At 40.4% G+C, this 72,089-nt stretch overlaps 1 protein-coding gene and 1 long non-coding RNA gene across 2 annotated transcripts; both read left to right on the top strand.

The window, feature by feature from the left end:
• The first annotated feature begins 50,310 nt into the window (after positions 1-50,310).
• LOC135442267 (uncharacterized) lies at positions 50,311-55,036 on the top strand. Its single transcript, XM_064701878.1, has 6 exons — positions 50,311-50,568; positions 51,136-51,759; positions 52,067-53,260; positions 53,358-53,615; positions 53,802-53,993; positions 54,917-55,036. Exons 1-6 carry the CDS (start codon positions 50,311-50,313, stop codon positions 55,034-55,036), a joined length of 2,646 nt encoding a protein of 881 aa, XP_064557948.1.
• Positions 55,037-55,074: 38 nt separating this feature from the next.
• LOC135443145 (uncharacterized) lies at positions 55,075-56,097 on the top strand. The gene is made up of 3 exons (XR_010438840.1): positions 55,075-55,098; positions 55,307-55,433; positions 55,842-56,097. It is a non-coding gene; the product is annotated as an uncharacterized LOC135443145 (long non-coding RNA).
• Positions 56,098-72,089: the final 15,992 nt, after the last annotated feature.

Here is a 72,089-nt window from a genome sequence, read left to right as displayed (position 1 = left end):
GCTGTCTTTGGGCTTGTTACAGAACACCTGATGCTGAATTTCAGCAAGTGAAGTGTTAACTAGTCCAAGGGAGCCTGCCTGACTTGCATGCTGATGTAAATGAAGCTGTGAATTGTGTCATATTAGCCTCATTTGCTTCCCATATGCTTACTCTCATTTTCCCCTCAGAAGCTGCAACTTCACTTTTTGTCTTCATTTGTATGCCCAAAATGCAGCAAGCTTAATTACCAATTATAACCTTGCTCATTTAAAGGCTAAATCAACTGGAAACAATGCTAGAGAGTGTTTCCCTTGAGGAGAGCTGAAGGCTTTGTGTTAATTTACTTCCCATATTTTGATGGGTATAAAGCACTGTGTAACTTACAAGTTAATCTCCCCAAATGATGTTAATTTTAAATTGAAACGACACGTGCCCACTCGTGGGATGACAGCCTGAGGAACCTGCCTTGTCTTCCTCCTTCAACTCTGACCTGCCCTGCAGAATTATCTCTCCCTGGGAAGCCCTCAGTGGAGCAGCAGAGCACCCAGGTCTGCCTGCAGCTTTTTATTTATGGCCACCTTTTCCTGCTCTATTTTTTAACTGCATGACTGGTGCCGTTTTCTCGACTTATGGAAGTCCCTTGAGAGTTTCTTCTAAATGCAATTCCTCCCGTTGTAGGAAATGAGAACTCCATAAGCTTCCAGGTAGGTTTCATGGGACTCATGGAAGGGGTAATAGCTGTTTGGGTTGATGTACTAGTGATTGCCACACAGCATCCCTCCAGTCAATGCTGCAAAACTCTCAGTCACTCTTTAGCTCCTGAGAGAATTTACAGCTCCTAGTGACAATCTCCATTACTGCAATAAAGACCAGTGGAACTGGAAGAAAAGGAAACTAGATTTGGAAAGCTGCCATAATTATTTATGGAATGATTGCATGCTATAATTCATCAACTACTTGGAGCGTGCCACCCTCTGTTTACGGCAGATGTAAGACATGTTTTTTTAGCTGTTCTTTTTGTTTTGCAAAGCAAAAACTATAAGATATTGAAAACTGTGTGCTTTTAAAATAAAAATAACAGAAAATAAAGCAAGTATTTTGAACTGGTCATGGGCTCAGTGCATTTACATTGCCCGTTGCTTAAGCTTCAGCAGAACCTAAGACTGTAATTGTTGTGTGTCCCACACTTGCCAGCAATCCATGTTTTCCATACAGAACCACCTGTACTCATCCCTTATCTTTTTTGAAAATAAAAAAAATTGCAACCCTGCTTCCATCCTGGGAAAAAAAGGACACAAAGCATTCACAGCCCCCTCAATTTTTGTGGTTCACATAGTTTTTTAGCTTCTGACTTAGTGGAAAAGTCCTCTTTCACACAAATGGCTAAACACAACTTCATAATAGGACTAAGATGTTACATTGTGTTTGACATTTGCTCTGGTTTGTCCCTCTTTGATTATGTGACCTAGAAGTGGTTTATGGACTGCTGCTCTGACTGTGATGGATAAATAAAAAAGAGTTTTGTCATTTTTCCAGGCAGAGTTGTGATTTTTCCCTATGCATCTCTTTTCCTATAAATTATATTGTCCTTTCTCTAAAAGTATGAAGGTAAGCTTTTGTTCTGTTCAGCTTGTAGCAGGAAGGCCTGAAGGGATATGATTGTTCTGTTTTAGTACACTGAGCAAATGAATGGGATGGAAAAAGCTGTGAAGAATGGTGGGGATATAGAAACAAATGTGTATAACCTGGCACAGTTTATCTTGAAAGCCAACAAAATGATCTAGTAATCAGGAAAAATAAGGTTCTTGGAGCAGTGTGATGAGGAATCCAGACAGCTTTCATATGGGAGTTTCTAAAGTTTAAAAGTTTAATTAATATCTGTGAGAGCACCATGTTGGCCTAAGGGACTGAAATTTTCCATTCTTGTCTTAATTCTGAGGTCCTTTGTCCTTAATATCATCATGAAAGGACAGAGACTTGTTGGAGTCAGTCCAGAGGAGGGCACCAACTTGATCAGAGAAATAAAGGAGGTGTTTATTAAAAGACCTTCAAAGGACACACCTTGGGCAGCACAAGAGCCAAGCCAGGGCTCTGCCCAAGATGGATCCAAGCTGGATGACTGCTCATGAGTGAGTTTTCACACTTTTGTAAGTTTTACATACAAGTTTTAATTGTCTTATTACAGCTTCAGGTTATGAAATTCCATCCTCCCAGTTTGCTCTCCTCAATTTGCTGTTGTTTACACTTTTTGTGCCTGAAGCTGCAGCGGTGTCCTTGGCTCTGTCTCTTGGAAAAGGATTGTTTTGTTTAGCTAAACTGTGAAGAGAACTTGCTAACACTTTATATGAAGCTCAGAGTCACACACTAAGGCAGTACAGAATCAGGAAAATATGACAGCTAAAATTAAGGCATTAATAATAATAATAATAATAATAATAGACACAAAGAGCTGCTGGAGCAGCTCTGTTATGAGGAAAGGATGAGAGAACTGGGATTGTTCAGCCTGGAACAGAGAAGGCTTTGGGGTGACCTAATTGTGGCCTTAGAGTGCCTGAAGGGAGCCCACAGCAAAGATGGAGAGAGACTATTTACAAGGGTCTGGAGTGACAGGACAAAGGGAAATGGCTTCAAAAATGACAGAAAGTAGTTTTAGATTAGAGATTAGGAAGAAATTCTTCCCAGTGAGTGTGTTGAGACCCTGGCACAGGTTTCCCTGAGAAGCTGTGGCTGCCCCATCCCTGGAAATGTTCAAGGCCAGGCTGGATGGGGCTCTGAGCAACCTGGGATAGTGGAAGGTGTCCCTGCCTTTGGCAGGGAGCTGGAATGAGATGGTCTTTAAGGTCCCTTCCAGCTCAGGCCATTCTATGATTCTGTGGCATGGTGTACACATATAAAACACACAAATGCACTTGAAGCTACAGTGCAGGCAATTTATGTTTCCCTTTCACCAGTTTTTCACATTTCAGCTTCCCTTTTTTCACGCCACCTGATGTTTTTATTTAATTCCCCATTCCTGAGATGTATATGATGTTGTTTTTTCTTTTAGCTAAAGGGCAGGATTACAAATCTCTGTTAAGAGCAAGAGTGCACTACGCTGAAAAACTGGCAGGCAAGAAAAAAAGATTTGGAACTGCTGAAGATACCTAGATGGGGATTTTCCTCCAAAGATCTAGATAGTGGCTTTAAATGTTGGTTTTGAGGGAATTTCCTCCCTGGCAGTTACCAAGGGAAGTTACTCTTGGGAAGACCTGGTGCTTTTGGAAGCTCTGTGGCAGAAATTCACATTTACGCTCCTCTTACATTACATTGGAGATGATGGTGTGGCTCAGTAATGATCTTCTGGTCTTATATTTTTTTAGCATATATCCATGCCATGAAAATTCTGCACACAGTGTTTCAATAAGCTTCCAAATAACAAATTACAGGGGTTTTGCAGCAACACTGGCATCTCTGTCACCCATGCCCCACTCTGCAGTGGATGGATCATCTTAATGCCTGGTGATTCCTATAAGCTTTTTTTCTTCATGGCACTCAGCACCTTGTGTGAGGATTAAATTCTGAGAGCACAGCAGGTGTGTCTCTAAGTTTAGCTGCTCTATTTATAGTGTTTTCCTGTAAGCACAACACTGCAATTGTCACTCACACTGTCTTCCTCCAGTTCTGCATGGCACCAGGTTAGGGAGGTAATAAATATGCTTTTATGAGTATGGCCTTCTTGGAGAAATGAAAATTAATTGCCTAAGTGCCTTCACATGTAATTAAACAGAAAAAGCTTATTATGAAGGGAATTTAAAGTAAATGGTCATCAGGAAAATCTGAGCTGAATTTTAATACAGCAATTCATTTTATTTGTTAATTTCTACTTTACAGTGATAAATTTACATCAAATTACCTGAGAAAATTATACATTATAAATTTGTATATGTACAAATTCATACAGACATATTTTATGCACAACAGAGTGAACAAAAATAAGAGCACTGGAGAAGTGATTATTGCATTTCAAAATCAGTCATTAACTTCCCTTTAGCTGCCCTGTAATTTGTAGCATAAGTTACAAGAGTACACAGACCAGTGCAAATATTTAATTAATTCTAAAAATATTCTGAAGTGCAGACTGTAGTAAATAATTTTGGGGCAAAGAACTAAAACAAGAGACAAGAACATCTAAATTTTATTTCAATTAATGTTTTATGCATGGGAAATGTTAACAGTGGTGTGGTTAGTGGTAACAATTTGCTAAAGAAATTCTTGTGGACCCCTGGAAGCAGCTTTGTTGTTGTGCTTTAGTTCTGCAGCAGACACAGGTGATGGAGGCAAAGTCAGCAGAAAACAGCAGAGGTCAAAACAGGAAATCATCTGTGCACAGACCATGTCCTTGCTCTTTGAGGAACCTTTACAACACCTCAGCAGTGTGAAAAAACATCAGTAAAACCAGAAATAGGCTTTGTTTTTTCAAATCATTTGCTGCTTAAGGAGAACGATAGGCTATGGGGTTTAGGTAAGGTGACATTTTGAAGACCTTGTTCACAGCAGAGGTGCAGAAATGTAATCTGCTAGTTTAGATAAAAACACAGATTTTGGAACACCACTTTATAAGAGGAAATTAAGATTGCAGCTAATTTTACTGCAGCTAAATTAAAGAAAATGCAAGGCTCTGTCTTTTAAAACAGAAGCTCACTCCATTTTTCCCCCTGGTGGTGACATAACATTTACCTTTCCACAGATAATGAACTAGATCTTTCAGAGAACCAGCCCCACAGGAGACTCATTCCCAAATCCAAAGTGTTATTTTCTTTCCTTCTACTCCATATAGAGCTTGAAGTAAGCTGTTCTTAATGCCTTATGAAGATCACTGTTTCTTGAAAGCAAATGCACTTTTCATTGTCTTCTTTAAACAGAAAAGATCTTATTGCTACTGTCATGACTTCTTTGCTGCAGTTGCCATTACTGCTTTTAATTGGTAATTCACCAGTTTTAGAGATGAGGTTTTTGAGTCCATAAAACTGCAGGGAGCTCACTCTTAGTCTAAATGGAGCTTCTGGGGATGCAGGAAGACTCAACAGTGTTATTCACATTTCACAAAAGACCATAGAAAGCCATGTCTATTACTTTTAAACATTTTCACAGTCAACTGATCCTTTCCATAGCTATGTTTATTTCTTATTAGTCCTTAAATACATTCCAGGTGGGAAATTAAATAAGTGCCAAGGAAACACGCAGCTTTTTCCTGGCAGCGATCTTTCACAGAGCAATTCCCTTGCCCTCATCTCCCTGAAGTGTTTGTGCTACTGCCTTAGTCTTTGCAAAGGATTAGCATAAAAAGGATTAGCATAAAAATCCATATTAAGGGCCAATAGGTCTGTCGCTCTGTCTTAGAAATGGGATCAGTAGGATGCAGTTGCAATGCTCTCCAAATTCAAAGGTCTCTTCAAGGGCTGATCTGTGACGGTGTTCACAGGGGTTTTTCAATGAGGGGAGAGACGAGGATCTGACTCCATGTTTCAGAAGGCTTGATTTATTATTTTATGATATATGTTACATTTAAACTATACTAAAAGAATAGAAGAAATGGTTTCATCAGAAGGCTAGCTAAGCTAAGAATAGAAAAGAAAGAATGATAAGAAAGGTTTGTGTCTCAGACTCTCTGTCCGAGCCAGCTGACTGTGATTGGCCATTAATTGCAAACATCCAACATGGGCCAATCACAGATGCACCTGTTGCATTCCACAGCAGCAGATAACCATTGTTTACATTTTGTTTCTGAAGCCTCTCAGCTTCTCAGGAGGAAAAATCTTAAGGAAAGGATTTTTCTTAAAAGATGTCTGTGACACTGATTCTCTGGGGAAAGTTCTGTCCTTGGCTTTTGCACAGTGGTTCCTCCCTTTGGAATACCCACCCGGCAGTACCAAGGTGCTGGACCATGACATTAAGAGGGATTATGTATAAGGGCCTGGAGTGACAAGATAAGGGGGAATGGCTTCAAACTATTGAAAGAGAGTAGGTTTAGATTGAATATTAGGAAAAAATTCTTTCCTGTGAGAGTGGTGAGGCCCAGGCACAGCTTTTCCAGAGAAGCTGTGGATGCCCCATCCCTGGGAGTGTTCAAGGCCAGGTTGGATGGAGCTCTGAGCAGCTTGATTTACTGTAAGGTGTCCCTTCCCATGGCAGAGGGGTTGTAACTAGGTGATCTTTGAGGTCCTCTCCAAACCAGGCCATTTGATGATTCTGTCCATCAGAGGCAAGATCCCACTGCCTGATGTGGAGCAGAAAGCAGCCAGTGGGTGCTGTGGCTCAGCCACAGAATGGCTAAACACAGCTCAGGCATTGGCATCCTGAGCTGGGTGTAGGGGTGTGGAAAAAAGCCAGGCTCACTGGCTGTGGAAGTTATGGGGATTGGCACGCTGGAAGAGGAAGGTCAGCTGCTGTTTCTGCTCCTTCCAGAGTGGTCATTCACATGCTCTTACAGATGCTGCAGTGTTTCGCTGTGTTTCCAAACACTTCTAGACACCCCACAGCTTTTTCTGGGCTGCAGTAGCCTGTCTGCAGTCCTGAAGCACTCCAGGGACAGCTCATGGCTTTTCCTGCTGTCTCTTCCCAGGTCATCCTGCATCCCTCTGCAGTGTGGGATGTCTTCCAGGCTTGGACGTGATCCATTTGGTCCAGGTTATAAAGGAACATGTGAAAAATGGGATCATAGAATCACAGAATATCCTTAGTTGGAAGACACCCCTAAAAATCACCAAAGTTCAGCTCCTGGCCCTGCACAGGACAACCCAAGAGTCCCACCATGTGCTGAGAGCATTTTCCAAAAGCTTATTGAATTCTGTCAGGTTTGATGCTGTGACCATTCCTCTGGGAGCCTGTTCCAGTGCCCAACCACCAAAAACCTTTTCCTAATATCCGACCTAAACCTCTCCTGATGCAGCTTCAGGCCATTCCTTGGGTCCTGTCACTGATCACCGGAGAGATCAGTGTCTGCCCTTCCTCTTCCCATTGTGAGGAAGCTGCAAACCCCAGTGAGGTGTCCCCTCAATCTTCTCTCCTCCAGGCTGAACAAACCAAGAGACCTCAGCTGCTCCTTGTATAAATCTGGGAATTTTGGCTGAGTGGGGGCCCAGTGAGCTCTGCACATCCCATGGGAACTCTGCGATGTTTTGTGGCACCTCTGAGAAACCAGAGAGCAGCACCTGCAGGTGAAACAAAGGAACAATGATGACTGAGAACCTGCAACCACTAAATGAAAGGAAAAGTAAGAAGTGCAGCAGTGACTTCTGGCTGTTTACGTCTCATTTGTGGGGCTCTGAGACCTCTGTTAGACATTGTTTTCTCTTTTGTACTCAGGTTGGCTTCCTACCTGCATCAACATTTTAAATTCTGTTTTGTTTGTTTGTTTGTTTGTGTTTTCTGGTTTTGTTTTTTTCCCCACAGAAAGACACTTACAAATGAAAGATATATAGAACAAATGAAAGTACAGAACTGTGGCAAAGAAAACAGGCAACTCGCCAAGGAAATGAACTGCGTTGTTGTGATGTTCGATAAAGGAGTATGTAGGAAATGTTTTATGGTGTAAAAAGAAAGGATTGGTTTTGGTTTATTTCACATATTTTCTTTTCTGTGATTTTTTTAAGAACATCTCTTGTTTATCCATCAGTAACTAGTTGTTACTCTGTGTGATTGGCCACTCAAACCCTCGGTGCGTACGTGCTGGGAAAAGTTGTTTGTGAGAGATTGTTTTTATTTCTTTATCTAACAGTCTAAAAACAGTTTATATAGGTGGTTAGTGTTTATCACAGTTTTAGAATTCTTTCTCAGGGAAAGTAGGTTGTTTTCTACAGTCTTAGAACTCTTTCCCAGGAAGAACAGGTTGCTTTTTGCTGCTGCAGAACTGCTCCCACAAAGAGCCGCCAGCTTTCTCACAGTTTCTGTCGGCTCCAGCCAGGATTGTTTGTAGGCTTTTGGCCTTGCTGCTTCCCTGCTGCAGACTGCTGCCTTTTCTCCACCTTACCTTGTTCTCTAAAGACAAAAGTTTTCAGTTTTTACTGACCAAAGTTTTTACTGCAGTGTAGTAGCTTGGTAAAAACTGCTAATAACTGGCCACAGGATTTGTACTGATTTTGCAAGACCTCAGGATGAAGACTTGTCAAACTTGCTTAGTTTAAACTTGTCTTGGCCTGCCTGGAGCTTAGTCTACATGTATTTTAGATGCAACAGCAACCTTTCTAATGACCAGGTGGCTATGCCCAAGCTTTTTGTCCTTGTTTGTCTTTCTATGGTATGACTGCAATTTCATCTACATAGTAGAACCATAGAATATCCTGAGTTGGAAGGGACCCATCAGGATCACAAGCCCAACTCCTGGCCTTGTGCAGGACAGCCCAAGAATTCCACCATGTGCCTGAGACCATTGTCCAAAGTTCAAACATATTTTAATTTACAATATCAACTATATGGATTTAATTTTATATAATCCCTTGTTGTTTTTTTCCCTTAAGATCAAGGACTTCTCAATATAACAAAGTCATACAAGTAATTGACTTGTATCCTTTGATTTCACTGACTTCATACTGATTCCATAATATTTGTTTAGGATTCATTTCTAAAGAAGACTAATGACGGGGGGAGGACATTTCTTTGGTAAATCTGAAAGTACTTTTCAGCAAGGATGCTAAAGAAAAGAATGTCTTTTAAAGTGGTGATGAATGTCCCAATTACTATAATTTTGGTAATTACTTTTTTCCTCTTTTGAAATTGAAGTATATTAATTGCAACTTCTCCTCACCAAAACAGTGGGAAGAGAAGAATTTCATGCTGAGTATAAACCCTCCTCATACAGCCGCAGCACGACCCCATAGCCCAAAAGTCTGAGGGCAGGATTTTTCTCTGGCATTGGAAATACCACTAGAAGTGTTTGCAACCTTATTCCTGTGCAGGAATGGAAGTAACTTAGGGGGACATTTGGGTTTTAGTCCTGGTTAGAAGCCTTCTGCAGGGCTGTAGGAGTGGTCCTTAATCCCCCGCAAGGATAATGAGCCCTATCTATCTGATGAGCTCAACAGCAGCAGGCTTAGCCCCAGAGTCCCTTGGCAGAGGGAGATACTAAATTGATTTCTGTACTGATGGCAAATAGCCTTGTTTGATTCCAGTGGGGATAATTTTTCATTCAAGCAAAGATCTTGTTTTGAATGCCAATGTTCCTTCAGAGGCATCTGATGAGTAAAAGCACTATGGTCATGCACAGCTTAGTTTGTTTATTGCTGATCACCTCACAGAAGATTTGTGAATCTGGCCTGACTTGTGCTCATGCAAGGATGTCACCATTGCAAAAATGATACAAATGGAAGCAGAGCTTGATCCAAACTATACACAGAATTATTTTGTACTGTGCAGTACTTCTGGAGCATGCCACTCTCGGGGCTGAGCATTGCTCACTTGCTGTAGACATAACTCAATTACATCCTGGCCATTCAGGTACATTATTTCTGCTCTGTGAGTTACCTTGCAGCACATTTCAGTTAATTGTAATCTGCAGAGAAGTGCAAGACCTCTGCAGAAAGGATTAACTATTGTGTACCTGACAGCAAAAGCAAAGTGCCTTTCTCCAGTATCGGATCTCATAAGAGAGGATATGTTACAGCACACAGGAATGTGGTAAAACTACATTCTAGGGGAAGACCTGTCTGTGCCCAGCTTAAAAAAGAATGATAAATGTCTTTTTTTAAGATCCATGCTGAATCTCCTGGTAAAAATCCATATTGCTAAGAATATATTCATCAATATTTATAAGGAGCAGGAATATGTTTGATTGGGAGAACCTGAGGATCTGGATTTTTGGCCTTTTCTTCCCTAGTCATATGAGTTCATCTAATAAAACCTGGATTCTTCTTTGTGTCATCATCATCTTCATCATCTTCATCATCATCGTCATCATTCTTCTTCTTCTTCTTCTTCTTCTTCTTCTTCTTATTATTATTATTATTATTATTATTATTATTATTATTACTATTATTATTATTATTACTACTATTGCCTTAATTTAAACATTCATATTTTCCAGATTTTTTCCATATTTTCTAATTCTGCCTTAGTGTGTGACTCTGAACTTCATATAAAGTGTTAGCAAGTTCTCCTCACTGTTTAGTGAACAAAACAATCCTTTCCCAAGAGAGAGAGCCAAGGACACTGCTGCAGCTTCAGGCACAAAAAGTGTAAACAACAGCAAACTGAGGAGAGCAAACTGGGAGGATGGAATTTCATAACCTGAAGCTGTAATAAGACAATTAAAACTTGTATGTAAAACTTACAAAAGTGTGAAAACTCACTCATGAGCAGTCATCCAGCTTGGGTCCATCCTGGGCAGAGCCCAGGCCAGGCTCTTGTGCTGCCCAAGATGTGTCTTTGAAGGTCTTGAATGCCTCTGAAGGAACATTGGCATTCAAGCCAAGATCTTTGCTTGAATGAAAAATTATCCTTTATTCCTTTAACTTTGTCCCCTCTGTTCCAGGTCAGCCTCTCCAGGCATCAGCTCTATTATGACTTCAAGCAAGTTACAAGCTAGAAACATAAAAGTTCACCTGACTGCACTATATGTGGTTGTGCTACATATAACCATGAGGGCACCTGGTCTCCCCCAGAAAAATCACAGCCCAGAGCTGGGATTTTAGGATTCCTCTGTGATGCATGGGAAGAATTAGACACCCAGGGTGATACCAACACATGCAGAGCAGGAAGGAGACACAGAAAACACTGAAGAATTAACAGGTCTGCACTTCTCTTGGCCCTTAACAATTTATTCTGTGTTTCACGGGTCTGATTCTTCCTGTTGCAGCTCTCTCCATGGTCCCTGCTTTATGAAAAAGAGACTATTAAATAAAGTGCCTGTAAGGAGGCAGATACAATTTTACTTTGTCAAGTAGCCCAACAGCACATCACTAGCTTACATTTAGTCTGGCATGCTTATTTCCACAATACTGCCAAACCTTTGGCAGCGTTATCATTTAACCAGATGATCATAAGGGTATATCCCATCCTCTAGGACTCTACAATATTAGGATTTTTAAATTAAAAGATGCTGCTCTGTTAACAGGTGTGAAAACAAAAAGCATAGTTTTTTCCTGTCAATGATACAGGAGATCTTGAACCTTTCTGAGATAGGAACACAGCTAAATTATATATTTTGTTTGGCTGGGGGCTTGGGGGACTGTTTTGTTTTTAATTGGTTTTTCATAACTCACTGTGACTGTGTTCACAGGGCTCTGAGGATGAGGGAAGAGACGAGGGTCTGACTCCATGTTTCAGAAAGATTGATTTATTATTTTATGATATATATTACATTAAAACTATACTTAAAGAATAGAAGAAAGGATTTAATCAGAAGGCTAGCTAAGAATAGCAAAAAAAAGAATGAATAACAAAAGCTTGTGTCTCGGACAAAGAGTCTGTGCCAGCTGACTGTGATTGGCCATTAATTAGAAACATCCAACATGGGCCAATCACAGATGCACCTGTTGCATTCCACAGCAGCAGATAATCAATGTTTACATTTTGTTCCTGAGACTTCTCATCTTCTCAGGAGAAAAAATCCTAAGGAAAAGATTTTTCATAAAAGATGTCTGTGACAACTCACTTATTGTATACAGATGATATCATGCACAGGAAAGCAGAGAATACTTCCCACCATCCGATGTGTTCTGTGTGTCAATTTTCCCTGTGAAAATGTGCCTTCCCGGATGTTTTTCCCGGGGTTTATCCCGGCGGCAGTGGAGGCTCAGCCCGCAGGAGGGCAGCAGAACACCGCGCTCGGCAGGGGGAGCCTCCCGCTCCCGAGCATCCCAAAATCTCCGCATTTCCCTGAGCCTTTTATACATCCTGCTGGGGGCATAGAGATTTTGTGTCCGGATCTTTTAGCCCCAGCATTGTGATAGTCCTGGGAGGTGATGGGCTGGGTGGATGTGGGTTGATTTAGGCTGTGAAAAATGTCAATCACTTGTTTTTAAAATTTTAAAAGTTTAATAGTAATAAAATGGTTATAAACGTAGTAATATAATTAGAGTAATGATAATTTGGACAATTTGAATTAGAACAATATGAGACAATGAAAACAAAGAGTTATGGACGGTCCAGGTACCTCTTTCTGGGCAACATAAGCCCGGAAAAGGACACACATAAACAGAGGATTAACCTTTAAAAGCAATAACCTATTGCATATTCATACATCTCATACATGATGCATAAATTCCATTCAAACAATGGATTCTGTCTGGTCAGTGTCAACTTCTTCCTCCTAATCCTAACAGCACCTTTGATCCTGAGCAAGGCAGGAAGAAATTTGTTTCTTCGGATAATAGAGCAATAAATTCTTTTTCTCTGCAAGATCTAGGTGTCCTGTGGCTGCTGTCTGGTGTGAGTACCTCATTTCTTTCTTAAAAAACATCCCACTTACATAGTTTCTATTTTAAATACAAAAGTAATGTTTCAACTACAAAACTGCATTTATTAGACTATTAAAATGTTAATACAGCACTACTTATCAATACAACAAAATACATATAGTAAATATCTGTGTAGAACCATATAAAATGCACTTTTCACACAGGCCAATTTGGGCATGTTTGGATATGGTCTTTTTTGTGAAAAGTGCATTTGATATGGCTCTATACAGATATTTACTATGTGTATTATGTTGTATGTATCAGTATTAACATTTTAATAGCATGGCAAATGCAGTTTTGTAATTAAAATGTAACTTTTGTAGTTAAAATAGGAACTATGTAAGTGGGATATTTTTTGAAAGAAAGGAATGAATGGAGTACTCGAACCAGATAGCAGCCACAGGACATCTAAATCTAAAAGAAGTCCAAAAGAAAGAGAATTTATTGCTCCATTATCAGAAAAAATGAACTTCTTCCCTCCTCGCTCAGCCATGAAGATGCCGTCGGGATTCAGAGGAAGAAGTTGGCTGTGACCAGACAGAATCCTTTGTTTGAATGCAATTTATGCATCATGTAAGAGATGTATGAATATGCAACAGGTCATTGGTTTTAAGGGTTAATCCTCTGTTAACATGTGCCCTTTTTTGGGCTTTTTTTGCCCAGAAAGAGGTACCTGGACCATCCATAACTCTTTGTTTCTATTGTCTCATATTGTCCTAATCCAAATTGTCCAAATTACTATTATGCTAATTATATTACTATTTTTATAACCATTTTATTACTATTAAACTTTTAAAATTTTAAAAACAAGTGATTGGCGTTTTCCACATTTTTTATGCATAAAGCCAACACATTTCTGCAAAATCTGCTGTTTAGGTGGCTTTAAATGGACTTTGTGGGAAAACTCTTCCCATGTATCTCTAATATTGTTGCAATTAAAAAATTAACAAATTCAAAAGGATATTCAACCTTGTGCTTCAGCAAGCAAACTGATACTGAATCAGCAGAAATTGTGATGATAGACATAGGAGGCAATGTTATAAAGTTGTGAGAACTGACTCACAGGTGATCCTTCCTCTTCTCCAGAATGCCTGATACTGATGACTGTCAGACCAGATAGATGTGAGATCTGATTCACTGGGGCAAATTCATCATTCCCGTTCCCAGGCCCATTTTATAATCTCATTTAAATGTTGCTGTACTTTACAGAAGTGGAACAGTCCATAGGAACCAGGCTGAGTCGCCCTAAAGTTTCTAGACAGTGTTGTAGCTGTGCCAGTTAAAGAAAGGAGTTGCCCAAAATATGGGGTGCATTCCAGGGTGCTGAGGTTGTTTCTGCCTGGACAGGAGTGACAACACAGAGGGTGGCTCTGGGCTTTTCTTTCCTCTGTTCACATTAATTTCCTCCATTTTGAGCTACCAGGTCATCCTTGCTGGAGCTGTGGTTTATTTTCCAGCAGTAGAATGCTGTGCTTTGAGACAAAATAATTCTTCCCTCCTCCTCTTTTTTTATTTTTATTTTTTTAATGCACATACACTGGACAATATTTTGTGTTATTACCACATTTAATATGTTTACCAGGAAAAGAAATCCTGAGCTTTTCCAGCAAGTACATTGAACACAGTGTTCCTGGCTGCTCTCCACCCCCTCAGTGTCTGATGCTGAAAATCAGCTACAGACCCTGACTGTAGCCCTTCAGGTGAACATTTCAGCAGTATTAACACATCGAACTAAAAAACAAGAAAAAAAAAGCTTGACTTGCACAATATTTCCAAATAAGAATTAAGTCCCTAAATGCCTTTCAAGATGTAGCTCTTAAGGTATATTTGTGCCGAGTTTAAGAGCTGTGCACAGATCATCAAACTGGTAATGATCAAGTTAATTTTGAAACAGGAAACAATCTAACTGAGTTCATTAGACTAAATTCTTGCCCTAATGGATGCAATTAAAGAGCTTACAAGCCAGGCTAATACGTCTGCCTGGCATTGTGTGGGGCACAGTCTGTGGAGATGCTTTTGCAGGTAGGGGCATCTCAGAGTTCTGAGAGATTTTGTGTCTGTTCTCCATTGCATCATGTAGATGGACCCTCCATGACCCAAACTGAAGAATCCTGATTTGAGCATTGTTGCTTTACAGATCAACTCCCATGTGTGATAAAAACCTCAGCCATTACAGCACTGTTGTCTTCCCTTCATTATAAAACAGCCTTTCTGGGTAGGTAACTGGAAATCACCTAAAAACTGAACTTTTAAAATGAGTATTTTTTTGTGCTTTGGTGAGCAGACAACACTAGCAAGAATGAAAATAGGAGGAAACATGAAAAAAGGACACAATATGTAAGGAGGAGTCATTTCATAGATGGCAGTGAGGCAAAGTTAACATTATAGTGAGTTGTGATTAGGAGTCTTGTTATATGCAATAGTATTTGAGAGAGACAATCACAGAAAATAAATGTTGCTGATCTGCCATGTAGTCTTCAGCTTTTTCCACCTATTCTCTGCTTTATTTTAAATATCAAAACACAATTGATGCCAAATTTTTATTCTTCTATGATCAGAAAAGCAAGATCTTAAAATTCAATTCATGTATGAGATAATGCAAGTCTGAGAAACTACATATAGAGCTCTCTAAACCTGTTTGTGCTATTGAATAAAAGGATAACACTCCTGAAGTGAATAGTAGGTAGGTCCTTGAAATTCAGGGGCTGCTGATTAGCACTGCAAATGATTCTGGGGAAGGAAATGCCAAAAAATATTCCAGCAGGCCTGTGTGTGTCAGGTTTGTGTCAGGTTCTGAGGGGTAACTCAGCAGCAAGAAGAAAGGAGCTGCAAATGGAGCCTGAAGCCCTCAGTGCCCAGCCAGCTGCCAGGGCTGGGGCTGTGCTGAGGTGCTAATTGAGTGTGAGCCTCCTGCCTGACATCCTGGCACCAGAAAGGGGCAGAAATACCGCACACATGTATTTTGGGTTTCATTCAACCATCCTATTATTTTATGAGTTACGAGGGAGCATCGACATTTTTAATCTAAGGGAAAAATCCTCTCGCATCTGCTAGGCATTTGTCATAGGAACGAGAAAAGACAAATCTTTTCTTAGCAGTAGCATGAAATCGCTTCTCCAGATTCCCTCCAGCTTTAAAAATAGCTTTGTGCTACAAACACCGTCACATCAGACTTGGCATCAGCAAAATTCTATAAGAAAGGAAGGAAGATTTGGTCAAAAAAGGGTCACTTTTACCCCAAAGCACAGTTTCCTTCATGTTCTTTCTACTTTTAGTTAGCAGAAAATAGGGAGAGGATAATCTTTTTTCTATGAGATAAAGTTAAATAAAGAGACTTCAGCCTACTCAGAACTGTAAAAATAACTGCAGGATATTAAAAAAAATGAAAATCCTTTTAATAGTCAATATTCATCAAGTGAACACATGTGCTACCTTTAAATATGTTCATATTGCTCATGTTAGGTTATAGAAACAGTTATCCTTCAGAAAAGTGCACAGATATTTCAAAAGATTCAGTTGTTAGCTATTTAAATGATTCTCCAAGAACATACACCCCATAAATAAACACTACCACAGTGAGACACAATGAGTAATCTTCTACACGGTAGTTTTTGTTCAGAACCAGTGTATGTATAAATAATAATATAAATACTTATAAATAAGTACCTATAAATAAATAAACTATTCACATTTTTACCTCAAATTGAATAAATATAATTTTTGGCAAATATTTGTGAGTACTGTGCTCTTACTGCAGCAGGATTGTTTTTATCATCTCTTTGCAGCATGGTTTTCACAATGTAATTCAGGATTCAGATATATGCTCTGTGTGATAACACTTTGGGATTTTGGGTTAGGCTTCCAAATAACAGAAGCATAGAATTAGAGAACTGCCCAGATTGGAAGGAGCCCTGAAATTTCATCTGGTCCAAATTTTCATGGGAAGGGGATCTTCAATGGGAGTATCCAGCACCCTCTCCAGTCACATCTTGGAAACCTGCAGTAATGGGGACTCTACCATGCCTTTGGGGAGGCTGTCCCAGTGTTCTCACTGAATTAAAAATTCTCATATCATCTTCACTCCTTTGAACCCTCTCAGTCTGTCCCTGTCTTTATCAAATTGTGGAGATGGGAAGTGGACACAGGTGTGGCCTGATAAGTGTCGCAGACATCTTTTCACTAAAAATCCTTTTTAGGATTTTTTCCTTTCTGAGAAGCTGAGGCCTCAGTAACAAAATGTAAACAATGGTTATCTGCTGCTGTGGAATGCATCAGGTGTGTCTGTGATTGGGCCATCTTGAATGTTTACAATTAATGGCCAACCACAGCCCAGATAGCTTGGACTCTCTGTCCGAGCCACAGGCCTTTTTTATTCATTCCTTTCTATTCTATTCTTAGCTAGCCTTCTGAGGAAACCTTTCCTTCTATTCTTTAGTATAGTCTTAATGTAACATATATAATAAAATAATAAATCAGCCTTCTGAAACACGGAGTCAACATTCTCATCTCTCCCCTCACCTGAAGACCACTGTGAACACTGTCACAGACAAGTGCTGGGTGGGATGGGATGATCCCACCTCTGTCTCTGCTGGCACTGCCCCTGCAGATGCAGCCTGGGATGTGTTCCACCTCTGCTGCTGCAGGGCTCAGTCACCTGCAGCTTGTTGTCCAGCAGCAACCAGGCCCCCTTCAGCAAGGCTGCTCCCCAGGCACAGATCCTAATGTGGAATCCACTCACACCAGTGTGCCACGCTCATTCTCCCAGACTGACCATTAGACCCACAAAAACTCATTTCTCTGTCACTTCCATTTTTAGAGGCACATTGATAAACAGCAATTAGCTAGCCCTTGCCAACTCATGTTAATTAAATTTAAAATTAAGTATCATGAACTATTCCTTTATTTTAATTATAACTTTAATGGAAAAGTTGTACTGGTGGTTTTATTGCCTTTATTATTTACTTTAAGTCACTCACTTTGATATACATTGCAGCTGTCTGTTTCATTTATTAATTTCCCCGTGCTCCTTTATTTTATGCCTTTTCTATTTTAACTTTTGGTTATCACCTTTTATTGCCACTGTTATAATGAAAATCAGTAAGTACCACAAAAAAATTTTGGGGTGTGATGCTTGCAGTTACAACATCTGACTGTCCTGATGTCCTCAAAAAAATTCCTGGCTGTGAGACAAAATTTGATTGACCTTTAAAAGGCCTGTTGAGGATTGACCTGTCCTGGATGGGGATGCTCAGATAAGAGAACTTTCTCTTCCCCTCAGCCTAGCTGTCTAACTCTGGATGAACACACATGGCTCCTGCTGCAATTTTCTTCCTTTGGAATGTGCATTAAATTTTTGATCATTTGATGTCAACCTTCCTTTAGAAGGAATAAAATTTTCGAGGTATATCATATTTGCTTCAAAATTCTGAGCTCTTCTTGAGATCTGACTTTGTTTTGCTTTGGTCATTTCTTTAACTAAAGGGTAGAAAAGGCATAATAAGGACAATTAATCCAAATTTTTGTCAATATATGTATTAATTTTAAATTGCAAGTGAATTGACTTAAGCAGGTTTATAAGCCATAAATTATCTGATGCTCAAGAGTACAAAAATGTAAGTCTGGACTGTAGAGAAGTACAATCCATAATGCTCTATGTAATCTGCAAGAAAAATGCTGATCTTTTATTTACAATTACAATATCAAAGGCATTTTTCAGCCTATTTCTTATTGCAACAATTTTATATATATATTATACACTTCAGTCTAAAAATACTTCTGTTGGAGTGGATATCAGAAAAGGAGGCAGTTTCTTGCTGAAAAATAAGAATCATCTAACAGTTTCATTTCATCCCTTGTGCCTGGAGATAAACACATTATTTTCATGTTCTTTTAATGATATTGAATAGATAAAAATTATAACCAGGTGGGAATTATTGTCTTGCTTCCATCTGGAAAGAGTGAGATATGATTCAATTTAAGAAACTTACTGATACTACTTTTATTCTTTACTTCCTTCCTACCATTATGGATATGTTGACTTTTACAATGCAACATTGTATTAAGCTTGGATTTGCATTTACAGCCATAGTGTACAAATTTCCCACAACGAAAATGAAGATATGAGATAATATTTAGGAATCCGTTAAAAGTGTGCCATTTATATGGCACAAAATGAGAAACAGTGTTCTTGGCATCCAGGTTTTCCATCAATAGTTTTATGTAAGAACATTGACAGGCAATGTGATGTCTTCTGGTTTCGAGCTGAAGCATGTGCTGAATAAAGCCATTTAATTGCCTTTATGGCTTTGCCTGACCAGTGAAACAAAAGGGACCTAAAAAGATATTTATTTGCATGTTTTACAAATACTGTGATGGGCTGGAGCAGCAGGGAAACACATCACTAGGACCCTGTTCCAGAGGTGGCAGAGAGCCACAGTTTTCCCTCCTGGAAAAATGACATTTAAACTATCAGAGACTGCTGGATCCTTGTCTCTAGAAGACTCTTTTATTCCTAGTGTAAATATTAAGTGAGCACTACAATAATTTTATGGCTCTCACACTCTCTTCAATTAGGTTAACAATGAGAGAGCAAATAATAGTATAAATATTGGAGAGGGGAATGTCAGCTTGATATTGACATAAATTTAAAACGAAATTAGGACTGTTCAACTCAGATGTACTACATTGAAGTAATTGTATAACTACAAATTAATGGGCTTGAGAAGGTAAGAGTTATGCTAACAGAGGCCCCTTAACCACAGTATAATGATGTTTTCTCATCCTGAAGTGTCTGGGATAACGTAGAGCTGTGTTTTTGCATGTGCTAATAAAATTCGTCTGCCATAGGATGAAACAAAAGGGCAAATAAAAGGTGCAAAGCCTAATGGGTTAATGTTGGGAGGTTGTGGCAGACAGAGAGACCCAAATCAGGCATACCTGGTGCTTTGTGTTGGAAATAAGCCCTTGGGGTGTGTACTTCCCAAACATCCCTCCCTCTCTCTGGGAGAGTGCCAGCTGGCAAAGGCTGAGCAGGGAGCACAGACAGGGAGCAGTCTGGATAATCTGGATAATCACAGGCCAGAGCTTCAACCTGGGACTGTACTAGTACAGACATAGCCTAAGGGCCTGATTAGCCCAGAATAAATCTCTCTGGTGTGTTGCATTTGCTAGGTGAAGTAGGCCAGATGACTTTAAGAAATGCTGTGATATCACAGAAATGCAAGTGATGTCTCGGGTGTCTTCAGATCTCCTTCTGTGTATTCAGCTGTTCATTAATTTTTCTGCTTTTTATTAGTAAGTTTTGGTTTGCATCCTCAGGGATGCAGCAAAATATGCATGCTGTAGGTGCTCTTGTGGCTTAACTGTGTGTTGTGTTGTGGTAGAAAAGGGAATTGATAATGCAAATGGATTTTCCAGTCTTGAGCCTCTAGAATCTTACATTGTCTGATCCAGAGCAGGCCCTTGAACCCCCACCCCAATTTAGTTTTCTTGCCATTTGGCTATTGCCTTTGAGCATGACAGAACTTCTCTTCTGTATTCAGTCTGATCTGTGACAATTTCTTAGAAATCTGGGAACTCTGATGCTGCTTCTTTTCTTGGGAGATGGTGTGAAGGAGCAATTTGAGAAAGCGTCATGAAAGGGGTATATTTGAAACAAACTAATTCTGGGTAAAAGAAAGGATTAGAGAAAATGATCTCAATGATTTTCAGGCTGATGATTACATGAAACTACCCTGTTCTATCTCAGCCATTCTTGCTTCAATTTTTATGGGAATGGAGGCAACAAAGGAAAGAGTGCAAATTGCAAGAGCCAATTTTTCTGAATACTTTAAGAGCAAAGAGAAATGTCTGCAGTAATGCTTATTGCAGAGAGGAAGGGAAGAGAAAACTAAAAATATGCCTATAAAACTGTGGAAGAATGGTCCACATTTAGTGGTGAATGTATTGAATTGGTATCACAGTCTGATTTTCACTCCCTTGAAAGTAATTAACCTGTAAACTCATTGTGGTTATAGAAACAAGAAGAGCTAAAACTTAAACACATCCCATTCTTAGAGCCTTTTATTTTCATTCCCACCTTTTGATTTTATCTACACAGCACTTAAAAGCTCATCTGCAAAGCATTTAAGAGCCTCTGTTATGAAAGCTTAATAAGACTTTCACTGGCTCTGTGCTGAGAGTGAATTCATTTGCTATTGGTACCAGCCCCAGAGATGTGCAGAAGTCCTTGAAGCTGAGGAAACCTATTGCTTGCAAGAAAATTCAAATGGAAAACCCATCCACGCCCAGTTTCTATTGGTAAGAGAAGCCCTTGGCTGTGAGAAAACCCAGCCCCTGCTATCTAAATATCATTAATCATTTTTAGTGGGTCTGCCTCTGTGATAACTTGAGTCATATTCATCTGTGTGTCCCTTAGTACAACTCCTGACATCCAGGAGTGTTGGAACTTGCAGGTGATGGATCTGGAAGGCACTGACTGATGCCCAGGCCTCTGCAAGCAGTGAGTGGATGGAAGGATCATGAATAACCCTGCTTTTGCTCAGACAGTAATGCTGAAAAGGACAAATCCTATTTGCTTTGACTTAGCATCGGAGTCAGTGTCTCTGACTCTATTAATTTTATTCAAAAAGTAAAAATTGATTTAGTAGGACTATCATATTGATTATGGACAAGAAGGTTTTATTCTTCATCATTTCATGAAAAAGAAATCTCTCCAAGCAGCCATCCCAACTCCTTCATTGCTAGGATTCAATTTTATGTCCTAACGGAATTTTCCTGTCCTAATGAAGGTATATTGCTTCTGTTGTCTTGCTCTAAGAGACAGAGAGCTGCAGTTTTCAAACAAATCCAGCTGAGTCTGGGTCTCAGAAAGTTTTTGACTTTGCAAGAATTTAGTCACTGAAGCTGACTGAGCATAAGACCACTAAATCTAAATGTATGGAATGAAATTCAGACACCCTAAAAGCACACAATAATCTGACACCTTCAAATAATGTGACTTTTCTACTTGATTAAGTCAGAATACTACCATGAATCTTCTATAATTTTTTATATGGTGGTATCATGGTATATGTTTTTTGCATTTCTTTTGTATTACATATAAATGAAAAAAAGTCTTTATGTTTTATAAATTAAATATGAAGCCATCAGTCTCATGTTCCTTTTTCATGTCTACCTCTCAACAGATCCTTTCAATGAAGCTCTTGTTATTTCATGTCCTTCAAGTGCTCATTTGCTCTATCTTTTGTTTTCCCTCCACCTATATAAAGACCAAGAAAAAAAGGGAATTACTGCTAAGCAGCATAATTGAAGTTTGGTTGTCTGTAAATTTTTCTCCTAGACTTTTGGATACAGTGGAATATTATGTATATTTTTGATGATGCTTGCTGTGACTGAACACATGTAACAAATCTACCAAAAATTATACATTTATGCACAAGAAAATTTTTTGTTCTGGCATTACAAGGCGCTGGAACTGACATTAAAGCCATGAAATATGGCAAGAAAGGACAAACCAGTTTTAAGTTATTTGACTATCATAACACACTTCAGCTATGTTTTTAGGATCATATGATGTGCAGCATTCAGCTGAATGGGATAAATGTCAGAGGCAGCTTAGGGCCTTGTCCCAGACCCCTTTCTGTGCAAAGGTACAATATATATGTTCCTTGGGCCCCTGTGTCATCCTCCTTGTACCAGCACCATTAATATAAGTGGGTAAATATATAATTTGCACATCAAATGCTGTCACCAGGGACCATGGCCAGATGGGGTCTTAGCTGAATAAACTCTCCTTCTCCTATGACTCAAAATAAGCAAAATAAACAGCAAAGGCTGCTTAGAGCTCTCAGATGGGATTCATCAACCCTACTTTAGCTTGTCCAGAAGTTAAACACCTGGTTGTAGATAGTTTTTCAGCCTGTTCAGGGCTGAAATGAATCACTGTCAGGAGGTACATGCACCTCCGGCAGGTGATTCATCCCTTGCCAAGGTAAGGATGGGATACAGATGTGATGAAGTGCTGCTGAGAGGTTCCTGACTTTCCACAGGCTCTCAAGGGAGCCCAGAGAACTCATGTTCTCTCATTTTCAGTGCACCTTTAGATGTCTGAAGTCAGTGAGATGAATCTCTGCCAAAGTGGCTTAAGAAAAGCACAGTGATGATATTAAATTGCACAGGGTAACTCTTTTCCTATGAAAGCCAGAGGTAACAAGAAAATGTGATGTTCACCAAGGTTTGTCTTTTGCAGTGACACTGGGCTCTGCAGGGAGCTGTTACGCACCTCCAGTCTCAGGGTTTCCAGGATCATCAAACCCAAATGAGCCAGAAATGAGCACAGCCTCAGAATCAAAATGGTTCATCTGTGCAGTGCTCACAGTGGACAGCGGGGTTAACATGAGGAAATCTCTATGATTATTGAAATGAGAAGAGAAATCTCTGTATATTCCAGCCCCATTTATTAAAAATTCACAATCCTTTAAAGCACTTTTATTCTACTTTTTTCTACTATTCCATGCTTAAGCAGACTGTAAAAGCATGTTCTTATGAAGAAAATTTGCTGAAATTAGACTAAGGGTATGATTTCCTACAGTTCATCAGAGTCAGGAAATGTGGAGTTAAGGTTGAAATGACATAGTTGATGCACTGTGTTCTGCTCAGGTACTGAGGCTCTCTTGGAGGTGGTTCCCTGATTGACCTCAATGGCTGTAAAGAGAGAGAAATAGTGAAAATGAGCAATCAGTTACATATGTGCAGTCCTCATTTGACTTTCAGATACCTGTTTTCTGTCCTCTTACTGTTACTCTCATTTGGAAATCTTTATTATTATTTCAACTTGCTGAAAACTTCGGTACATATCCTTGAAATAATTCTCTGCCATCTACATTGGCAGAGAATTCCCAAGCTCAGTCTACATGGAAGTTCAGATCAATCTGAACAAATATTAATAATGCAACAAACCAAGATTTATGGAACCCATGAACCTGGAAAGACCTGCTGTGTTCTCTTGTGGTCTGTGGTGTCAAGCAGAGGTTAGATTTGTCCAGCATTCTGCTGTCAAACGTGCAGTCCAGAAATATAATACAGAAGGGGATGGTTTTGTCATTGGAACAGAACCAAAATCTCTGTTTCTTCACCAATACAGAGAGGACTTGGTGCTATAGTCTAGCTGAGATGTTAGGGCATAGGTTGGACTCGATGATCTTAGAGGTCTCTTCCAACCTCATTATTCTGTGGTTCTGTGATTCTGTGTCTGATTGAATTCCTGTGAAAGACAATGGTTGATTTTTTGTGACATTTTGATGAAAAAGCTGGTTGATATTTTAAAAAATATTATTTTCATTTTGGAAAATGGTGTTTGATCTTGATTCATTAGTCATCTTTTAGAAAATGTGTCTTTTGAGGGGCACCCCATAACTGTTTGACTCAGCATATTTTCTCTAAATTTTTTAAATGAAACTTATAAAACAGTTTGCCATTATTAAAATGGTCCTGTCATAATAGCTGGAATGGCTGCTATCATATATCTCTTCATTTTCTTCATTATGTGGTGTTGTTTTTATTTTCCCTGTAGCTCCTGGATTTCATGGCACTCTAGCACGGACACATTACACTTTTTGTGACAAAGCAACCCATCCTTGTGGTGAGTGAACCCTCTGAGCAGCTGACACCAGCTTACACCCTGTCTTGTGTTTCCAGCAAACATAATCTAAGCAAGCCTCTTTGAAACTGCAGCATTTTATGGCCTTAATAATTTAATCACACCCTTTAAGCTTAAATGGATCTGGAGTTGATAAATCTGAAAGAACAAATTGCTCCACTGTTTCTGAAAGGATAACAGGGCACAAGTATGAGACAAATCCAATCAATTCAGTTGGTACATTCACTTCCATATTGACAGGACAAAACACACTCAGGCCGTTTGCTGACACCTACAGAGGGAAGTTTGTTGCCCTTTGCATCCTGCTCCTCAGGCTGGGTGTTCTGCAGTGACTTGAGAGCATCCATCATGTCCCTGAGAGCATCCATCACATCCCTGAGAGCTCAGCATCATTCCCCTCTACACCAATCTGCTGCACCCCTTGCTAACAGAACTACTTACAATTCAAACCATAAAATAATTTGAACCATGAGCATAAGCTGCCTGAATGTTGGCTCTTTAAGTGTAAAATCCTCATTTTTTATGTATTTAGACCGAAGATGGTGGGGAGAAATTCTCTTTACAACAATGTTTTTTACCTTGCATTTCCTTGTAGAGGCTTTTTACCAGTACAATCCATTTAAAATCTCTTCATGCTGGTTCTTGCCAACTGGCAGGTGCTTGCAAACATTCTCTGCGCTCTCATTTGAAATGAAAGTGACACACCCATGAGACATCCATGTCCAACTGGCTGCTGTGGCACGCAGGCTGACAGTGCTCCTTGTTTCCATTCCACCCCTCTGTAACACCAACCTGAATTTTGCTGATCACACCCCACATGGGTGGCAGAAAATCCTGTTAGCCAGGTGCTTTGGGAGAACTGCAGCCTTCAGCTCCTCATCCTCCTCCTTCCTCCCTGGATGCACACATGGCCCTGACCATGGACACTGCAGCTGCACACTGTGGATCTGGCCTCTGTGGGTTTTCTCCTAAACATATGTCATGGTTTGAGCCTGGCACAGAGCCAGTGCCCCCATGAAAATGCCTCACCCTGGTGTCTGCTGTGAGATGTGACCAGGAATAAGCAAAACAGGCTCCAACTTAAACATAAAGAACACTTTATTACCTAAAACTACAGGAAAAATAGGGAAAGACTATAAGGAAAAGAAAAAAAAATTGAAAACCTTACAAAAACCACTTTTCCTCCTCCCCACTCCCTGACTTTCCCAATCCAATACATTCTCTCAAAAACACCAACTGCCCAGCCCGGCACGACACTTTAGTATACTCAAACTGCAGTTCATGAAGAGGAAAGGAGTCCTTCTTGTTCCATAGGCTTCTGGAAACACACTGAAACCTCGTGTGCTTCCCTGTCACTTCGGCACCGCCCGGGGAAAAAAAAAGTCCTTTTGCCGCTTGTGACATGTTCCTTCCATGCCCAGTGCTCTCACCACCGAGACATGGCCAGAGCTGCTTTTAGGGTGGTCTTTCAAGGATGCCTTGTCTCACTCCAAAAAGGCACAGTCTCTGCTTTTGGGACAACTGTCCCCCCCATATTTTTCCAACCCCCTGGGGCCGGGGGGTCCTCACGAATGAACCCTCCTGGTTTTGAGGCACTGCCTCCCCCTAAATGCAGTCTGTGTCACAGGAACAACTGAGTCCATGGCTACAAGAAAAAGTCCAGCCAAAAGGCCACTCCAAATCATCTCTCCCCATCCAATCATCTCCACAATCTCCGGGCCAGGTCCTTATCTTATCTCATCTCTTATCTCCCTTCTTATTCAGCTTCGAGGAGGATTAGCATTTTTGCAAGGCCCCAATCATGCAAGAAAGGGTTAAAAGTTTTCAGTCTCTGTCTGTCCTGGGACGAGATGATACTCCCACACGTGCTGCTGCTGCGGCCGGCCGGGCTCTCTCTCCCCCCTTCTCCTCCTGGCTGGCTGCCATCACATTCGGTGCCGCCGGCTCTCTCTCTCCCCTGGGGGGGGGGGGGGGGGGGGGGGGGGGGGGGGGGCTGGCTGCCCGATGTCTCGATGTCTCTTGGGGCTCCCCCACCCTTCCATCCTTGAAAGCCCCCTCAACCCCCACCTCTGTCCAGGCCCCAGGCCTACCGCATGGCTGGCCCCTCCCCCGCCCAGCAGCAGCGGGCCGGGCGGGGGAAGAGATCTGACCTCTTCGCCCGACGATGTCCAAAAGAGGAAGTGCCAGGGCAGTGCCTTGCTTTTAACCCCTGTGTATTCTCGGAGGTGTGTCCAAACCCCACTGGCTACACCAGGTGTCAGTATGAAACCCAAAACCTTCATTGGTTTGACCACAGCTTCCCAGAATTCCCACTCCTTCCTGGTCAAACCATGACAACATATCAACCTCTCTAAAAACAACAAAAAAAGGCCAATGTTTTGGCCTAAAATGTTTTAACTATTATAACTGTTGCTTCTCTAATTGTAAATAAAGTTAGGTGAATGGGTGACTTCTGGGCTGTATTATTCCTCAACGTATATTAATTTTCTCATTCTTTGTGGACCCACTCAGAAGCCTTTTAGACAGCAAAGTACGATGTATGTTAAGGAGAAAAAAACACCCAGACAAACACAGACACTGTTTTGGTGTCTGTGGTAAAAATGTAATTTTCTTTAGCTTTTTCATAGCTGTACAAGACACGCCTTTGTTTCACTGGAGAGTTTTAGTTTCAGAAGACTTATCCATTTATTCAAATACTCACTATATAAGGGTGCCCTTTAATGTTTTTTTGTATTTTTTCCAATCTGATCTTAAGATCTGAGTCATAAAGATTATGTAAAAGGTAGGAATGACAAAATTGATTAATGTCAAAGTCCAATTATAAAAGGATGAACTTCCATGAGAGGAACAAGATACACATTATTTTGTGGATTTCTCTAGTTTATTTGATTTGGATATCTGATAGCAATAAATTCAGTTTTGTTATTTTTTTCCATGCAAGCAGATGAGAAATGTTACAATAATCCTTCTTCGAGTATATCCAGGCTTCTGCTCACAAGAAACACTGAAAGCAGGATTTCAGAAGCTACAGCCATGGAAGATTCATTCTGTCACACCAGTACTGAAGAATTTTTCCTGAGTCTAATTGTAATTAATTAACTTCTTACAGAAGAGAGTCTGAAGTCATGTGACTAGATGTTTTATATTTCCTTTTTTCTATTTTTTTTAATGTAAGCTTCTAACCTTAATAATTATTATCAACAGCTTGACCAAAGTGAACCTCAAAAATATAAGTAGCAATAACCAATCTTATGCCTTTGTGGCCACACTTCTGATTTTTGGTTGCTAAAGATGAGCAAGAAGGGAAGGTAACTGAAGGCCAACTATAATATCATCTAATCAAAACTAATCTCACAGACCTGGCACAGTCTGGATTTGGGCCAGAACACAAGAAATAAAGAGCTTTACTGGCAGTGATAGATGACCTCAGCTGTCAGTGTGCAGAGGGCAGACATTTCCTCTCATCATTTTTGATTTCTTGAAACATTTCTTTCTGAAGGCCATTAGATAATGCCATTTCACCTGGGAGGAGTGATAGGGCCTCTGACCACAGCAGAAAATGGGTGAAAACCTATTGAGAATGTAAAATTTAAGAAGTAGTGAAGGGCAACCAAGTCCACATTATTAGCTTTTTGTTATCAGAGTCTCAGAAAGGGATCTTTTTTCATTATTTGGATGAGAACTATCCAGGCATGAATTGAAATCCATCACCATGACTCAGATAATTCTGAGTGAGTCAAGAGAAAGATTCAGAAAAGTTTTTAAAAATGCTGAAATTAGGTTTTTTCTATATTCACAGTTGGTACTAAGGCCTCCATAGTGCCGTATATGAGTAATGCTTTCTCTCATCTTTAATTGTTTCAGAAATTCAGCACCATTCTGAAACGGTTTGAACTAAATTATTTATTGATTTATTTAGTTAATTAATTTTGTAGTCTAGAGCTATGAAAAATCTATACAGAAGAAATCCCCAGTACTGCATGAAACTCTGACAAATGCGGAATGTTTTAGTGTTTCTTCTCAATACCTGAAGTTGTGTTGCTTCCCACCAATAGAACATGCAAAACCTGCCAGAATTCAATGAGCTCTCTGTGATGTGATAGGTTCCTGTCACAAGAGCACAGCCTACAAAAAGAGTGAGAATTCACCTTTTCAGGGTGCAAAAATCTGAACTTCTTCTGGACTGAACTTCTTCAGGGCAATAAGCATCCTCATAATCTCCAGCAAAACTGCATTTTACAATTTCCTTGCTTTGGAGAATATAAGAAACTGACAAAGATGTGACAAGAAATAATTCCATCACAGAATGTCATACTGAAAATACACACATAAAGAAGAATCTTGTGGTTTTGATCACCAGTTTTTAACTTCCCAATGGATATTTAACCAATGTTCTAGATAGACATTCGCTTCTCTCACAGTTCCTCATTCCTTCCTTTTAAACTAAGTGCTAGAAAGATGAGATGAGATTTTTATTTTTTTCAACCCAGAGTTAAAATAATTGCAGTGTATTTGAACTGAACTACAAAATGTTGGCTGAGCTATAAAAGCAATTAATTTATTTGCCATGATGGCTGAACAAATCTTTGATGAAGCCTATGAAGTGACATCTAAGGTGAATTTGGACCATTTCCACTTTTTTTTTGGATGCAAAATAATGTGTGCTTTCAAATCTGACGAGGAGTTAATAGCAGATACTTAAGGTCTTGGCAGTGGATTGGTATTGTTTTCTTACTAAGAGGTTTTGTGCAATGGTTGAACTCATTCAGGAAGGCTTTTCCCAGCTCTTAGAAACAACAGAAATCCATGAACCTATAAAGAATAAAATTTATCATTATTGTATTAAGGATGTGTTAAAGTGCAGGGCCAATTAAATATGTTTGAATAGAGGCAACTGCAGCTTGAAAGAGCAGTTTGCCATTTTGGACTCCAGATGATGGAGATTTATACATTTAAATTGGGGTGGGTTTAATATTTAACTGTATAATTGTAGCCTCAAGGTTTTGCCTTTTAGGATAAAAAAAATGTAAAGAAACTATGAGTTTATTTTCTTGTGTTATAACTACTTAAATAAGTCTGGAGAAGAAAAAGCTCTGGGGAGATCTAGCAGCAGCCTTCCACTTCCTGAAGGGAACCCACAAGAAAAATGGAGAGAGGCTATTTACAATGGCCTGGAGTGACAGGATGAGGGGGAATGGCTTCAAATTGACAAAGAATGGGTTTAGACTGTATGTTAGGAAAAATCTTTCCTGTGAGGATGGTGAGGCACAGAAACAGGTTGCCCAGGGAAACTGTGGATGCTCCATCCCTGGGAGTGTTCAAGGCCAGGCTGGAGGGAGCTCTGAGCAAGTTGGGATAGTGAAAGTTGTCCCTGCCCATGGCAGAGGGCTGTAAAAGAAGACATTTAAAGGTTCCTTCCAACCCATTCCACTCTAGGATTCTATGACTCACATTAAGAGAAGGCACATGATCCATGAAGTCAGAAGTCAGAATGCCAGTTCAATAACTACTGAATCATAGCTGGAGCCATATATATATATATATATATATATATATCTATATCTATATCTATATCTATATCTATATATATATATATATATATATATATATATATACATACACACACACATACACGCACACACACACATATATATATATATATATGGGATATATATGGTTATACATATATGGTTTTATATATATATATATGGCTTTTAATATATATATATAAGTATACATGTATGTGTGTATATATATGTATATATATATGTATATATATATGTATATATCTATGGTTTATATTTATATATATATAACCCAACTAAAAGAAAAAAAACAAACAAAAAACCAAAGTAAAAAAAGGAAAATAGTCTGAAACCGGCTACAAATTTACATTTTTTTATTAGACCTCTTACAACTTTCAGGCTTTTTGTCCAAGGATATTTACTTTGGATATGCCTTTATTGCAGGTTTAGTATGAAGTTTAGTATGAATTTCTATATGCTGCTGATCGACAACTGGAACTGAGAAATAGTCTTCAAATAATTTTAAAAGTCACTGCAATATTTCAATTCAGGAAAAATTGCTATCTGGCTGAAAACAGAAATTGATGTTACTTATAATATTGAAATTACTTTCTTCTTAATTTCTTTTTTTTTCTTCCTATTTTTTCTTAGCTGTACTGCATCAATGCAACCCGAGATGTTCTATTAATTTTCTGAGATGTTTTGATAGCAATGCAAAGTTGATTTTAGGTATGAAAAAATATTAATAATTTCAGTAGAATATTCTGAACATAAGAATCTGCCATGTGGAAAACTGTGCTTTAGTGAGATGACCATGTTCTTAATAATTACAACTTTTAACTTTTTATAAATAATTAAATTTTTACCTGTAGTTTTACTTTTTTGATCAGTGCTAGACATATTTTTAGTCATCTCCTCTTGTATTGAAAAGAAGTATTACATGGAAACAATTACAGTATAACACATTTTTGAAAATGGAAATGATAAGCATTAAAATTTTATCAGAGCTGTAACAAATGGTAGTGGTGCCCCAGAGCCACTGGTTGGATGGGTAAGGCAAGAAGCGTAATCAAAACTGAAGTGTATTTAATCTCTGCTGCTGATCACTGCACAGCTTTAGCCTGTTTTCATCAAACTAATTGATGGCAAATGGAGCAGATGCATGATGAGATTATATCCCCAATTTATGGCACAGTTATAAGAAAATATGACTCTTTTTTTTATTTTTCATTACAAGTATTGGAAATTTAGAAAATGCACTGGGTTGGAATTGAAGCAATCCCTCCTGCTTGTCTAATGTATTGCAGATTTTTCTAATTATTAGTCTAAGCACTTAATTCATCATGACCCATTTCAGAAAAAAAATTAAATACTTTTGTTTGATGTATTTTATAATTAAATCCTTGGCATTGACACTTCTTATGTTTGTTTCCAGGCTATGATTATACATTTAGCATATCTGAGTTACTATAACTAGAGCAGAAACAGCAGATCCAGAATATGGTTCACACTGCAATAGGAAAGGGAAATTATGCAAAGAAGAACTATACACGGATGTGATAATGTCCACTACATTTATTCATTCATTATAATATGATGAAATTGTGACAACACCTTAAACATTTTACATTTCTCATGAAAATAAGTTATTTTCAGACAACACCTCCAGAGTTTTTGAGCCTTTAAAGGGAAATGTATCTGCAGCATGTCCATGGCAACCAGCTCCAAAGAAAACACTGAAAGGGACAAAATTTTGTAACAGCAGGGGATGGATTTGTGAACAACTATAGCCTCAGGGGAGATGGGGAGTGCTAGAGCAGGAATACCTGAGATGAAAACTTGCGAGGGAGCAGCAGCCTGCAGAGGAAAATACTTGAATGGGAACAGACAAAGCAATTCCAGAAGAAGCTCCCATCAGGAATGATCCAGTCTGGGGAGGAAGGAGACATGGCCAAGCATAAGAAACTGGCCAGAGAGTAATTTTTGGGTGAGGAAGAAATAGGAGTAGGGGAGCAGTACTGCTGGGAGCTTGGGTGTAGCAGCAGAATCCAGGAGTAATCCTGCACAGGGAGCTGAGATGAGCAAGAACGTGCTGTGACACAGTGGGGAAAGTAACATAGGCTGAGCTAAACCTGCCTGAAATTATGGTTTGGACTATAAACAGGGCAGGAAGACAGGCTACAGGAAAAAAAATATAATATTAAGGGCTAGAAAGGGAAGCCAAACAGCTTTGAAGCACAGAGGTAGGTGAGGACAGAATTAGGAGAGTGGTGACCTGAAAGGAAAAATACAGAAGTGATCAAGTCCAGGGAGGCAGAAACTTGGTAAAGCAGGTCTGTTAACCACAAAAATAGATTTATCAGAAAATTAAATATGTGCTCTTCTTTCATATGACATATATCCTTCACTTTTCTTTAAGCTAACTTTATTTTAGCACACTCCCCAGCTGACAACAGGCAGAGATACAGAAATATGAAATTCCCATATCTCAGCAACTTTCAGATCCCAGGGAGTATCAGTAAAACCCACTGCTGTAGTAAATGTTTACTCACAGGATGAACAGCTGACTCTACTGTGTAAGTGGCATAAATCTGAGCGTGAGAAGGTTCCAGTACTTTACTTTAATACCCAGGTATTAAAATTCTGCTCAAAAGTGGAATTTGTTTTAAATTTGCCATTAATAACAAGCTGCTGCTGTCACACACGTGCACATACTCTACACTGCAGAGAAATTTGAATCTTGCAAATTCATCTCCAAAACCATATGCAAACTTCAGCACTGAGATTGCCCATGACATACGAAAAGCCTCTAGAAGGTGACTATACTGAGACAAAAATACTTGGCATATCCCCCTTCAATTTCAACTGAAATGGCTAGAACTATTAATCAAAAAAAAAAAAAAAACAACTTCACAGCTTATTGATTGAGGTGTATTAATAGCTACTTGCCTGAAAGAAAGACAAAGTCCAGATTGAAAATATAGCATATTGCAGTTTTAATAAGGTTACACTCACTAATGATTTCACATTTTTCCCCTTCTCCATGGAACCTGTCAGCTTCTACTCTCAAAGCCCTTATCCTTTCACACATTGTTATCTTTATAAAGGGGATAAGACAATATATAAAATCCACTTTAGCAAAGGTCTCCCTTCATCCAGCATTACTGCTGAGATCCTTACACTGGCAGCAGTTTACCAAAGCACAGGCAAAAATCAATTTTAATTAGTATTTTTGGCTTTAATGAAAAGTGATTACAGAACTGGCATTTTAGTTAATACTGTTGAGATTTATAGTGGGCTGATGCTAATTAATTTTCTGTTGAATTGCTGTGGGCAATGAATAACTGCAATAAAATGGCAGACTTGCTGATAGCAAAACTATATCAGCACTTCAGAGCTTCTTAACAAAAGGGAGCTTAATGGGTTGCAGGTATAATTTACATTACTTCTCATAAACTGCACATTATTGCTTCTTTGTAAAGTGTTATGAAGAGCCAATTTTATGTATTTTATAATGAGAGCAATGTCTTTTCTGACAATTTGGTGTCAGCATATGCAAGCCTTCTGTAGAGTGTGATAATACTTTAAGAACCTCTGGATAGGAAAGATTTTATCAAGTCAGAAAATTAATCTTCCCTTTAATGCTTTCCTGTTATATATTGTTGTTATTCTGCCATTAATTTTAGTGTTTTTCTCTGTAGAAAGATACAATTGAATAAGGTGTTTGCCTTTAGACTTAGAGCAATGTCAGAAGGACTGCAATTTATTGTGGGCTTGAACAGTGCCTAGCTCTAGAGGGATTTGATTCCACTTCAAGCCTCCAGGTGCTATCCTAAAGCCCATGGCTTTGGCAATGTTGGACTTCAGCTAATTTTTTTCCAAGCCACAGCAGAACCATCACACCCTCTCCAACTTCAGAGCAGTCATTATTTGTGACATGTACCCCCAGTCAGGAAACAGCTCTTCAGACACCCTGCACCAAATTCCAGCTGCCCAGAGGAGCTCATGTGTAAACCCAGAAATCCAGTTTGTTTTCCTGGAGCTGGAGCAGTGGAGGCAATGCTGTGAGATGAACAAATGCTGATGGAGCTCTTGTGTGACTGAGCCCCAGGAGGGGCTGAGCCATGGTGGGGTGGCAAGGTGAGCAATGGGGAATGCATCTGCTTGTAGGTGCAGGGAAAAATTATTGCCCAGGAAGGAAGGAACGGTTTCTACTCCAGACTCTATGGAGATATTATGATGCCAGCATCTCTCCCTGGTGGAGGAAGTGCTGCCAAAAGCATTAAGAAAGTAAAGAGTTCCTCAAATAGTGAAAGCAGGTGGAAACCCTTTTGTTTTCCTGGTCAAACACACAGGCAAATCCCTCTTTTAGGTTTATACTAGCATTAAGCATGAGGGATGGAAACTTTCATAATTCCAAACAAAATCCAAATTTCTCATTTGAACTTTTGACTCTACTGTCCAAGACCTTTTAAAATGCACTGAAAAAGAAAAGTTTCAGAGGGAAATCATGGGAATTGCCACCAAACTGAGAGAATTAGTGTCCCACCTTCAAAGGCAGGTCCAGCTGGAAATGCCTGTCCCAGACACCATTTAACCCTTCTAACCTATATGAAGGAATATAATGAAATTTCATCATGTACTGCTTACCACAAACTGTTTCAGACAGGAACGCTGGACATTTTTCACATCTAATAGAAGCAGAAAAAATGGTTACATCTTGTCTAAGGTAGGTAGCTGTTTATTAATGGTAGTTAAAGTTTTAATAAAATAATATAGGATTTAATTATGATACTTATAAGGATATCCAAAACATATTTCCTTATTCCTTTTTGTAAGTATCAGAAAAAAAAAAACAATACAAGCAAAGATTTCTTCTAAACCTATAAGGTGTAGCTTTTGGTATTGCAATACATGTGATGGTAAAATCTTGGAGACCATAAGGATACTAAATATTGACTTCTAATAGAATTAGAAAGGTACCTAAACATATTGGAAAATCTTTCTGCAGCCCTAGATTTGAAACAGAAGCAGATGAGATATGCCTTATATGCAGTTTTTTACAGTGATGAGTGGTTTTATTCTGGAGTAATAAGGAAATGACATTTGTGTGATTACTCTGTGCGTGCAGGCATATGTGTGTATATTACCGCTCTCCTTTTAAATATCTTCAGAATCTCCTGTCCAATTTTGATCAAATATGACAGACAAGGAGATATTAAGCTATTAAGTTCCTACAAGTGGCTGAAGAGGGGCAAGAGACACTCCTTGTCTACAATCAGTAACCCTGCTGAGGAAAGGGCTCAAGCATGAGCTCACCCTTCAACAGGAATCACAGCATCATAGCAGAGAGACTTTGAGATAAAAACCCATCAGGCATCATTAGTTTTAATGCTCACAGACTGACTGGGTTCTCCCCTCCTCCCTGCCTGCCCAAAGATGTGAAAATTGGCTGTGGGCTGTTTTCTGCTTTGTTTAAATAATATCCATTTGCAGGCCAGATGACACATTAGGCGCTACATTAGTCTCCATGACTGCCACTATAATCTTGAGGGCCAGATTGGTGCTTGCTCAGGATGGATGCACAAATGGAGAAAGGTTGTGTGTGCCACTCTTCCAGTACATCCCTTGCTACAGAGAGGTGGCAAACCAGCTTTTATTTGGTCATGCAAAGCTGCTCATTGTGCATACCATGGCAAAAAAAAAAAAAAGGGAGAGGCTAAATCCAAGACCCCAGCCATAATGACTGACATTCAGATTGTTCACATTATTAAGCTGGTGTGAAATGAGAGTTTTATCGTTCATCTAAACAATGCCATCAATGCATTTGTTTTCAGCAGTAGAGAATCCTGCAGTAGCACAAAATGCAAATGGTCTAAAGGTTGTGATGGTACTTGTGATGTGGAGATACTCAGTAGTTGCAGAAAACTTTTATGAAAAATCCTTTCCTTAGGATTTTTGCTCCTGAGAAGATGAGAGGCCTCAGGGACAAAATGTAAACATTGATTATCTGCTGCTGTGGAATGCAAAAGGTGGATCTGTGATTGGCCCATGTTGGATGTTTGTAATTAATTTCCAGTCACAGCTCAGGGGCTCGGACACAGAGCCCGAGCCACAAACCTTTGTTATCATTCTTTGCTATTCTATTCTTAGCTAGCCTTCTGATGAAATCCTTTCTTCTATTATTTTAGTATAGTTTTAATGTAATATATATCATAAAATAATAAATCAAGACTTCTGAAACATGGAGTCAGATCCTTGTCTCTTCCCCAGTCCAAGAACCCCTGTGAACACTGTCACATTCAGTCACCTTTTTCACAGGAAAAACCATTCACCAGTGTATTAGTGGGCTTTAGTTAAGAGGTATGGTCTCTAAGAAAGGTGTGAAAACTGGAATCTTCCTTAGAGACTGAGTAACAAGCAACTCATACTACTGAATATGTCACATAAACCTGAAAATTAAAGACTCAGCCCATGGTAACATTGTCACTTGAAGCTGAATGTTAGATTTGATTAACATCCACTACACCACTAACAAACTTTCTGAGTACTGAAGCTACTTTCATATGGTAGGAGATAGCACAAAGCTGGCGTGCTTAATGGTTTAGATTGAAATCCATTACCCCATGCATTATTCCAGAAACTACAGGCTGTCAGTCTCACACTGGCCTGGTAAAGTTATGGAGGAGATTATTTTGGGATTATTGAAAAACACCTGGAGACAACACAACCATCACAGCTAGCACAGCTCCATGAGGGGAAAATCCTGCTTATCAAACCTGGTTTCTTTTTGTGCCAAGGCAACCCACCCAGCTGACCAAGGGAAGAGAGTTAATGTCCAGATCTTTCTGGATTTCAGTAAAGTTTTGATCCTGTCTCTCAGGATCCTTCTGGGTAAAATGGCCATCCCAGAGCTGGACAAACACAGCATGGGATGGGTGAGTGACTGGCTCGCAAAGGGTTACAGTGAATGGAGGGACATCAGGCTAGTGACCTGTCACCAGTGGGGTTCTGCTGGGCTCCATCCTCAGCCTTGTGCTCTTCAACATCATCATGAATGACCTGGAAGGGATACTGAGCAAGCTCGCAGATGATACAAAACTGTGACGAGCTGTCGACTCCATCCAAGGCAGAGAGGCCCTGAAAAAAGGCCCTGACAAATTAGAGAGCAGGGCAATCCCCAGCCATGTGAAGTTCAATGAGTGAAAGTTTCATGTTCTGCATCTGGGACAGGGCAATCCTGGTTCTGTGTACAATCTGGGGAATGAGTGGCAGAAGAACAGCACCATGGAAGGGGAACTGGGGCCTTTCCTGGCCTATGGAAAGTTGAATGTGAGCCAGCTGTGCCCTGGCAGCCAGGAGGGCCCGGTGTGGCCTGGGGACATCAGGGACAGCATCAGGCACAGCCAGACAAGAGAGGGGATTTTCCTGCTCTGCTCTGGGCTGGGGCAGAGTGCTGGTGAAAGATATTAAATTATTAGAGAGTGTCAAAGGAGGGTCACAGGATGGTGAAGAGCCTTGAGGGGAAGCTGTACGAGGAGCAGCTGAGGGCACTTGGTCTGTCCAGGCTGGAGGAGATGGAGGGGAGACCTCTTCTCTTACAGCTTCCTCGTGAGGGGGAGAGGAGGGACAGGCACTGGTCTCTGTTGGCCAGTGGTGGGACTGAGGGAATAGCCTGAAATTGTGTCGGGGAGATATCAGGAAAAGGTTCTTCACCCTGAGGGTGGTTGGGCACTGGAACAGGCTCCCCAGGGAAGTGGCCACAGCTCAAAACTGAGAGTGTCCAAGAAGTATTTGGAAAACACCTCAGGTACATGGCAGCATTCTTGTCCTGTGCATTGAGTTGGACTTAATGATCTTTGTAAGTCTCTTCCAACTCAACATATTCTGTGGCTTTGTAATCTAGAGTTCCAGACATGTAACACACAGGAAATCATTTAGGTTTTCAAAATCTTTTTACTCTCTGGTAGGTATTGGTCCTCTAGCGAACACATTGTTCTTGTTTTGGCTGGGATAGGGTTAATTTTCTTCATATTGGTTGTTATGGGGCTATATTTTTGATTTGTGATGGAACAGTATTGATAATACAAGGATATTTTCATTATGTCTGAGCAGTGCTTGCACAGCACAGAGTCATTTTCTGCCTCTCACACCACCCCAGCAGCAAGGATTTGTGACAGCCAACCCCAGCTGACCTGAGGGATATTCCACATCCTATGGTGTCGTGCTCAGCATATAAATATGGGGGAAGAAGGAACTGGTTTACTCACGATGGAGCCCTGCTCTCCTGGAGATGGCTGAACACCTGCCAATCCATGAGAAGTGGTGAAGGAATTCCTTGTTTTGTTTTGCATTTTTAAAATCCAAGAATGACAAATGTTCGACTTCTTTTGGGCAGTTTTCCACTGGGTCAGCAAACAGTTTAATGTGCCTAACATCCCCAAGAAATCAGATTGTGTGGAGCAGCTCCCAGTCAAACCCTAAGTAGTCACTGGGATGGAATTCACAGCAAAACCATCCTCTCCACACCCCTGTGGAAGAGGCTGGAGAGAAAAATAACTGCTGGGTGCTCACCTCATACAAAGCTGTTGAGGTTTGTTGCTTTTTATTGAAGCAGTTGCTTTACAGCAGACTCCATCTGAGGAGACTTTAAATTTGACTCCTTAAAGATGCTGATTTTAAACACAGCTTTGTTTTTGGCCCATACAAGAGGTTGTTCCCACTGCAACAAATTCACAATTTAAAAAGACAACACTGAAAAGACATGCTTCTCTGTGGTTTTCTAGTTGCTCTTTAGCCATCCTCCTCCTGTGATGGCATTTTCCTGGCTCTGAAAAACAACATTATGTTCCAATATATTTCCTGCCTGAAAAAATGCCACCCCACTTGCCAGTTTTGCTGCCCTCCAGCTGGCCACGTTTCTCCATGCCTGTCACTGCTGTGCGGGAATGGCCGGATTTGAAGAGGAGGGAGAACCATTTGGCATCAGCTTCCACTCCAACTCCCCATTTTCCTGATGAGCAGATCTGTGAGAGCAGCCTTTTTCTCCCCTCTAATGTGCAGCATGCAAAGGACCACAAGACTCAGAAGACAGAGATGGAGAAAAGCCTTGGCAATGGGATTTCATTAAGCACCTGCCCCAACTGAAACTGATGAGCATTGAATCACCTTTTTGTGGGCTTTTGTGAGTTGTAGCCTTTGCCTGGTGAGTTCTTTCTCACTTCTCTATGATTTCACAACCCTTAGTATCTTCCCTGAAGTCCTGAATGAGTGTTTTTTTAGAATCTAAATGGTGGCTCTGGAGTTGAACCCTGGAGTTGTACAAAGAGGAAAACCCCTTCACTCTCTACTTTGCATTCAGCACCATGATTTCTCATGCACAATCCTTTGTTTATAGCCCTTCAGCTAATTCTTGACCCACATGATTCTGTTCCTATCTAAGGCAATTAAAATAATTCGTAGAACAGGGTATCATGACACACTGATTAAATGCTTCTCTTCAGCTGAAAAAGCCACACTTTGCCTTCCCTGCTAATTTCATCATTCTGGCAAAGAAAGCAATCAAGATTTCCTGGCAAGATTGAAGCTTTACAGATTGACATGAATGTTTCCAACAGTCCTGTTATCCTGTTACATATAGGCCCATCCTGAATCCAACATAAATGTTTTGCATGGATGGCTTGTGGCTGTGCAAAATACACTGGAGTGCCTCAGGAGGGGAACCAACCCTCAAGTGGAAATGCTCACTTCTGAGTGGCAACAGATGGTGATGGAGGGTTTCACCATGTGCCATCTGCACAAACTGGATGAATGCAAGGAGGATAAAAAGGTTGAACCTAGTCCTGCAGCCAGGCTTTGTCTCAGAGGGAGGACCAGCAGTGCCCATGACTCTTGCAGGTGTCAGAAACGGCTGTTCAGTGAGAGTGGCAAGGTCTCCACTGGAAGAGACCAAGAATGACAACCAATTCAGTAACTACAGGGTGAAATGAAATGTCCTCTCTCTTCAGGAACTGGACAGGAACCCAACATCATTAATGAAATGTGTAAAAATATCACTACACCAATTATTTTCCACCTCTTCTTGGCCCACAGCAGATGACCAGGTCCTGCCTGAGGAGGTGCAAGCCTGAAGCAGTGGCCTGGCTGGTACCAGACCCAAATGTTCTTCCTCCCCAGGCTGCCACCATGAAATGCTGATGTTGGGTGCCAGCAGCATTTAGGAGCACACAGCTTGGTGCAGTGCCACCAGAATATTTGGCCTTCATGCTGGTCTTATGCACTGAGGTTGTGTTGCTGCTGAATCTTCATGCTGCCATCAAAGCTATATCACTGTCCATCCATGAATCTAAATTTATCCAAATGTTTTATGTATTTCCTACAATCCTGCCCCACATATGTCAGTTCTGTCCTGCAAACTTCAGTTCACTGACCTCCACTTGCACCAATTCAATTTTTTAATTGATCTATTAATCACATCAGGTCATGGAAATGAATTTCACCTAAAACCAGAACACAACCAGCATGTTGGAACATGCCAAGTAAAGTATTAATTGTGTGGTCAGCTTCTAAATCTGTACATTACCCAGTCTCAGCTATTTATCTGATTTCAGCATCTGGAAGCAAATATTATTTACATTCATGACCTAACTTGTCTTTAAATATATTATTAATTCATAGTAAGAAAACAGTAGATCATGAACAGATCTCAAATAACTTTGAAATGGACAAAAAAAAAAAGAAAAAAAAGTAAGGGGCATATTTATAAGTCATCCAAAATGAAGCAGTTGTTTATAAATCCTCCAAATTTGGTATTTGCATTATATTACTGTACAAAACATGACCCAGGCTTGAACTATGCAAAATACCTAACGAGAGCTCCCTTAAATTTTTATTTATAAACTTAAAAGGAGTGAAAACCACGTTCCTAGCTTTGAAGATCCTCAAGCTTTGGTGTATTTCCAATGGAGATTTAAATTTTGCAGCATCATACAAAATTAAATGAGAAAGTAGGCAGCTAGTGACCTGCTCTGTTTCATCTATTTAACTTCATATTCACCTCAGAAAGAAAGTTTAATTAGTTTATATATATATATTTATAGCAGTGAACATGGCAGAATCCCTTGTATTTCCATGACATATGAAAGTAATTTCATTAATTAAAAATTAATGTCATGTTTTAAAGTGCATTTCTACCCTCAGCAGGACTAAATGGCCATTGTTCAATTTTTGGTAGTAAAACTGGTTTTATGGAGGAAAAGAGATTTTTCAGTGCAAATGTTCCTTTCTGCTCACAACAGTGCAATGAAACTGCCTAAATACAATTCTAATTATTCATGGACTTCTGGCAGCAGAAAAAATTGTGGACATAAAAGTAAGGGGGATTTATTAATCCTAATCCCAACATTTTAAACTGATAGAGGGTGTTGCAGACATCTTTTTATGAAAAATCCTTTCTTTAAGATTTTTCCTCCTGAGAAACTGAGAAGCCTCAGGAACAAAATGTAAACAATGGTTATCTGCTGCTGTGGAATGCAACAGGTGCATCTGGGATTGGCCCATGTTGGATGTTTCTAATTAATGGCCAATCACAGCCCAGCTGGCTTGGACAGAGAGTCTGAGCCACAAACCTTTGTTATTCATTCTTTGCTATTCCATTCTTAGCTAGCCTTCTGATGAAACCTTTTCTTATATTCTTTTAGTATAGTTTTAATGTAATATATATCATAAAATAATAAATCAAGTCTTCTGAAACATGGAGTCAGATTCTCATCTCTTCCCCAGTCCAAAAACCTCTGTGAACACTGTCACAAGGGTGTTTGATATCTGGAAATGCTGACTTTTAAGCAATACCAGGCAAATGTTAGAGAGTGAGCACCAAATTATCTCACTTGGCCAGCACAGGTCCTGGTGGAACAGTGCACATGACGAAGCAGCAGAGCACTCTGACTCTTCCATAGCAAAGCTAAAATCTAAAAATCCAACAGGTCCATCCATCACCTCTGGATGTGCATGCATGGGCACTCAGCCACTGTGCTGCTTTTCTCCTGCTTGGCTCAGGACCAGGGCTCTCAGGTGCCTCCAGACTGCTGCTTTTCCCAAGCAGATCCACAAACCTGCTCAATTTCCCTGTGCTTTATGCAGGCTTTAAACATGCAGATCTGTAGCTCCCCTCTGTGAGACTTTTCTAGCCCTTCCAAAGAACATATTTTTCCCTCCTCACTTTCTCTTTGTCCCACATGGTCTGTACTCCTGCTTTATCACTTACTGGCCCTCTGGAGATAAGTGATAAGCAGAGATGACAGATATTTTTGCTTAGATCTTTTCCTCCCCTGCTCACTCCCTCTTGCCTCTCCTTTCTTCCATGTACAAGGTGAGAGTCTGGACCTGCTGGAATTCATTGTACTCTGAATTTCATTGAACTTGGAATTTTACAGTCATGGAAATCAACACAGCCAAGGTGTCTCATGGTAAAAACCTGCCTGTGATGCACCTACTGTTATTAGCTATTTCTGACAAACATCTTTGCACAACGAGAACATGAATTACATAAAAATGGGCAAACCTGAAATACAAATTAACCTTCAATATCATATCAACCATCACTAAAGACTGAAAATTTAAAATAGTCTATTGGCAAAATTAAATTTTAGCTGTAGTGTATTCATCGCAATTTCAAATTTCCTCTGCCTGCACCACACCTGTTTGAAAGTATTTCTAATCCTGTCTCTAAAATGCTGGGAGATAGTCTCCAGAACTCGCTAGATGGTACATATTTAAATAATAATTTTAAATAGTAAATTTGCTGATAAATAGAAAGGGCAATCTACAATAAGGACAAGATAACCTTCAGCACACCTTCCTTCACTGAAAATGGAACACTACTTGGATGCATCAGCACCAGGGTCACATATTTGGAAATTTATACAAGGCACTAAGATAAAGAAGCCATTTATGGACTCTGTTTGTCCTGAGTGTGGGAAGCCACTACTACCTGTGCAAATGCTTATCATTGATGTGAATGTGAATCATCCCATCTGAAATGCCAGATCTCTCCATACAAGAATTGAGGTTCCCAAAGAGCTGCTCAGAATAATCCAGGGTTTCACTGCAATAATTAATGAGCCAAAACTTCCCTTAGTTTCCAATTTCTTTGCTTTGAACCCAGAAAAATTCTTAGAGTCTGATTTTGCCTATGTAAATCTGACAAGATTTATAACAAGTTTTTGATGGCTTTGTATTTTCATATTCAGCTGTTTGATTTAAGTTTTTGAAATCTGTCTAAATTCTTGGAGTGATAATGGGTTAGGATGACAAATTATTTCTTTAAAATAGAGGAAATGAACATGCTTGAAAGTATGGATGTCTGCAAGGTGTTTGTTTTGTTTGGTTTGTTTTTTTTGTTGCTTAGCCTCTGAGTTTTAGAGTTTGGTTTTTTTTTTGAAAAAGTTGTGGTGCAATAGACTGGATGTTTTATGAACATATCAAAATCTTAAGCACTGGCAGCATTTCCATTTATTGAGCAAAGCATAAAGATGTATTCAATTGTCTACTGCCATAGTTCTCAGGGAGCTGAGAAATAGGAGCAATATGTAATTAATCTTTTGTGCTGCAGTTTAAAATAGGCCATGCAATTTAATTTTTATTTTGTTTATTTTCTTTTTCTCTTTTTTGCCTTTAAAGTATAATTTTGTACATCACCTAAATTAATGTAAAGCCTGTTTACAAGTTTTATCAGCTGGAGGGGTTATTGACATTTCATTATTGCGGGACATAAAACCTGCAAAATGCTTTATCACTGTGTTTCAGTAAATCAAAGCAAATTATTTCTGGAAACACCCCATTGTGGAGCAAAGGAGGAGAGAATAAGAGAATCTCTCTGCTTCTACCTCTGGATTTTCCATCCCGATCTCCTGTCAGTGCTAACTCAGCTGGACAGGTGGGTGCAGTGCTTTGTCAAACATTCCCTTTCCCCTGGCATTTCTGGTCCTTGCTGGCTGGAAAATTGAGGGAGCTGCAACAGGATGACCATGCCAAGAGAATAGGAGCTTATGGGTGTACAGCTAAATCTGATTGACAGCAAACCCACATGAAATCAGCAAAGGCAGAGGCTGAACAGCTCTTTTACATGATGCTGTGACAGCCATGCAGAGAGCTGTGCTTGGAGTAAAAGGACTTAATGGGAGTTAAATGGAACTTTCTGGGAGTTAAATGGGACTTTCTGGGGGTTAAATGGGACTTTCTGGAGGTTAAATGGGACTTTCTGGGAGTTAAATGAGACTTTCTGGGGGTTAAATGGCACAGTGGAGGAGATGAACACTACTCACCCAATTGTATCCCCTGCATATTTGGAGATAAATCCTACAGATTGCAGCTGAAAGCTCCTTTTCAGAACTTTTAGCATCTCCATGTTGGGGACAGGATTAAATCAAAGTGTAATCACTCCTTAGTTATTTTACAGTTTTTCAACAAATTTATGGGGGATGGGTAAAATTTGAGTCAATTCCCACTATGATAAAGCAAAGAGATCCCTCAGAAGAAGATATACAATTAAGAATAATATCTGAGCCAAGAGTATCTGGAATGTATGAATAAATACAGTTGATATTCTATCCCATCTCCATTGCCTGGCCTCTTAATCCATAGCCCCATATTTTTATTGATTTTATAGGAGAGAATTGGTTCTGTAGTAAAGGGTAACAATGTAAGCTGTTGCTGCACAGAATTACCAGAAAACAGGTGATTAGCAACCCAGTTGGATCTCTCAGCAACTGACCAGCCAAAGCTGTCTGGAAAAGGTCAGAAGAGCACAAAACACCACCCTGAGTCACACAAAAGCTGCTACTAAGGATTGAGACTTGGGGGTGAAAAGCTGCTGTGGGAATAGGAGGCTGTGAATGAGTGGGAAGTTCATCCTGGAGCAAAACCAGCCAGGAGAATATTCACAGGAGATGTTCCCTCGGCAGAGCAGGATGAGGATCTGATGCTGGGGAGCATCAGATGCTAGGTGTGCGTGTATACAACTGTGTACTAGGACAGAGGAAGTGAACAAGAAGCCAATACAGACTTATGGATAAAAAAGGGATGAAATTTTAGGGTATTGAACTGTCACAGACATATTTTATGAAAAATCCTTTCCTTAGGATTTCTCCTCCTGAGAAGCTGAGAGGCCTCAGGAACAAAATGTAAACAATGGTTATCTGCTGCTGTGGAATGCAACAGGTGCATCTGTGATTGGCCCATGTTGGATGTTTGTAATTAATGGCCAATCACAGTCAGCTGGCTCGGACAGAGAGTCTGAGACACAAGCCTTTGTTATCATTCCTTCTTTTTCTATTTTAGCTAGCCTTCTGATGAAACCTTTGCTTCTATTCTTTTAGTATAGTTTTAATGTAATGTATATCATAAAATAATAAATCAAGCCTTCTGAAACATGGAGTCAGTTCCTCGTCTCTTCCCTCATCCTAAGACCCCTGTGAACATGGTCAGAGTGAGCATGTAGACAGATGTTTCCAGTCGTAGTGGTTGTATACTCTTGGTGTTTCTTTGTGCCTATACAAGGCACTGTCTCCTCCCAGAAATGCCATTCAAGAGGCTAAGATGAGGTAGGAAAAGCACAACTGGGGTGAAAAGGGAGGGGGACACCAGGTACAATTAATGCTCCTCAATTCCCTCTCTGTCCAGCTGGATACAGCAGCAGTAGGATGTGGCTGAGTGCAGGCCCATGGGGATGACAATGACAAAGCTAAACTGATCATACCGGCAAATACCAGGGCATTTATGAGAACTATCTTATACACAGATCTTACAGTGATTTAATTATTGCTCCAGCTTCAGGGACCAGTCACTCAGAAGGGAACACTGCTGCTGCAGAATGCAGTAATTTCCCTAACAGGCTATCATTTGTCCTTTTAATGTTGTCTGAGAAGCTCATCTTTAGTCAACATTTGAGTAGGAAAACAGCTGTGGTAACTGTGGGGTTTATATTGGCAAGCAGTCGCTTCTTAATGCTGATGGGGGTAGAGGTTAAAATTGAAACATCTATTCCAATTCCAGCCATCTATTAGGGGACAGAATTTATTGCTCCTATATACTGTGAAATTTGGCTTGGCAGAAATCACAAAAAAAAGTCAAGAACTGCTGTAAAGAGGTGCCAACTCTCCTATAAGGAGAGAAGTATCATTTGTGGGGGGAAAAAAACCCTACCAGAAGGTGTAGTAAAAATGATGGAAAAGTTACTTAAGCTGACAGTTATAAAACATCTCCCTTCTACCTGAAACTGTCCATACCAGAAATGGCATACCAGGAAAAAAATCCCCAGAAAATTACATTTTAGTAGAAAGGATCAAAACAAATGGCAAAGAAGAGTTGCATTCATATGTGCTTCTCATATGTCTCTGCTATGAAAAAAAAACCAAAACAAACATTTAATTTTCACAATTGCTCATGCAGAGCAGAGAGAGAGAGAGGCACCTTTAGGAAGAAGGAGAAGGAGCATCCTACATTGCCAGGGTACCAGTGGGGTGCATGCTGATGACCTTTAAGGAGGGGAGATGTCCAGAATCTGCTCCATGCTTCTCTTGCCCAAAGGTGGGGCTGCTCCTGTAAAAGCCTTACAAGAACAAAAAGCCTCAAGTTAGGAACAGGCCAGCAGAGCCATCTCAACACCACTCTCAGAAAACCCTATTGTCCTCTTTAAATCATTGTACTTCTTCTTATCCACAGAATCCTAAAGGAAAGTCTGACAGGAACACTGAAACTAAAGCAATCTTTCTCATCACTAATTTTATCTCCATTTCTGAGTGTCACCATTTACATATTGTTTTTTAAATTTTGGTGAGTGTTTCACAGCCTTTAATAAACTTTAATTCTACTCATTTGAGCAAAGGTGCTCCTATTAGTGTCATTTTTTTTTTAGATGAGACAATTGAGACTGAGGAGGAAATTGATTGTTAATTTTAGTTTTCAGTATGACATACATAACCTGACTTTTCAGGAAACTTGGCACTGCTAAGCCCTTTGTGTATAGGTCTGAATAACATCCTGAGGTGGGCCCAGGGTTAGAAATGTAGTTGCACACTGCTGTCAGCATGACATGGTCCATTAACATTTAAGACCTGTATCCCACTAATTTCTCTGTAAGTTGATATTAAAATTATTTATCCCATCAACTACAGTTGCAAAAGTGAGTGATCAGCACTTTGCAAAGCTTCTATCCACACTGCAAGCTGACCAGCTGGAAAATGAGAAGGTCTGAACTGGTCAAGGCTTGTAAAAATGCTCCTTGGAGTAATTCACTGAACATCATGCAGAAACATTTAGGAGGATATTGTTCATTCCCTTCCTGAAGTCTGCTCTGTTTATTACACTCCTTTCAACAGATGCAGAAAGATTGTCCAGCATTTTGCAGACATAACTGCATATCACTTTGTTACTCAGGAGATCTATTCTGCACAATTTAAAGGGGAAATTACCTATGGAAAAAGGAGGTTCGGTCTGAGCTATGGAAACATATGAACAATGAGTGGATTAAGGTTGCCTGAGCAAACTTGATTGTAACATTCTCTCACTTGCATCCTTGATTCTCCAGCTGCTTTCAAACCTTGGCTGAGATAATTTCTTTTTTTGTTGTTTTTCCTTTAATCCCTTCATTCCCCTGGGGTGCTCAGTAAGGGAGGATTATGCTGACACCTACCATGTCTTTGTGTAAGGTTATTTATGATCAGCAGCAAGTGGCCTCCATCACACCAACACCCCCCTGCACTGTGCCACATCAGTGAAATGGTGTGCTGCTGTGGGCTCTGCCAGGTGTTGGATCATGGATGAGAGCACCTTGGCTGTCACAGCCATCATTTCTGTCTTCTTTTAATACCCAGACATCCCACATGTCAGCTAACTGGGAAAAGGTTTGTGCCCAGTCACTTTGCTTGCATCCCATGGGAAATTTGTGCTGGTGTGGGAAGTCCTGCCCTTTTGAGGACAGCAAACAGCAGTGTCCCTTGAAATGCAAAAGATTTCCTTGTGTGTAATGACCTGCCTCTTAGGGCAGCTGAACTTCCTGTTAATTAATCCCTTGAGGTGATTAGAGTGGAACAACAAGGATTGACTGGTGTCAATGAGGCAGGTTTGGTTTAAAACAATTTGATTGGAATGGAAAGGAGGTAGTGGCTGTTTTGGTTCTTTTCTAGAAAAGTATGAGAATACCATAAAGAAAAAAAAAAAAAGAAAGAAGGAAAGGACAGATAGATAGATAGAAAGAAAGATAGATTAGATAGATAGATAGATAGATGATAGATAGATAGATAGATAGATAGATAGATAGATAGATAGATAGATAGATAGATAGATAGTGGAGGGGAAGGATACCATCAACCAAAAGAGACAAGACTTGATCACTGCAATTTTGATGTCTGTGGTTGGACTAATGATTTGCCTTGATTTATTGGGGGTGGAGGCCCATGAAAAGAAGACTTCATCAGGTTATATATATCAAAATTATTGTAGGAACCAGATGCCTGCTCAGGAAGGAGGTTCTTTGGGTCTTGCACAACACTAGATGTTGTACAAGATGTACAAGATGATGCATGTGCAGTTATCTGGTGGAGAGTTCCCAAAAAATTGGGGGATTTTGGGGTCCTTGGTGATCCACAGTCACCTCTAGAGATATGACTGCCATTGGACCCTGTTTCTCTGCAGCTGTGTCTTATGGGGAAAGGGGGAAGTTGGCCTCAAAAAAGCATTGCCCCATCTCTGTAGGATTTGCTTCTCATCAGACATTCCCCTTGATTGGTTTGAAACATGTTATTTAAAACATCATGTTCCTGATTGTCCTGAATGCAATCCAACCCAGGGAAAGCTGGATAAGGGTAAGGATGCCACAATTAGGAAATTTCTTTCCCAGAATCCAGGGTAGGGCACAAACTAGCCTATAGTTAAGAAGTTTTTTCCTCTCACCCTCTGACAGGCCCCAGTATCTATCACACTGACCAGAAAATTCAGAGGGACAACAACAATGACAACAAAATCTGTGATGTGCTAAAAATATACACACGTAAAACTATGATTTTGTGAAGAATAATAGAATATGCTCCACACAATAAATTGCTGGAGATCTCAGCTGCAGATTTCATTTTGTGGAAAGACATGTGCCTCTTAAAATATATTCTTGTTAGAAGGAGAGAGATGGATACCAAAGTTTCAGCAGAGATAAAAGACATTTATCACAGAAACTCACCTGGCAGAGAGGAGAAGAGCAATATTTGCAGATGAATTTGATCAGATGAAGGGGTGAATAATACTTGGAGTTCTTTGGATTGAAAATAAGTAGGAATTGGTAAATTGTTTGAAAGGACTCTAATTTTTGACTGCATTTTTAACTGGTAATTTTTAAAAATAGATGCAAGTAAGTAGCTTGTGAAGACATGCTGTTGTTTCATTTTGGTCAGATTCTGTGGCTTCAAATAATCTGACAGAGCTGTGCTCAAGAGAGCTCCTGCTAAGTTCAGTACAGGAAGGAAAAGGTGTTCATTCTATAAAGAAACTATGAAGGCTTGACCAACCACTACACAAAATATTTAAATAAACACTTTTTATTTTATTTTTAAATTTTTGGCTTCTATTAACGAAAGCTATGATAACAACAAGCTGCAATGGGTGAAACAAAATCCAGGCTCATTAGAAATGTTCAGAAGTTTCATGCTAGTGTAAAAAAAATCCCTCAAAACCTGAACAGGACTATTTTTATTCCTAAATCACAGCTGATCTCACCCTGTGAAAATGTTACAAATCTTGCATATATGGAGAAGTATCTTGGCCTGCGAATTTCCAGATGTTTTCCTGGTCTTCATCAGTTACTTCCAAAACCCAGAAATTACTTGTTTACTGGGTTGCAAAACTCTGTTTGTCTGTACTGTGCACATCTCTAGCACAGATTTCTGGGGAATTTCAGCATTTCTTTTCTGAAGTGGAGGACTGGCAGGTAATTTCTGGCCCCTGCTCTCTCTGTGTCAAGAAAAGAAGCATAGACACTTCTGGTGCTGCACAGATTTGAGCTCTCCAGAAATCACACAGCCCTTGGATTTATTACCTCTTGCTATCAGTGGAGCAATTCCTATTGAATTCCCACTGGGTTGAGTCCCAGTGGCCAATAACTTTAGGAGAAACTTTCTTGTGATTGCTTTTCTCTTCTGTGTCACTGGAACTGAGTGTATTTGGGGTTGTTTTCTGAAGAGTGCAAGGAATTGGCATCTGTAAAGATCTGTGAGGAACTTTTCCTGCATCTTTGTGGAGGACAGCAGCTGTGTCAGAGCAGGGAGCACCACTGAAATATGACTGATTTGATTGTTGCTATGTTGGAAAAGAAATGAAATTTAGCAAAATGTTTTATTATAGTTTAGTTGTGAGTTTTGTGTGAATTGGTTTGTAAAAATAATTTTGTAGCCGTTGATATTATGTGATTGAGTTCTGTGTAACCCTGGCAAGTAGCTTTAGAAACCTAATAAACATTAAGCCAGGGTAGGAGAGTAAGAAGACTAACCGGTTTGGGGATAGCATACAATAGGACAGCTAGAAGATTTATGATTTTGCTCATGAACTAGGGAATGTATTACAAGGGTCCGTAGTTTGGCGAAGGGCCACTGTTTCTTGGAGACTTTGCGAAGGGCCACTGTTTCTTGGAGACTTTGTTATGAATTGCTTGTATATAAAAGGAAAACACCCATGTGTGAATTTCGGGGCTCTGTTTTTGGGGACGCTAGTCCGCAGGCCCCCGGGCCCTTCAATAAAGCGCCGCACAAAACTTATCCGAGTTTTGTGTCCTTTATCAATCGGGCAACAGTTTTCTGGAGACTGCGGCAGGACTCCAAGGGCACCTGGGGCGGCTCGCATCTCAATCCACTCCAAGCCGGCGCCGAGCACTTCTCGGAGGAGTCATCGGGTCGTGCCCGACCCCCTGCGCCTGTCGGACGACTGCAGAAGGTAAGCCCGAAGGCGCTTTATATTGGAAAAAGGTGATAATTGGATTTGGTTTGGTGGTTAATGGAAAAAGCCTAGGCTCCGGCCATAAGACGTCTAGGGTACGCAGGTCCGGAATTCACCTCCTATTGTTTTTTTCTTGGGGAAGGACGGCGAAAAGGTATATTGGTTTATTGGGATTAAAGGTGGAATAGAAAAAAAAAAAAAAAAAAAATTAAAGGCTGTAATATGATGTCTTTTAAAACTTTTAAAACTTTGGTGCAGGCCAATGGAAAAATACCTGGAAATACGCCATTAGGTTGTATATTGAAAAGGTGGAAAGGCGAAGGCTTTTCTCAAGAGTTAGATAAGAGCAAAATGATAGATTATTGTAACCGTTGGTGGCCTGAATATGAGATTGGGGAAGTGGGATGGCCAGTGAATGGTACACTGGAATTGGGGATAATGGAATCCTTGATGCACTTTTTAAGGAGGAATGAGAAATGGGATGAAATAGCATATTTAGATTTGTTTTTCGTTTTATATCGGAAAGAAGAATGGCAAAAGGAGTGTGGTATTTTGGTTTTACAGATGAATGATGAGAGCAGGTGTGTTGGATGTAGAGAAAGAAAGGAGCGTGATTTGTATCCCCCGATTGAAGAAGATTTGTCCTATTGTGTAGCACCTCCGAGGGGTCCGGTTGTTCCTAAGGTACCTTTTGCTCCTCCTGCTGACGTAACTATAAAAAGGGCATCTAGTGAGAGTGACAGTGATACTGAAAAGAGTGAAAGTATTAAAAGGACTCCGTTAGCAGAGCGGACTCGCCAAGGAAGGAAGGGGCAGAAGGGGCCACAGTTAATTGCGCCGTTAAGGGAAGCTGTGGGACCACAGGGAGAAAGGATACTTATAAAGGTGCCTTTCTCTCCAGGGGACTTGGTAATATGGAAACAATCGGCTGGAAGTTACCGGAAGGATCCCGAAAGGGTAGCAAGGGTGGTTAAAATGGTGATAAAAACTCAGAATCCGGACTGGAATGATTTACAGGTATTATTGGATACTATAATGGATTCTACAGAAAAGGAGATGGTTATTAAAGCTATGAGAGAAAAGGCTCGTGAGGAGATTAGGTTGCGACAACTAAATGAAACAGTTGATGAATTGGTGCCAAGTGAGGAACCCAGGTGGGATCCAAACTCTACGGGAGGAATAAGGGCTGTAAAACGATATCAGGAATTGTTGGTGGAAGGAATTAGAACAGGAATACCTAAGACTATGAATTGGTCTAAGCTGTATTTTCGGGGGGAAGGAATTGGATCATCAATTTTTGTATATGCCAAATTGCCCCACACCCCTTCTTGGCAGAGACCTATTGTCCCGACTTAATGTGAAAATAATATTTGAAGGGGGAAGGGTGAAATTGGAGATACCTGAGGAACAAATAGCAGGCATTTTTGTGATTAAGGAAGTAGATGCCTCTCCTATTCCAGAAGAAATTGAGCAGGCTGTAGTACCCTGGGTGTAGGAGTCGGTGGTCCCCGGGAAATCTAAAGCTGCCCAGCCAGTAAAAGTGGAACTTAAGGAAGGGGCCCGACCAGTGAGGGTAAAGCAATACCCCTTGAAGCTTGAGGCAAGGAGGGGAGTAGCCCCGTTAATTAAACAATTTTTGGTTCAAGGAATATTACAGGAATGTGAATCGGAGTATAATACTCCAATTTTTCCAGTGAAAAAGCCTAATGGTAAATATCGTTTGGTACAGGACTTGAGAGCGATTAATGAAATAGTAAAGGACATACATCCAGTTGTTGCTAATCCTTATACATTGTTAACATCTGTATCGGAGGAGTTTAAATGGTTTTCTGTGATTGATCTTAAAGATGCTTTCTTCTGCATCCCACTGGCAGTAGAGAGTAGGAAATATTTTGCCTTCGAGTGGGAGAGTCCTGATTCTGGGAGAAAGAGGCAGCTTACGTGGACCAGACTGCCACAAGGGTTTAAGCTCAGCCCCACTATTTTTGGAAATCAACTGGCCAAGGAGCTGGAGGAATGGAAGATAACCCAGGTAACAATATCTCCATCCTTGTATGTAGTCCTGCAGTACGTGGACGACATTTTTCTGGCCACTAAGGAAAGGGACATGTGTGTGGAATTAACAATTAAATTACTTAATATGCTTGGCCAAGCAGGGTATAAGGTCTCTAAGGAAAAAGCTCAATTGATCAAAAATAGTGTTATTTATCTCGGTTGTGAGATCACACAAGGGCAGAGACGTTTGGGAGTTAACCGAATAGAGGCAATATGTGCTATTCCTTTGCCTCGCAACCATCAGGAATTGAGATCTTTTCTAGGAATGGTGGGATGGTGTCGACTGTGGATCATGAACTTCGGTCTCCTAGCCAAGCCACTGTATGAGGCCTTGAAGCAGCATCGGTTGGAATGGACGACACAACAAAAGAAGGCCTTCCAGGAATTGAAGCAGGCACTAAAGGAGGCCCCAGCCCTAGGACTCCCTGACCTGACCAAGGAATTCCAGTTATATGTAAATGAGAGGCAAAAACTGGCATTGGGAGTCCTCACCCAGAAGGTGGGATCATGGAAGAGGCCAGTAGGATACTTCTCTAAACAACTGGATTTGGTAAGTTCCGGGTGGCCCTCGTGTTTACGAGCCGTGGCAGCAACAATAATCCTTATTCAGGAGGCCCGGAAATTGACTTTGGGGGCAAAAATGAAAGTGTTTGTTCCCCATATGGTCATGGCTGTTTTGGAGCAAAAGGGGGGGTCACTGGCTATCATCAAGTCGAATGTTGCAATACCAGGCTATCCTGAGAGAACAGGATGATATTGAAATAAAGACTACTAACCATGTTAATCCAGCAGAGTTTTTACGCAGTGACCAGGAGGCTGGGGGACTGGTGCACGATTGCGTGGAGGTAATTGAACAAGTGTATGCCAGCAGACCCGACCTAAAGGATGAACCATTGGAAGACCCTGAATGGGAACTATACACTGATGGATCCAGTTTTGTTGAGAATGGGACTCGCTATGCTGGGTATGCAGTGGTAACATCGGATCAGGTAATAGAAGCAAAGGCTTTGTTACCTGGAACTTCAGCCCAGAAGGCAGAGGTGATTGGACTCGCCAGAGCTCTGTACTTGAGCAAGGACAAAAGGGTTAATATCTGGACAGATTCTAAATATGCCTTTGGTGTGGTTCATGTGCATGGGGCGTTATAGAAAGAAAGGGGGCTTTTGAATTTACAGGGAACCAATATCAAGCACCGGGAGGAAGTGCTACAGCTACTGGATGCGGTACATAGTCCCAAAGCAGTTGCAGTAATGCATGTTAGAGGACATCAGAATGCAGAAGGAGAAGTTTACAGAGGAAATCGATTTGCTGATGTTACAGCACGGCAAGTGGCACGGGAAGTATGGACTCAAATGGCATTGGTACCGGTAAGAACAAATCCGGCTACCCCGTACCTGAATCAGGAGCCCAAATATTCAATAGAAGATGGAAAACTAATAAACTTGCTAGGGGCACAGAGGAATCAGCTCGGGTGGTATGTTACGCCGATGGGACAAATAGTGGTACCGACTCGCATAATGAAATTTATTTTGGAATCAGAACATAATAAATGCCATTGGGGGGCAGAAGCATTGGTAAAATTTTTAAAGAATGAGATAATCTCTAATCAGATGTTAACAATGGCAAAAAGAGTTAATGCAATGTGCCCGGTATGTTTGAAAAATAATCCAGTAGTTAGGAGACAAATACAAATGAGAAAGTTGCAAATTGGGCCACAACCAAGAGATTATTGGCAAGTTGATTTTTCTGAATTGCCTAGGGCACAAAGATACAGATACTTGTTAGTGTACGTATGTACGTTTTCAGGGTGGCCAGAAGCTTTTCCGTGTAGAACTAATCAGGCTAAGGAGGTGGTAAAAACCTTGTTAAAAGAAATAATACCAAGATTTGGAGTACCCTTAGGATTGTCGTCAGATAGGGGTCCACATTTTATAGCCGGGGTAGTGCAGGAATTAGCACGGATGTTAGACATAACCTGGAATTTGCATACTCCCTGGAGACCTCAGTCTAGTGGGCAGGTGGAAAGAATGAATCACACTCTGAAAGGACAAATCAAAAGGATTTGCCAGGAAGCTAAACTGCACTGGCCTCAGGCTTTGCCTTTGGCCCTACTCAGGATTCGAATTAAACCGAGGGAAAAGGCAGGCGTAAGTCCATATGAGATACTATATGGCAAACCATATCATGCAACTGTATTAAAAGGGGAGGTACATGCGAGTGGGGATCAGGCAATTGCAGAGTATGTTATGTCACTTAATAAATTTTGAATTCTTTAAGAAATACGTTACAGTGGAATAAACCCTCACGCTGGAGAACTCTGTCCACGACATCCAGCCTGGGGACCAAGTGTACATCAAGAAGTGGATTACGGATCCGCTACGGGAATCATGGAGCGGACCCCACCAGGTGATGATGACGACCTACACGGCAGTGAAGGTCCAGGGGATGGACGCTTGGATCCATTACACCAGGGTAAAGAAGGCACCGTTCCAATGGGAAACCCAGATAGTGTCTCCAACCCGGATGATCTTCCGCGCAAAGCCGCCTTCTTAATTATATTGCTGCTAGTAATCATGAGACTGGTACCCGTTCAAGGGTCTATTTTAGTACAGGCTAAAGAAACAAAGGTTACAGCCATGGAAGGGATAGATGTTCAATTAACTTGTGTTATGTTTCACAGCCAGAAAGTTGAGGCCAGTGAAGTTATTGCAATATGGCAACGGGGGGCTGAAAGAAGCCGAGGCAAGACAGAAGTCGGTTGGGATCAGGATAAACAACAAGGAAACACGGTACTGAATCTTACTAAGGTAACCACAAATGATACGGGAGAATATACATGTTTGGTCAAAATACGGGATAGTTTTGATTACAAAAGAGTGAGTATGAGTGTTTTGCCATGGACAAGAGATCGTGCTGGGAGGAAACAAAATAGGGAACTGACCTGAGACAGAGTAGAGGACGGGACGAGCTAGTAAGAGAAGGGAGGCAAAGGTTGTGGGTGGTTGAATGTCACTAATCCTAGAATAGGGAATGCATGGTGGAGGCATGACAGAATGATGTCATCCTCACAGGGACACGGTGGAAGGAGAAGACGGGAGGCTAATGATACAATAGAACGAAATGCTGAGCAGGAAAACCTAGTGGTAGGATTAATTAGAGATTTTGGGATCATGCAGAACGTGACTAAAATAACAGCTTGTCTGCCATTACCACAGGCTGCAGGTGAACCAATTCCCTGGGGAATAATACCGGTAACCAAAATGCCTGAATCATTCAAGAATGTTTCATGGTCCTGCCAGTCAGTTCCTAAACAAGTAGAGGTATGGAGGGATTTGTGCATGACCACTCGGGCTATGACTAAAGAGGAATGTGAAATGAAACCAAATCATTTTGGTTGGATTCAAAATACCAGGAGGTGTTTGATTGCAACCCCAGTAGATGAGCCATGCAATACAGTACGAATAAGAACAAAATCCCAACGAAATGAGATGAGTTGTCAGAATATCCACACAGAATTTTGATACCTGGAAAAGTTGGAAGACATTGTGGGGACCCAGTGTTTTGGAACACTATAGTTACCTTGGGGAAGTACAATGGTGCATCCAATGGTCAGGGGTAAAGAATCAGTCACATTATAGGGCCATCATCACGTCTACATCTTCCCGAGAGTTCAGACCGCAGAAAGAGGATTGGAATTGTACTGAGGTTTTTACATGTGATACACCGGAAGACCGAATTGGATTGGTACCGGTGAAAATGGCATTAAAATGGGGATGTGAGTGTAGGGGGTATAATCACACGGTTAGCAGAGACTCCATGGATGGACCTATAGATTGCAGCTATACTACAGTGCACAGTCCTGGAAATCTAGTCTGGGTGTTGGGACACGGACAGTGGACCACACATTTATCTTTAGATGGATCAGTAACACAAATTACCCTAGGGGTTCCCACGTTGTGTCCATACTGGAAGCAGAATAGATTGATTCAAAGGAAAGGACTCAAAAAGAGGGAAGAATCCCTAGAGGAGCAGTGGCATGAACCTGGCACAGGAGTACAATTTGGGTGGATATTAGAGTCATTATTCCCTCCGATAGCAACATATCGAAATAGGGAAATGCTCAACAACTTGTTAGGACAGACAGAAAGATTGGCAGCAGCTACTAAGAAGGGATTTAAAGATCTAAATTTGCAATTGCAAGCTACATCAAGAATGACCTTACAAAACAGAATGGCATTGGATTTGCTACTGTTAAAAGAACAGGGAGTTTGTGGTTACCTGAGTAGGAGAATAGATCATTGCTGTGTACACATTCCAAATGTTACACTTGAAGTAGAGAAAGATATTTCCCAATTGGCAGAAGTGGAAACAAAAACCAAGGAAATTGAAAGGGAAGCACAGCATAATTGGATAGGAGCAGTATTTGATTCGTTGGGGCTTCACCTGTCTGGCTGGATTACTTCCGTTATACAGTATGTACTAATGCTTTTGGTATTTTTGGTGACTATATGGATTGTATACAGATGCCTTTTAGGTGTGATCGAAAAGGAAAGGAAGCGATCTATCCGGTTGCTGAAGGTGATGACCCATGGGTGGCAGAACGAAGAACATCCCCCACCTTGTTATGAAGATGTTACTGTCAATACCGTTGGTTGAGCATCCTTGCAGCAGGACTGAAGGATGCTCAAAAGGGGGGAAATGTTGGAAAAGAAATGAAATTTAGCAAAATGTTTTATTATAGTTTAGTTATGAGTTTTGTGTGAATTGGTTTGTAAAAATAATTTTGTAGCCGTTGATATTATGTGATTGAGTTTTGTGTAACCCTGGCAAGTAGCTTTAGAAACCTAATAAACATTAAGCCAGGGTAGGAGAGTAAGAAGACTAACCGGTTTGGGGATAGCATACAATAGGACAGGTAGAAGATTTATGATTTTGTTCGTGAACTAGGGAATGTATTACAAGGGTCCGTAGTTTGGCGAAGGTCCACTGTTTCTTGGAGACTTGGCGAAGGGCCATTGTTCCTTGGAGACTTTGTTATGAATTTCATGTATATAAAAGGAAAACACCCATGTGTGAATTTCGGGGTTCTGTTTTTGGGGACGCTAGTCCGCAGGCCCCCGGACCCTTCAATAAAGCGCCGCACAAAACTTATCCGAGTTTTGTGTCCTTTATCATTCGGGCAACAGCTAGAACTGGAAGAATTTTTAGGAAGAGGAATTGTATTGCAGCATTTTCCTAACACTATATTGGAAAAGGGAATGGGATTACAACCAGGAAAGAAATTCTGAACAAACCTGTTGTGATGCAGTGGGGTCTTTAACCAACAGGGCAATTAGTGATTAAAGGTGATATTTAGCCAAAAGGTTTATTTTCTTCTCAGTGGCCCCTAGAAAGAGGCTCTGGAACTGACTCAGGAGAATCACTACTTTTGTGGCACTTAGGTCAGCCTAAATTTTCCCTACTCTGTATTTGAGGTTTGGTAATAGGTATTGGTAGGGTTAGAGTTTAGCAACGGATTGAGCTGTTTCTACTGTAATATTTTATTTCTAACTGAGCACAGAGGAAAGTTCAGTAAAAAAATAAATCTAGTTAAAAGGAAATTATGAACTATAACAAAAGATAAGTCATTGTTGGGTTGACTTTAAAAAGTGAGGAAGGTGGAGATTTCTCTGCGCTAGAATCACATTACCAAGGCAGTAAAATGAGGAATTAGGAACAGGATAGATACGAGTTGAAGAGACTATTAAAAGATTACAGAGTTTAGAAACTGACAGAGTAGAACAATGACTACTCAACCTATATTTCACACTCCTAAAACAAATTAAGAAAATGTGCAAGAAACCTTTCATGGACGCACCCAGTACTAAACTAGTCAATGAAATAAAATTCCAAAAAAAATTAATCTGATCAAAACCACTTTGCACTCCAGGAACAAAAGTTCTAAATATAGTCTTTAGGCTATGAATGAGAGAATTTTGGAGACTTCAAGAAAACAAGTGTGTACCCACAATGTCCAGTCATTAGTCATTCATATATGGATGTACACATGTTCCTATCCACATATAAACGTGTGTCATTTTTTTGCAGCATTCAAAAATATTAATTTGTACAAAGGCTTTATTAAAAAACATAATTCCCTCAATTTTATTATGTGCCCTGCAATACAGAACATTTTTCTTGAACTCCAGGTTATGGGGTCAAATATTGCATAAAATAACAGCATAAAAGGAAGAAAAAAGATTGTAACCCTCTTGGCTATAAGTGAAAAGTTCAAAGCATGAAAGGAATGCAGAATAAAAGCTCAGAATGTCAAAATGATCCTCCTTAAATGCAAATATCTCATCACTTCAGTTCTAATATGATTATTTTTGCAGGGCTTGCCCTACTTTTTTTAACTTTAGGATTAGTTATAGCGCAATGTGTTCACCCTTAGAGCCATTTTGATGACATAAAATGCAAATGAGATTAAAGCACTTTTGTGTTTGCCTCTCTGTGACCCACTGAGGGCTCAACAGAGAGGTGACTGTTTCAGTTCAGCTCTAGACACTTGTTGGTTTTACAGATTCTTGTTTCTCCTGAAGAGCAGGGAATGGGAAAAGGATGATGCTCAATCCAGAGCAGGCTGAGCCATCTTTCCAGCTGGGGGGCTTTGGGAAACATCAGTGTTTCCAGGCACAGTGTGTGTTGTCACAGCTATAACCACAGACAATCTATACCTACCACATCCAGCATATTCTGCTTAGGTACCAACAAAAATGTCACCATTAAAATAAAATTTCTGTATTTTACCCTTCCAGGTTATGACATTTATTTGTGAATAGATTCAAGGAAGGATATTGAGATATCCCTGATGATAAGAACATTTGGGGCTTCATCACTGTAGGCCATGCCCAAGGTCATGAGTTTTCTTCATGAGCTGTAAAACCTCATAATGGAATCAGAGAATCACAGAATGTTCTGAGTTGAAAGGGACCCACAAGGATCTTTGAAATCCAACTCTTGGCCCTGCACAGAAAAACTCCAAGAATCACACCATGTCTGGAACTTATGAGAGTATTTTTTTAAAATATTTTTTATTATTTTTTTATGACAGCATTTTGCTTATGCTTATTAAAACATAGCCCAGTTTGAGACACCAATTTTCAGAATGAAGAAACCCCCTATTAGCATAAATGAATGACACATATTTGTAATCAATTTCTCTCTGATGAATTGACTAAGACTAGCCTGCTGATTTATCCTGCTATACCAGAATTATCATGAATTTTGATAGTGTATCTCTTGTGGAAATGGTCCACAGTTCGTGGGTATTTTTGTGCAATGCAAAAAAATACCTACCAGGATTGGAAAATTTCAAACCAATTCTAAAGGTAATACTAAAACATTAGTTATAAAATATAGGAAAAAACAAGGAATAAGTAAAGACTTGAAGAATAGAAGGAAATCTTAAAACCAATTGAAATGTGAAGGAATCCTGCACATATGAAATCTGCTTAACTGCATATTTCATTTGAAATGCCATTAAGGTGAAATGCACACTCCTTACAGAAAGCCCTGTTACTTTCCTTGCTGCTGCACTGGGGAGGGGGCAAGGAGTGAGTTGAGAGAGCTCTTAAACAGAGTATCTTAATGGATCAGGGTCTAATTGCTAAGCCCCTGGGCTAAGCCATCGTTTTTGAAGCTGACACCTCCAGATGCTGAATAAGCAAAGCTTTCCAGCAGGCACAAAGCCTGGAAAAGGAGATTTAACAACCCTACGAAGTTTCTATGAGGCATCCTTCAGGGAATATGGAGATCAAGGATCTTGACCCCCATCCCCAAAGAGCCTCTCCATTGCAGGCTGTATCAGTAACACATCTTAGATGGTGCAAATCATGAGGCTACCCTTCTTGTCTTTGTGGTGAATCACTGCTTAAGTTTTAGCTATTTACTTTCTGTCCAAGGGTGTACCTCATCCTTAAACCTCTCTCCTTAACACAGGAGATTATTTCAGGCTTGTTATTCAACAAAACAGCTTCCTTTGTTGTAAAGCATATTTTTATTAAAAATATGTATATCAGTCGCATGCTAAAGAGAGAGCAAGGCTACAACAGGTGCTGCGGGTCGGTTGTGTCTGGAGCTCATGGAAGAGAAGGTCGTGGGATCTCCAGCTGGTCAGAGTGACCCCAAGATGTGTTAGAAAGTCTCTTTTCCCAGCCTGGTGCTTGAAGAAGGAGTCAGAGCTCTTCAGTTCTTGGCCTCAAGGTTGTTTATTGTTCCTTATCTATAAAATTCTTTCTCCTGTCCAGCCGAGGTCTGCTCAGCAGGACAGACAGGCACTCTGCCCACCTCCAGGCGATGTTATCTTTTTATACTAAAAACTACGTGTACAATATTTACAATTACTTTCCAATACCTATCACCTATGTTAGACTGTGAGCTTCTACTCTAAACCATTCCAAAAGTGCCAACATCACAGCAGAAGATGGAGGCCAGGAATAAGAAGGAGAAAGGCTGGACATGCCCAGATTCCTCCATCTTGTCCCCTGAATCCCCTTTCTAAAAACCCCAAAAATCTACTTTTTCACCCTGTGATAAATTCACTAGCATTCTACTTAAACTTCTGTGGCTTGTAATTCTTCATATAAGGTTGGTAATTTTTTTTTCCAAGGGCTAAATCAAAGTCACAGGTGTCTTGGGCTCTGTGCCAAGGTCTCTGAGCCCCCTGGGAAAGGGCTCAAGCCATCCAGGAAAGCCAGAGGAGTTTCCTGGGTTCTGGATATGCCCTGGTTTGTTGGAGTAGGAGTAGGGCTGTGATATTCTACTACTTCTAGTAAACCCCCCTGGCAAAGCAGTGTGGGCTTTGGGCTCACATCCCAGCTCATCACCATCGCCCGCTCTACAGGACAGGAACACTGAACATGTGCGGGACACATCTCACTTGAATTTGGTAAAATCAGCTGGAGTTGGGTAAAATCCTAACCACAGCCCGTTCTCCAGGCATGGCTGATGTTATTTTCCATATCTTCCTTCTCTAACTTTCCCCTCTCTGCCTGCTGATCTCTGCACAGGCCTTACAGAGACAATGCCAAACTGAGAGAGAGGAACTCTCCTGAATTACACAGGGCATGTTGCCCATATGTGCACATACATGAGCATGTGCATTTCCAGATATGAGCTTGAAATTCAGAGTATCACAGAATAATTTGGATTGGGAGGGACATTAATTTTTTTTTTAAAGGAAAAAGCAACATGACTTCTCCATTACTCTCAACTATCAACATCTGAATGCAATAGGTACACTAGAAATCAGCTCTAGACAAGACAGTTCTAGTGTAGAGGTTCCACCTCTCCAAACACGCTATGATGCTTGCTTTGTGTTACAAATTAATTTTATTAGATTTTACAGCCTTATCAGAATGGCAATCAAAGAATTAAGCTAAATGTTACTATTCCTCCAGTGTATTCTTATTGTAAATAATTTATTAATTGAGAATTAATTTTCAGTAGCTACTCTTGGGCATCATGGACACTACTTATTAAAAATGTAAATATTAACAGTGGTAAGCTATTCTGTACTGTTAAAATATTAAGACTTTCTTCCTATGAAAACAGTACAGCACTAAACACTGTATGAATTTTGTAATGTTAAATATAAAAGACAAAAAAAGAGACACCCTTGTTTTTCCATAGTTATATTAAAACCTTTCAGTAAATCTTGAAAAGTAAGCCAAAGCTTCTGTGAATTTAATACACTGCCTTTGCAAGTGCTTTAATTTGGGATCAATACTGCACTGTTATAGAGCACTACCAAAAAGGGAATCAGTAAGAGCAGAGGAAGGAACCAGAACAGTTTCTCTAAAATATTGATCAGGCAGGAATGAGGAGCAAGAGCTTTAAGCCACTGGCAGAGGTATCAAAAGTAATAATTTCTTGCTTTCATCTTAGAAAAAAACAACAACACTTCAACATCTTCTCAACCTCACTGGGTATTTTTAAAATATTTTGGATTTACCCAGAGTGTTTTAAATGGTCTTCTCATGCTTTCCCTTCTATTTTGCTCTATAAACCAAAATAAAATAGTCTTCCAGGAAGAAGGCAAGCCTCCTACCAGTACTGACACACTCATCTATTTTAAATTTTGACAGGCTCAATGTAAGTGGGCCCCATATATTACAAAGTTATCTGACATCATTCCTTCAAAGGTCTGTTAAGGTGATCTAGCTCAAAATAATTATGCATTTTCAGTATATGCTGATTCTGACTGTGCCAAACATCACAATCAAATAGAAAACCATAACAGGCTTAAATACAGCATTAAACTCAATTCCCAGAAAGAGGGATCCAGAAGTCCTTTTGTTTTTTCAGTCTCAATAAATGAGATGTTTTTCCTGTTGATGGTCATTGTTAGGTGCTTTGTAAAAATCCCATCTGCTTCTAAAGAGGAAAACACCCACTCAAAATGGTTTATGTAATAATAAAGCCTCATTTTATGGAAAAGGCTGTCAGTTACTGCATGACGTTTTGTTGCAGACAACTTTTATGAAAAATCCTTTCCTTAGGATTTTTGCTCCTGAGAAGCTGAGAGGCCTCAGGAACAAAATTTAGACATTGATTATCTGCTGCTGTGGAATGCAACAGGTGCATCTGTGATTGGCCCATGTTGGATGTTTCTAATTAATGGCCAATCACAGTCAGCAGGCTTGGACAGAGAGCTGAGCCACAAACCTTTGTTATCATTCTTTGCTATTTTATTCTTAGCTAGCCTTCTGATGAAATCCTTTCTTCTATTCTTTTAGTATAGTTTTAATGTAATATATATAATAAAATAATAAATCAAACCTTCTGAAACATGGAGCCAGATCCTCGTCTCTTCCCCAAGCCAAGAACCCCTGTGAACACCATCACACCTTGTAAAGCATTTTGACTTCTAATGATACAGAAAGAGGTGACTCAGTTAGGTTCCCAAGTTCCTAGTGTTGTTCTGTACTTTAAAAATGCTGTGGACTGAAGACTCTGGTGTGGAGCACAGAAGCAGCAGAGGAAGCTTCTGGGCAAGGATGCAAGAACGCAGTCCACAGCAGTTGCTTTCTATAACAGAATTACAGACACAAGCACAGAGAGTTTATCTTGTTCCTGTTGCCATCCACACAGCAGCATGTGGAAGGAATACTTGTGTTTTTATCTGCACATAATGCCTTGACCATTTGCTCCAGCCTTTCATTGGAAGCACTATACATCAGGGACTTATCTCCAGCTCTGTTTTGTCTTAAGAAGCATTAAGGGGAGGTGATGAGGAGCAGAGAGGTTTCTGATGGGCCACTGGGGAATGGAGTTACTGAGTGAAAATGTCAAGGTAAAAATTCTTGGCACTGCAATCAAGACAGGCTCCCAGGACCTTTTAAAATACGTCTTTACATCTACTTACAGTCTGGCTGAAACCAGATTTACAGTCTATTTTTGCAGCTGCCAGTCTCCACTTAGAAAAGCTTTAGTGCTGGATGTGGATAGTGCACTTCAAAAGGTAGGCAGAAACCTTTGAAGTGCACACAGGCTGATGTGAAGGGCTGCTCTAAAGTGTAGGTTTCCTCTACACAGCAGAGGTATTTAGAAATGTTAGGATCCCAGAGGTGCTCAGGATTTCACCTGTCTAGGTGAACAAAGCATTAGATTTTACATCTGAGTGTGTTTATATATTTAGAAAGAACATTTTCCATATTTACCTTGTTTCTGTGTGTGCATAGGTGAAGGAAAGAAGCCACCTATTTATAATGTGATGTTTTTCCATTTAAGAATTTGTTAACAATATCTTTGAACTTATGGGAACACTCTTGGAAAATATCTGCAATATATGCCTATTCAGGAGGGATATATATAGGCATATATATCCCTCCTGAATAGGCATAACCCAGTTGTGGTTAGCAAAGACATCTTTTAACATAAAAATTTTGAAAATGTGCAAAATATGGCATTTCATTGTCTTCTTTTGAATAACTTTTTAGTAAGTTTATAGTAATTATCAAAGCATACATCTTGAACAGGTTTCAATGGAGTAGGTTATTGTGTAAAATGTTTAGGTTTAATAAGAAAACTGAAAAGGATGAAAAGATCTTCAAACTACTCATTGACACTTCTTATATTTATAGAGGAGCTCTTTTTCACTTAGGTCAAATAACTATCACAAAAATAAATTCAGGTGCAAACAAATCCCCTTACCTATAACGATTTATGGTTAAACTTTATTTCAGGAGTAATTATCTAGAGATATATGAAGGCAGCTAACTGAATAGATTTAAGCACTGTTGATACAGTAGAACAGTTCTGCACTGCTGGATATTGTATTTTTACTAAAAATGAGAATTTGAAATAAGAAGTGAAAAGTAACAGTAACAGCATTAAAAAAAAAAAAAATGTATCTTTACAAGCATTTTTCATTTCTTTGCCAGAGCTTTAGCAATGTGTTTAATACACAAGTTTGAGAAAAAAAGGCAAAAAAGGTGATTTTACTGGAGGCTTGCAGAAGGTTTGTTGCAAAAAGATGACATTTGGATAAATACTCTTTGAAGCAATTTCCCCCACCTTAGCTACAGCAGTGTAATTTATCAAGTGATTTATTAAATCTGCTGAAGTACACACAGCTGCCTGTTTAAATTTTTTTTTGATGTAAGGCTGCTGTTAATTGTTGTATTAGCCTATAGCTACCTTGCAAAATCTTTTAGTGTGAGAATGCTACTTTTAGTAATAACTGGAAAACAATATTTAAGTGTGCTTATAATACTGGAAAAGAGGCTTTTTATTTTTCCTCCAAAGCATGACATTCAAAAGGAAAAAACACTTTGGCCCTTAAAATAACCTCATATATTGTTAAAGAGGGACTACAAGTATCCTTCTACTGACTTCATTCCCTGGATTAAGAGGAAGTTAGCATACATGTAGAAAACAAACAAAATTTAGGTTGATTTGACTTTAGAAAGTAAACAAATATATCGAGGGTTTTTTTTTTCCTTACAGCCAACCACTTTTTGCTTCCAATATAACAAGATAAAGGGAAAAGAAATGTAAAGGAGCTCACACACATGGAACAAGATCCCCCGAAGAAGGAGGACAGTTTTGCAGCAGTATGCTGGGTACTTGAAACTGGAGTGGCTGGCAGCTGCTGGTGTTCTGCCCCATTTCAGGAATCCTTGAGCAGTTGCTGCAGCATTTTGTGCACTCCCTCCCCTGCCATCAGCACAGGGGCTGGTGGCCAGGGCCACTTTACTGCTGGCTGGTGTCCAGCTGCCAAAGCAGCTGGCCCCTGGAGGCTGCTGGCAATCAGTGAAAATCCAATCAGCCCTGTGCTGTGAACTGGTGCTGGAGTGAACTGATGCTGGGAAAGCACAGAGCTGCTTTATTGCTCCTTCCTAGCCAGAAATGTAGATCAGCATTTTCAGATGGCTGCTTTCTGTCTCAAAAGCTGCTTCAGTCTGCTTTAGTGCTTTAGGAATTTTGCATTTAAACACATACATTTAGCCTTATTAAAATGAAACTGGAGAGATTAAAAACTTGTAAGAGAAGTCAGGCAGCTTCGTTCCAATACAATAGCTCTGAATCAAAATTTAACCTAAGGATGCACAAAGGCAGCAGTATTTACATGGCAGGATGAAACACCTTCTGGAACAAGTTTTGTAGGGGCAAGCAAAGGAGAACATAGCTGTGCATACAAGTTCTTGTTCTAATGCTGGTCAAGTTTGGTTTCTTTTTCACATGAACAGCAATAGAATGGATACGGGGTCCTTGTGTTAGACCACACAAACAGGATTTTGTCTCATAAAGCCAATTCTGATCTGACTTTCACTTACCTGGAAAGTCTGTCAGAGTCCTGCTGAATGGCAGAGCTGATCATAGCCTGGTTGATAGGGAGGAATTCCAGACTTGTCTCACTGTCTCCCAGGGCATATGAGAGATTCCCTTTTCCTCTGGTGTGTCTTTTTTCCCCTGCCAGACTTGAAGGATAAGGAAAGAGAAAATGAGTGTTTTGTATCAGTCTTCCTCCATCCATTCCTATCTTACTGAGCCCTGCTGCTCACTCTGCTTTGTGGCAGCTTTTGTTGGTTCCCTGCCCTATCTCTGTAAATCTAAGTCAACATTTCCAGAGAGAATGCTGCTTAATAACTTCAAAGAATTATTGCTTCTGTCTTTGTCTGTGCAAGGTACAGCAGAGTAAAGAATAAAGGACCAACACAATGTGACCTGACCCCCATATTTGTATTGAAGACTATAAAGAGATGCTTGTCCAAGAAAATGCAGTTTCTTTGGCAAGCATGTTGATGCCAGGAATAATGTGAATATTAAAATCCCCAGAGAGACAGGGCACTTTCTAAGGAACAGGTAAGAACCTGGTTTTTTGGCTCATGCATGAGGTGGGAGTACAAATTCACTGTGAATTGATTTAGTGATCTATCAGCAAATATAACTAGAGCAACACCAGTTTCACTGCACCTCCACAACTTGTTTCCCTTCCCTTCTTCTGAGCTTCCCAAGCATTGCTTCCCTGGCCCTTGCTGCTGTGAGATTCATCTTCAGCATCCCCAATTCTTCCTCTCCAGTTAAAGTTTCTCAGTTGTGGTAAGCAGGTATCCCACACATGGTGCTCTATGTTTGAGGATTGATTGGTGTGATAAGTATTGCAATGTGAAACAGTAATTTCTTTTTAACTGGTGAAGTTAAAAGAAAGGGAATTGCAGGTACTTCCTCCTGATTGCACTCCTCTAGAAACAGCCTGTCTTTGTGAGGTGGGTCAGACTTCTCTAGAAAGGCAAACAAAAAGCCCTTATAACCAAGATGCCATGCACAGAAGAACTTGCACAGGCCACTGGATCCAAATGGGGAGCTCTAGTTAGGGTAACCACAAAGCAGTCCTGTGCACGTTGCCTGGGCAGATCCAGTGCCTGGAGATCCTGACTTCTGCTGGGTCACTCAGGGGGACCTCATCAGGGTCTGTCAGTGCCTGCAGGGAGGGGTCAGAGCAGGGACCAGGCTCTGCTCAGTGGTGCCCAACAATGGGCAGGAATTGATGCGCAGGAAGTTTCACTTGAACATGAGGAAGAAATCCAAACACTGGAACAGATCACACAGAGAGGGTGTGGAGTCTCCCTTTCTGGAGATATTCCAGAATCATCTGGATGCAATCCTGTCCCACGTGCTCTGGGATGACCCTGCTTGAGCAGGGCGATGGGACCCAGATGATCCACTGTGGTTCCTTCCAACCTGACCCATTCAGAGACTCTGTGATCATCACTGCAGGTCACTGTGGCATCTTTGGTTTGTGCATAGGCCCCATCTGTTCAATTCTATGCTGTGTTTGAAAACAATAAAGGGCTCAATTCTGTCCTCTAAAAACTCCCATTACACATGTGATGGCTCAGTGACCTTCCACAAGCTTTCCCCAGCTTCTTCTCCATCCACCAGTAACCAAATTCCTGAATGCATTCCATTCATCCACCATCCTTCAATAATGCTCATGCTGCCCTAGCAACCAGCACCACCATCTCTGATCTGAGCCACAAGGCTCTCATTTTGACCGTTTGCTGCTGGTTTAGAAGTTGGCCTTTGTGCAAGCATGGATGACAGCTTTGCCACTTGCAGCTTGTTTTACACACACTGGCATGGTGCACCTCATTGCAATGAAGCAAATGTCATTGTCACAGAATTCAACAGATTTTTTTCTCTTTGAGAAAGTGCTGTTCTTGTTAACATGATCTTAACTACTGGAATCAAAACACTAGAAGCAGAAACAGGGCCTTGGTAGTTCTGCAGTTGGGGAGAAATTCTCCCTGTCTCAGCATTATCACAGGCCAAAGAGAAGAGCAGCATTTGGATGGGATTCCTAGTCAGTCACCTGCACAATCCAGTAGCTTTAATACATTTCCACTTCTCAGCATCACATCTACCTCACTCACAGATGTATCACATTGAGAATCTTCCAACAGTTAAATGGGAGACAGGAGAAAAACAGAAAGAGAGAGAGAGAGAGAACCCTCAGCCTCATCTTACCCCTGCCCAGAAAATTCAATACAAACATTAAATTTGGAGTGCCTTGCCTTGACTGCTGATTGATTGCTGAATTCACTACTGGCATCTCTACCTAAACACATGCAGGGAATACTCTGGCCCTCTATTCTGAAGGCTTACCCAACTGTGCATCCATAAAATTGGAACAGCAGCAGTAATTTGGCTTCCTCTGGCTTTTTCAGTTTCTTTCTGGGTAGACCCCAACTGCCTTTTAGAGAGATTTGCTGCCGCTAATTTGTTTTAACAGACCATCTGTCTCATTTTGTATTCTAGAACATTCTTCCCTGTTACTTGTCATGCTTCCAGCAGAGTGAGAAGTTAGTTGGACTGCTCATGCTGCAGAGACTAACCAGGCTGCTGTTCTCTTGCTGGTGAAGCAGAAAAGAGAAAACGCCACCCTGTTTGTGCTCCCTTTGCCTGGGTGGGAAATCCTTCACTCCTCTCTGCAGGGAAGGCTCTTGGCACCTTCATGGCTTTGCCAACAATTCTCTTACACTGAAGACTTTGCAAACCCCTCTATAAAGACTTAGGACCAGACTGGAAAGAGCAAAGGTAGGAGAAAGGGGCCAGGAGCTTTTTTGCTCCCTAGGGAGAATGTAGCTCTTTCTGTTGTCATGCCCAATTAGATGGACCACATCAAGAACAATAGATTTGCTGCAGATCTCTTAGAATTATAGAATCATAGCATGGTCTGGGTTGGAAGGGACCTTACAGACCATCTGATTCTGTCCTCCTGCCATGGGCAGGGACACCTTCCACTGGACCAGGCTGCTCAGAGCTCCATCCAACCTGGCCTTGAACACTTCCAGGGATGGGGCATCCACAGTTTCTGTGTGAAACCTGTGCCAGGGTCCCACCACCCTCCCTGCAAATAATTTCTTGTAATATCTGATCTAAACCTGCTCTCTGAGAGTTTGAAGCCATTCTCCATTGCCCTGTCACTCCAGCCCCCAGACACTCAGTAAAGAGTCTCTCCATCTTTAGTGTGGGCTTCCTTGAGGGACTGGAAGGCCACAATTAGGTTACCAAAAAACTTTTTCCTTTCCAGGATGATCATTGAATACTGGGTGTGACTGTGTTCACAGGGGTCTTATGTTGAAGGAAGAGACAACGATCTGACTCCATGTTTCCGAAGGCCTGATTTATTATTTTATGATATATATTACATTAAAACTATACTAAAAGAATAGAAGAAAGGATTTCATCAGAAGGCTGGCTAAGAATAGAATAGGAAGGAATGATCACAAAAGCAGCTGTCCCAGACTCTCTGTCTGAGCCAGCTGACTGTGATTGGCCATTAATTACAAACATCCAACATGGGCCAATCACAGATGCACCTGTTGCATTCCACAGCAGCAGATAATCAATGTTTACATTTTGTCCCTGAGACTTCTCAGCTTCTCAGGAGGAAAAATCCTAAGGAAAGGATTTTTCATAAAAAGATGTCTGCGACAACTGGGCATAGCAGGGATGAAACAAAATACTCTCCAAAGTGTGAAGTACAGATAGAGAGATTTTAAACAAGGCTCTATGCTGCCCCTTCAAGCCACAGGCATCATCAAAACAGAAGATAGGCAGAAAATAATTTCATTTGTCTATGTATCTGATCCTGACACTCTCTGTTCAACTGTTTTCAGCTAAAGTGGGTAGGAAAGCTGCTTATTATCCGAACCCTGTGGATTTTGCACCCCATATCTAAAAATTGAAGCATATAAGACTTGAGAGAAGTGAAAGAACAAAAGAAGAAAAGAAAAAAAAGAACTTACTACTGATATACTGCTAATATATTGATAATATGCAACATACTACTATATGGCATATTTTGCTGTGAGTTCATCACAGAAATCTGGAAGTATTAATAATTATTGTTTGTTTTCAGATGCCTAGGTTGTTGCTGTTTCCCTGAATGGTTTGTACAACTACTGGAGAGAAGCATTTAAGGAATCAACCTTAGAATAAACTGAAGCACACCCTGGAAGTGTGTATTTTCTGTAATTGCACAGTCTAAATCTAACACTGTTGTAGATATCTTTGCTGCAGTGTTCTCATTTGATCAGATAAGTCCCCCCTTAAAGAAACTGTTGGAAGAGTTCAGGACGAATCACTTAGGAAGCCATTAGGGTTTGGCAAGAAAAGCAAGGCACACTGATGTTAATGGCAATGATTAGTGCTCTAATTCATCGGGCAACAGAGTTATCCCATCTGTGATATCCACTTGTGAGGCAGAGCTCCATCACCAGGTCACCCCTCTCTGACACTGGCCCTGATTTCTGCACTCCAACCTCACAGAATCATAGAATCATGGAATGGCCTGGGTTGGAAGGAACCTCAAAGATTTCTTGTTCCAACCCTTCTGCTGTGGACAGGGACAACTTCCCCTAGACCAGGATGCTCATCCAGCCTTATGCTGAACATTTCCAGAGATAAGGCCACAACCACAACTTCTCCAGGCAAACTATTCGAGTGCCTCACTACTCTCGCATAAAAGATTTTTTTCCTAACATCTAATCTAAATCTACTCTCAGTCAGTCTGAATCCATTCTCTCTTGTCCTGTCACTATTTGCTCTTACTGAGGAAATTCTGAGCCCACCTCATGTCCAGAGCCTCATGAGGCTTTGGAAAACCTCAATAAACAGGACAAAAGACAAGTACAAATAAATAGGAGGTGTGTGGCAGCAAGGATGAAAATGAGTCCTGCAGAGGACTCTAGAAAACCCTACAAACAGCCAATGTCAGACCTGTGTGCCTCATACAAATAAAGACGCCAAAACAAGAACTACAGCTCATTGCTTTGCAAATGTTTGCAGACAGTGCAGGATGCACAAACAGCAACTGAGGGATTCTTTGCAGGAGCAATGGAAAGTGGTTCTGATGGGCAGTTTAGCCTGTAGAACCGGAGCCCATTTTTGCTGCCTAAATTATTGCCAGGGCTCTGAAATCAGAGCACAGGTCAAGTTATGTTTTTTCAATCTCTTTGGAAAACACCTTTTCAAGGAACTACCATTTAGGCTTTTTTATTTCACTGAGAAACTTAAAAACTTGATAACATGGATTGAACATGATGAATACAGAAATAATCTGCTTTCCTGCCTGGAAAATGTAGTGAAAACATAACAACTGGTAGCTTTGAGAATGTGAGTGATACTGAGATGCCAGTTCTAAAACTATCAGACCCATAAGTGAATAAATAGGTTTAAATACTGTGTAGTGGAAATTAGATGCCACAGGAGAGAAGTGAAGCCAGCAAGTTATTTCTCTGTGATGTGGCTAACCAAGCTACCTTAAAAGCATTGGTGTGTAAAACTGTTCAGTGTTCAGGGTTTTAAGTCTTAATAGACAGCTTGAGGGTTTAACTGTGCTCAAGTTCTGTTAGCAGAAAGCACAGAATTAAACTGGCTGAAAACAATTCAAAAGGCAGCTTGGAGTCAAT

This window comes from Zonotrichia leucophrys, chromosome 1 (assembly GCF_028769735.1).
Source record: "Zonotrichia leucophrys gambelii isolate GWCS_2022_RI chromosome 1, RI_Zleu_2.0, whole genome shotgun sequence".
In the NCBI taxonomy this organism is placed as follows: Eukaryota; Metazoa; Chordata; class Aves; order Passeriformes; family Passerellidae; genus Zonotrichia; species Zonotrichia leucophrys.
This window is presented reverse-complemented; position numbering and strand designations above follow the sequence as displayed.

What these genes read in the sequence shown, in the direction of transcription:
- LOC135442267 (XM_064701878.1), top strand. Translation starts at nt 50,311, where the DNA reads ATGTGTGAATTTCGGGGCTCTGTTTTTGGGGACGCTAGTCCGCAGGCC. An exon ending in CTACGGGAGGAATAAGGGCT is followed by an intron (nt 51,760 to 52,066) that starts GTAAAACGATAT and finishes CCCTGGGTGTAG; the next exon opens with GAGTCGGTGGTCCCCGGGAA. An exon ending in CTCAAATGGCATTGGTACCG is followed by an intron (nt 53,994 to 54,916) that starts GTAAGAACAAAT and finishes AATACGTTACAG; the next exon opens with TGGAATAAACCCTCACGCTG.